The sequence below is a fragment of the Pelobates fuscus genome, chromosome 5 (genome assembly GCF_036172605.1).
Source record: "Pelobates fuscus isolate aPelFus1 chromosome 5, aPelFus1.pri, whole genome shotgun sequence".
Taxonomy (NCBI): Eukaryota; Metazoa; Chordata; class Amphibia; order Anura; family Pelobatidae; genus Pelobates; species Pelobates fuscus.
In genome coordinates, this window is record NC_086321.1 from 269,787,514 (window position 1) to 269,859,602 (window position 72,089).

General features: G+C 42.9%; 1 protein-coding gene across 1 annotated transcript; it reads left to right on the top strand.

The window, feature by feature from the left end:
• Positions 1–1,117: 1,117 nt before the first annotated feature.
• Positions 1,118–60,332, top strand: ANP32B (acidic nuclear phosphoprotein 32 family member B). The gene is made up of 7 exons (XM_063455286.1): positions 1,118–1,466; positions 37,757–37,906; positions 42,120–42,242; positions 48,844–49,036; positions 53,501–53,628; positions 58,008–58,077; positions 59,581–60,332. Exons 1-7 carry the CDS (start codon positions 1,413–1,415, stop codon positions 59,652–59,654), a joined length of 792 nt encoding a protein of 263 aa, XP_063311356.1. The 5' UTR covers positions 1,118–1,412; the 3' UTR covers positions 59,655–60,332.
• The last annotated feature ends 11,757 nt before the right edge of the window (positions 60,333–72,089 follow it).

The window sequence follows — 72,089 nt, forward strand, 5'->3', positions numbered from 1 at the left end:
CTAAAATAGTGAGCTAAATAAATATAAAAACATTAGATAGGTTGCAAATAGATAATAAGATTTACCCTAAATAGATATAAAGGCTTTTTCAATGAAGTGTGCATTGTTAGGAATTCAAAGAAATTCAGAATTAGTTTTAAAGTTTAAAGTTTAGGCCACAATAGCCCTAATGGGATTTTCCAAGTCAGCTATGATTTCAGTTTGGTTTATTTTGATTTAAAGTTTGAAATTCACTTTGAATTCCTATCAATTCACACTTTAGTGAATGCGTATGGTAACATGGAAAACAAACAGTCTAGGGCCTGCATCAGGCAATGGTGACAGGTTTAAAACGTACGATGACAGAGAGCAAACTTTTATACGGTAATTTCAAAATGAAATACTGCACAATAATTTAACCTAAAATAGAAATTAAGTAAAAAAAAAAAAAATCAAAACCACAAAATGTTCCCAAAACCACATTACACTCAAAACAAACCCTAGATGTTTTAGATATTTCAAATTGGCTTAGAAACACAAACACTATTCACTAATACAAAATTAAAATCCGACCTGCAAAATTTAAGCTAAATCAATCAAGCTGTGCCTATAACAGTGTTGAATAATTGTTTTTCCAAATCAGTATTTTTGCCATAGCAATTTGCCGTTCAATTCCTTACAATCCACGGTTTTGTAAATAAAGCTTGAATAGACTTCAGTCACAAAAAGAAAGTAATAAGGAAAACATTTTATTGTATTTTTTTTTTTTTTTTTATAAATTAATGCTGGGTTCCAATGCCACTCCTTTTTGCTTCCTGATTCCTGACCTTACTATACAAACATGTAACTCTAGTATTACCCATCTTGTACTCACACCTTGTTAACCAGGGAGGAAAAGAAAAAGTAGGATCTAAAAGCACTTATTTGCTAATGTGCAAAATAAGCCGTTTACCATGGCTTTATTATGCAAGTCTTTTTTTTTTCCACCCAGTCAGTGTTGCTTTCTGCTTTTTGCTGCAGCATTTGCTTGTTTAAGCTGCAATGACGTCCTGTGACCACCGGGGGCAGTGCCAACAAGCTTTTTTTTTTTTTTTTTTTTTTTTTTTTTTTAAATATTTCAGTGCCTTTTTTTTTCCCTCCATGGTTTCTCCTCCTCGCTCTTGCGAGTAACTTGGCGTTTGGTCTCAGCAGCTTCCAACACGTTTCCTATATACAGAGAGAGATCGCTCGGATTGTCTCCCTCCATTAAGGACACATCGGGCTGCTCTTTTGCAAGCAGAGCACTGTGTAAGCTCCCACCCCCTCCCTTCCAAACTTTTTTTTTTTTTTTTTTATTTCTCAACGAGAACACCTAGCCAAGAATTAATTTAAAAAAAAAAAAAGGAAAATAATATCTTCCAGGGGGAATCACGAAAAAAAAAGAAAACAAGAAGATGGACATGAAAAGAAGAATTCACCTGGAGCTAAGGAACAGAACGCCGTCTGATGTAAGCGTTCTTTAATTCTTAATATTGTTTATAGAAATAGAACACATCTATCTATTTAATGGAAATGGCTGGGCTCGTCGCATAATCCCCATGAAGTGCATGCCTGTCCATAGTCATGTTATTATTTATTGCCTTTCTGCAAACTAACTGGGCAAAGAATGATGCCTTTTACTTTACTTTTAGCCTTATTCTTTGCCTAGAATTGGGACCACATGGGTTTGTTATTTATTTATTTAGACTGCCTTCTATTTTTATGGATCACCCACCCCTTGATAGAAAGAGTCGACTAAACGTTATTTGGCCACCCTTTTATTTATTTGTATTTTTTTTTTTTAGTTTTACGATAAATCAGATTAAGCTATATGTTGTGTTTTTTATGTAGATATTGCACATGAATGATTTTATGTCTTTGTATTTTTTGTAATTTTTTTTTATGGTTGGTGTAGGATTTGGCTTTTAACTACCTCTAGCCCCCAACAAAAAATACTTGAATCAAAGCAAAATTATTTAATAATTTGGAATGTTTAATAATAAATAGAAACATGATCGCATAGAAATAATAATAATAATACAATTTAAAATAAAACACTAGCTCCACTATGCTGCTTTCTAAAACAATGCTGAGTTGGAGAATGAGATTTTGTAAAACTTGACTTCTAAACCCTGCTTTTATTTATTTATTTAGGGGGGTGATCTTTTCAAGGAGGGTGATCATTCAAAGTGTGAGTGAGTTAGTTGCCAGTATGAAAGGAGGAGGTGGGATGGCGTTATGGAAAATAAGATTTAGATTGATGGTTTCATTGGTTTTCGGAGTTTTAAGTTCCCTTTTTCAACACCCTTCTTCACTGTTTTTTTTTTGATAGCACACTGGTAGCCATGTTTTGCAAATTTGTTGTTAACCGGTCGCCGTTTAGAGGGCTCTTAAAGCATGATTTTAAAGCCAGGGCTCCTATTGCTAGTTTAGCGCCTTTGATGTCTTGTTTCCACCCTTGCAGTCTATGACACCATTCTGTGGGCTTTGCTTCTTAAATACTGTCAGTTTCTTGTTTACAATTTGTCCTACGTTAGAAATAGGGTTTAGGAGTATGTGTTGTAACTCTGCTTAGTTATATTTCATTTTTTACTATAGGATTAAAGTGCAGTGTTATGATGGTGTTTGTCTAGGGGCAGAAGCTAAAACCCTCTCATTTTGCATTTAACCTTCCCCTTGTTAGCAAGCAGTTTGCAGATCAGGACTTAACTCTCTGGGTTTACATGATTAGCACAGTATACAGACTAACCCGAGAAGCACATTGTATTTAGAACTCGGTGAGACAGATTGAATGCACATGAACAATGCAGGGTATTTTAATATCTTCTCGTGGATGACCTATACATAACATGCAATGTGGAGGTTTAATTTTATGTGTTTACATCATAGACGTCAACAGTAAAGTTAGGTTTGGCATTAAAAATATTTGGGAAGATTAAAGTAATATGGTTGTGGCAAAATACAATATATAATTCACTTATATATTATTGCTCTGCACGGGAAGTGAAAGTGATTTTTGTGTACATGGAGACAGGGAGCTGGGGAAGGGGCATATCATGTATTTGAGGTATTCTGTCTCCTGGCAATGCTATAGGCTGTGTGTGGGAAGGTTATGGAAGTAGACTGCACTCCTGGGAGCAATACATAGAGGACCCTCCTACTGTGCCCCCACCCCCCATGGCTGTCTCCATACTGTGCTGCATCCCCCCCCAACGCTGGCTTCATACTGTGCTGCATCCCCCCCCAACGCTGGCTTCATACTGTGCTGCATCCCCCCCCAACGCTGGCTTCATACTGTGCTGCATCCCCCCCCAACGCTGGCTTCATACTGTGCTGCATCCCCCCCAACGCTGGCTTCATACTGTGCTGCATCCCCCCCCAACGCTGGCTTCATACTGTGCTGCACCCCACCCCCCAACGCTGGCTTCATACTGTGCTGCATCCCTCCCAACGCTGGCTTCATACTGTGCTGCATCCCCCCAACGCTGGCTTCATACTGTGCTGCATCCCCCCAACGCTGGCTTCATACTGTGCTGCATCCCCCCCAATGCTGGCTTCATACTGTGCTGCATCCCCCCCCAACGCTGGCTTCATACTGTGCTGCATCCCCCCCCCCCCCAACGCTGGCTTCATACTGTGCTGCATCCCCCCCCCCAACGCTGGCTTCATACTGTGCTGCATCCCCCCCCAACGCTGGCTTCATACTGTGCTGCATCCCCCCCAACGCTGGCTTCCTACTGTGCTGCATCCCCCCAACGCTGGCTTCCTACTGTGCTGCATCCCCCCCAACGCTGGCTTCCTACTGTGCTGCATCCCCCCCAACGCTGGCTTCCTACTGTGCTGCATCCCCCCCAACGCTGGCTTCCTACTGTGCTGCATCCCCCCCAACGCTGGCTTCCTACTGTGCTGCATCCCCCCCAACGCTGGCTTCCTACTGTGCTGCATCCCCCCAACGCTGGCTTCCTACTGTGCTGCATCCCCCCCAACGCTGGCTTCCTACTGTGCTGCATCCCCCCCAACGCTGGCTTCCTACTGTGCTGCATCCCCCCCAACGCTGGCTTCCTGCTGTGCTGCATCCCCCCCAACGCTGGCTTCCTGCTGTGCTGCATCCCCCCCAACGCTGGCTTCATGCTGTGCTGCATCCCCCCCAACGCTGGCTTCATGCTGTTCTGCATCCCCCCCAACGCTGGCTTCATGCTGTTCTGCATCCCCCCCAACGCTGGCTTCATGCTGTTCTGCATCCCCCCCAACGCTGGCTTCATGCTGTTCTGCATCCCCCCCAACGCTGGCTTCATGCTGTTCTGCATCCCCCCCAACGCTGGCTTCATGCTGTTCTGCATCCCCCCAACGCTGGCTTCATGCTGTTCTGCATCCCCCCCCAACGCTGGCTTCATGCTGTTCTGCATCCCCCCCAACGCTGGCTTCATGCTGTTCTGCATCCCCCCCAACGCTGGCTTCATGCTGTTCTGCATCCCCCCCAACGCTGGCTTCATACTGTTCTGCATCCCCCCCAATGCTGGCTTCATACTGTTCTGCATCCCCCCCAACGCTGGCTTCATACTGTTCTGCATCCCCCCAACGCTGGCTTCATACTGTGCTGCATTTCCCCCCCCCTCCCATGGCTGGCTTCATACTGTGCTGCATCTCTCTCTCCCCCAACGCTGGCTTCATACTGTTCTGCATCCCCCCCAACGCTGGCTTCATACTGTTCTGCATCCCCCCCAACGCTGGCTTCATACTGTTCTGCATCCCCCCCAACGCTGGCTTCATACTGTTCTGCATCCCCCCCAACGCTGGCTTCATACTGTTCTGCATCCCCCCAACGCTGGCTTCATACTGTTCTGCATCCCCCCCAACGCTGGCTTCATACTGTTCTGCATCCCCCCCAACGCTGGCTTCATACTGTTCTGCATCCCCCCCCATGGCTGGCTTCATACTGTTCTGCATCCCCCCCCATGCCTGGCTTCATACTTTGCTGCATCCCCCCCATGGCTGGCTTCATACTGTGCTGCATCCCCCCATGGCTGGCTTCATACTGTGCTGCATCCCCCCCATGGCTGGCTTCATACTGTGCTGCATCCCCCCCATGGCTGGCTTCATACTGTGCTGCACCCCCCCCCCACCCCCATGGCTGGCATCATACTGTGCTGCATCCCCACCCCCATGGCTGGCATCATACTGTGCTGCACCCCCCCCATCACAGGCATCATACTGTGCTGCATCCCCCCCCCCCATGGCTGGCATCATACTGTGCTGCACCCCCCCCCCATGGCTGGTATCATACTGTGCTGCATCCCCCCCCCATGGCAGGCATCATACTGTGCTGCGTCCCCCCTCCCCCCCATGGCTCGCATCATACTGTGCTGCATCCCCCCCACCCCCCCATGGCTGGTATCATACTGTGCTGCATCCCCCCCCCCATGGCTGGTATCATACTGTGCTGCATCCCCCCCCCCATGGCTGGTATCATACTGTGCTGCACCCCCCCCCCCCATGGCTGGTATCATACTGTGCTGCATCCCCCCCCATGGCTGGTATCATACTGTGCTGCATCCCCCCCATGGCTGGCTTCATACTGTGCTGCATCCCCCCCCCATGGCTGGCTTCATACTGTGCTGCATCCCCCCCCCATGGCTGGCTTCATACTGTGCTGCATCCCCCCCCCGGCTTCATACTGTGCTGCATCCCCCCCCCCCATGGCTGGCTTCATACTGTGCTGCATCCCCCCCCCCCATGGCTGGCTTCATACTGTGCTCCGCCCCCCCCCTACCCCCAATGGCTGGCATCATACTGTGCTGCATCCTCCCTACCCCCAATGGCTGGCATCATACTGAGCTGTGTCCCTCCCCAATGGCTGGCATCACACTGTGCTGCATCCCCCCCCCCCGCGGCTGGCGTCATACTGTGCTGCCATCCCCCCCCCCCCCAATAGCTAGCAGGCAGTATATGTACGATGCCACCGATGACGTATCAATAATAATAATGTCTTATGACCCACATTACGTAATAAGCTGTGGGTGTCGGTGTGAGGCTGTGCGACATGTAATGTGAGCGGGCTGGGACTGTGGCCGACATCTTCCTCACCTCCCCCTCCTCCTCCTCTTCCTCCCCGTCAGTCGGGCGGGAAATCTCGGGGCGGGGGCGGGCAGTATGTACAGAGGGGACAATGGGCGGAATGAGTCCCTGGATACAGACAGTGTGTGCGGGGGGCGGCCAGCCATGGGGTATCCAGCCACCCCCACCCGGTGCCATGTTGGGGGAGGCGGAGACAGCGCCATGTTGTCCTCCTGTCTTCCTCTCCCGCTCCATGCTGGCTGTGCTCTCCGGGCTCCTCCTGCCGTGCCAGCTGCAGTGCCCCCGGCCGGGCTCCATTATGCCCCAGCTGGGTGTATGTGTCCGGCATGGCGCGGGGTATCCGCTGAGCTCGCTTTGCGGCGACGGCGGCTTGTCATCCACCTCCCTCTCTCTCTCCCCTCAGATGATGTCCTCCTCCCCCCTCCTCCTTCCCCTCTGTCTATATCTGTCTCTTTGTCTGCTGTGCCTCTTCTACATCTCCCTAACTTGCTGTATTGTGAGCTAGGCTAGATGATTTGTATTTTCTTATTTAAACCATTTTTCAATTTAAATAAATAAAATTACGGCAGCACAGATACCTCTGAACTACATTCTCTTTGATAACGTGGCAGTACATCATGGTAAAGGTTTAGAAACATTTTGTGAGAAATCCATTACAGGGAACAGTTTTGTGATTTTTTTTTTTTTTGTGATGTGAATTCTGTCCTCCCATGTCTCCAGTGCACTGTGTTCTAATTAATGTCCCCAGATAGGACCTTTTGACGTCCCCAGTGCCACATCTGATCAGGCTGAGTTTGTATGTTTTGTATACAAATTACAGTTTTAGCACACAGTCATTTAAAAATTTCCTTTTTAAAGGTCCTATTCAGGCCCTCTGAATTAACTGGCAGAGAGCTGGTATTGAATGTTTACATGCAATTACATTCTAAGATTCATGGTGTAATATGGAATTAACTTGCCATCAGTGTTTTCACTTCTGGTGACCTGGAAAGTATACACAATTTGCACAAGGTCACAGGCAGTAATGCAATTTTAAGTTCTCCATCATCATAATAAAATGCTTTCCACATGTAGTTTGAAGGGATTGCTTAGCTAAAACATCACAGCTCAAGCATGCTTTGAATACAGTCAAAATCAACCAACTGCTATAAAAGAATAGAGCACATAGAACAAATTTTATTTTATTGTTCAATAGTACACATCATTCTCCAACTATTTCACGTCTATATTGAAATTGCTGCATTAATGTAGAGGGCAAGATATTTTTAGAGTAATTATTTAACAGATTTTATAAATGGAAATAAAAAATGCTTGTGTTAGTATTAACAGTTCCAGCACCTTTCCCCCTCCCCCTCCCCCTCTATACTTCCCCAAGTATAGCTACTAATAGGAAGCCGAGGAAAGTGCATTATAGGTTTCTGCAGGAATCTCTGATCTTCAGGCACCTAGGTAATAATCAAAATCATGTATTTATTGTAAACTATTCGATATACAGTAGCTTCCTGGATTATGTGAGGTCAGCCAAGAGTGTGTGACAATAGGGCTTTTAGAAGTGATCAAATGAAACCTACCTGAAGATGACTTGTGAGCTGCTGACAATATTGTTTTCAACCACCCCAATAAATAGTAGGAAATCCTTAAGATTTGGACAGTGAAGCAGACATGCACAATACAAATACTTCAGTGCTCCCAAGTACGGCTTTGAAACCTTCCCATTGTGAAGGTCTGCTGAATATATTGGAGCATTATGAATATTGATCATTCCTTTAAATTGTGTCAATAAAGGAATACCATCCAGTTGCATTGCATACAGTACTCAACAGAAAATAAGTATCCAACTTTAATGGCATTGTGGGTTTTTGTTTTTCTATTTCAACTGGCAGAAAATATGTCCATTAAGGGGGAAAAAAATAACATCACACTCAGTCAGGGATGAATAACAGTGTTACAAATGGCAAGCAAGAATATTACTGTCAGTTGTGAGGCATGCTGCAAAGGTGAAAATGCTCACTTACATAGTGGGGCATGTGGGAAGGTATACTAAAGTGAAATTATACCTTTCTCCAGTGCAATCTTTTGTCTTTATTTCCTGGCACATGAAACTTTAGGTTCCTCAATTGATATTTCCACTCATGCAGAATGTGATGCCATAGGCATCTATTGCACAAGAATATGCCAGTTCCTGTCAACCATCACTTGTGAACCATCAACCATCAAGTGAATGCTGATTAAACTGAATTGTTCATGATAGATTCACCTTCACAGGTTAATTCTTTTACCCAGTGCTTACGTCAAATTTTAATACAGAAGCGGTGAGAACATATCTCCAATCCAAAGCTTTTTATAGCGATGGGTAGTTTTCTTGCATGAGGATGTTTTAGCATCGTTTCTCTGAGTACCGCTTCACTCGAGAGGCCACTGTACACAAATTGGTATGTCACCTTTAGGGGTCTTTTCAAAGTATGGGTACACTTTTTTTTTTATTGTCCGATTTTGATACTTGTATACATAATACAACATAGAATCGCCTTTCATATAAACAGATACAGATAAATAAGGGACCAGGAGGACCCTGCATTCGTTCTGAAGTTCCTCAACCAGGTGCAATGATCAACCAAAAAAACTAACGCTAAGCGAGCACTCAATGGTCTCCAAATTAAGCCAATGTGATTTATTAACTTGAAGTAATATTAATAGCTAATGTTTCAGTCCAGGACTGGTCTTTCATCAGGAAGAAGTCTTGACTTTTTTAAGAAGCAATGGACAGATTTAAAAATAGTGAGGAATGGGTCAGATAACGGGTAGTCCAACCCAGTGTTCCATTAAAGAGTACCTGTTAATGTGCTTGTTGCACATTTTCTAAACTATACAGAATGACATTGCTGCACCTTTTAACTATTTAATATAAACCGTGCCTTCTCAGAGAAAAAGAGGCAAAACTTAACTTTATTCTAGTGCCGCTCGGGTCTGCTGACGCTGGCCCACCCCGATCTGCCTCCTTGGCTGAGATCAACAGAATTGACTACCTTTGTCAATCCAATGCTTTTCCATCGGGCAGCATTTGATTGGCTGAGAACGTTAATTATGATTTATCTCAGCCAAGGGGGCAGAGCCAAAGGACAGGTGAATCAGCATCTCCTCAGAGCTGCATTGACTCAATGCATCTCTATGGGGAAACGTTAACTTCTCCATGCAGAGCGTGGAGACGCTGAATGTCAGTGCTGCACAGAAAGCATCAGCCCAGGAAGCATCTCAAGTGGCCATCTGAGTGACTGCCACAAGAGGTGTTACTAGGCAGCAATGTTTTTGTAAAAATGCCTGCAGGGACTGTCCATACTCACCAGAACAACTACATCAAAGGAACACTATAGGGTCAGGAGTACAAACATGCATTCATGACCCAATGGTGTTAAAATCACTACTTGGGCCCCCTTACTTTATTCCAGTCTGCTGGTGTTGATCTCAGCCAATCACAATGCTTTGCTTTCCCTTAGGAAACCATTGGATTGCCTGAGGTAATTAATTCTGATGATCTCAAGGGGGCGGGGGTGGAGCCAAACACCACCCTTGCCTATCAGCATCTCCTCATAGAGATGCATTGAATCAAAAGGCAGTGTTTACATTAAGAAGCCTACAGGGACTGACTATAGAAACCAGAACAACTACATTAACTCATTTTATTTATTTTACCATTCATCATGCACAAAGGTCAGAGCTTAAAACAAATGTAGTTTGCAGTTAATGTGATGTTGATTTACTATACACTGAAATGTTGTGAACTGAAAACCTGAATTTCTAAATTTAGGGCAAAATATCTAACCTAGAAAAATTCTCCAACTGTGTGAAAGTATTAACCTGGTTATTTTAGGTTACATTTTGCGGCTTGATTTTCAAAACCAATACATATAAATTGGTACAATTAGCGATTTTTAGTGAGGAAATCCTCTCTAAAATGCAGCCACCTTAGGTAATTGTCATACTGCACCTTTTTGTGTTTTAGTTATTTATTTTTGTTTGTTTTCCATCTGTATTAAATGTAATAATCTATGATTTAAATGGTTACTCTAAGCATCATGAAGTGGACATAATGCCAAGTATACTCTAGCTCAGATCCTTGTAATGGGGCAAACCATTTTTTCCCCCTTACCACTATGACTTGCCTCCTGTTTCTGAGAGCTGGAGAAGCCTAAAGATGCAGTGGTCAATATTCATTACCTGAGAGTTCGGTCATTCATGGCACAAAATTGAAGTTAGGCAGTCCGGAACGTTGGTTACAACTCCAGCCGCAGAGGGGTTAATCTCTGAATGTGCTGTTTCAAAGTGAAACACTACACATACAGACTCCAGGCATAGTGACGACTTCAAATCGTTGAAGTGATCATGGCTCTTATGGAAACCCTTTTATTGTTTGGGTTGTACATGGTTATGTAACCTAAACAATCACCAGTGAAAGCTATCCCATCTGGATGTCATAAGTTGAAATCCACCATACTTTTAAAGAAGTCTAAATAGGCTTCCGTAAAGGACCACTCTAGGCACCCAGACCACTTCAGCTTAATGAAGTGGTCTGGGTGCCAGGTCCTTCTAGGGTTAACCCATTTTTTCATAAACATAGCATTTTCAGAGAAACTGCTATGTTTGTGAATGGGTTAAGCCTTCCCCTATTTCCTCTAGTGGCTGTCTCATTGACAGCCGCTAGAGGCGCTTGCGTGATTCTCACTGTGAAAATCATAGTGAGAGCACACAAGCGTCCATAGGAAAGCATTATGAATGCTTTCCTATGTGACCGGCTGAATGCGCACGCACATTCAGCCGACGGGGAGGAGAAGAGGAGGATCGGAGGAGGAGAGCTCTCCGCCCACCGCTGGAAAAAGGTAAGTTTTAAACACTTTCCCCTTTCCAGAGCCCGGCGGGAGTGGGTCCCTGGGGGTGGGGGCACCCTCAGGGCACTCTAGTGCCAGGAAAACGAGTGTTTTCCTGGCACTAGAGTGGTCCTTTAATAATTGTCTTTCTAAGAAGATGATCTATTATGCAAACTGAGCAGGCATAGAGAAGAGTTGAATATGGGAGTATGTACAGAAGATATAATAATGAGACTGCATGGATTCTACTTGCTAATATGAAAAATCATTTTGATGTATAGTTGGGGAGAGCGTTGTTTGTGTTGGGATTTTAATTTTGATCCGTGTGTGTGTGTGTGTGTGTGTATAGAAAATTAGAGTAACAATTGAGAAACTGCAATGTTTACATTGCAACACTAAGTCTGCCTCCAGTAGCGGTCTATCAGACAGCCACTAGAGGCGCTTTTGGGATGTTAACGGACATTTGGTCCGGTAACTGACGCTGGATGTCCTCACGCTCTGCACAAGGACATCCAGCGTCTGCCATTTCCCCATTGGAAAGCATTGAGCCAGTGATTTCTTATGAGGAGGCCTAATTAGCGCCCACTCATCGGGGGGACTTTGGAGGAGGCAGAGCCGTGACCCGGCGCCATAGGACAAGTAAATAAAGGGTTTTTAACCCTTTAACCCCTTAAGGACACATGACATGTGTGACATGTCATGATTCCCTTTTATTCCAGAAGTTTGGTCCTTAAGGGGTTAATCATCAGGGCAGGGGGAGGCAGAAGGGAGCTGTAGTGCCAGGAATATAGCTTTGTATTGCTGGCACTATAGTATCCCTTTAATGTACAAAATCCGTAAATAAAATGCGAATGGCAGCAGTTTATATTATAGAAAATATAGACTAATGGAGTGACTTGGGTATGTGTGAGTCTGAGTTCCAGTAAAAAGGTTGAATTTTTTTTCTGTGAAAGGAAATCTTAGAACCAGCAAAATGCTCATTGTATTTTGTTTTGTAGGTACGCGCGTGTGTGTGTGTGCGCCACAGCCATTAGTGTTTAGTCCATGCCTCCTCACACTCCACTACCTGTAGCATAAGAGCATGAAGTTCCTACGTCCTGCATTGCTTATTGCTAATGGAAAAAGCTATGAAACCGAATTAAAAAATGTTCATGACCTCTTCAGTATAAATATTAAATAAAACTCACTAAAAATAATCTAGCCAGATCCGAGCTCGACAAATCCCAGGCGCCTGGGATTTGTGTGCCCTTTTAAGCAACCATCCTGGCAGCCTAGGATGGGAGGCAGGCAGACGGTTAATGGAGAGCGTGGGCGGGCATGCGGCTCATGGACCATGAAGAGCTGAGGGATGGAGGCAAGTGGCTAACTGACTGAGGAGGTGGCAAGGGAGCTGTATTCTTCAAAAAATATGACATGATTCCGGCCCCAGCTCACTATACAGCGCCCGAGGGCTGAGCAGGGAGATGAACAGTACCGCCCCACTGGACCACCAGTATCCACTCCAGCTCTTCCAACAGGTAGGGAGGCCGGGTTGGGCAAATTTATATTAAATACATTATAACTTGTGTGTGTTGTTGTATCTGTGTGTGTGTGTGTCAGTGTCTGTGTAGGTGATCTTCCCCTCTCCAATCACAAGGGAAAGGTGTTTTTACTCATCTTTTTTCCCACACTCTGCTAGTCTCGCCACTGCTGGTTCCATGGCTAAGTTCATCAATCTTGACGCTTTCACCCAATCCCAATGCTTCTCCCCTTATAGAAAAGCATTGAGAGACTATTGTGCATGCACAGCAAAATGCGCCAATCAACATCTCGTAGAGATGCATTGAATTAATTGGGCAACCCTTACCCAGAAAGCGCCTCTAGAGGCCATCTGAGTGATTGCCACTAGAGGTGTTACTAGTGTTGTCTTTTTTTTTGTCTGAAACGACCGTGTTTACATTGACAAATGTGCACAGACAAGACTTAAGAAAAACTACCTTAAGCTTTAGTGGTTGACTATAGTGTGCCTGTAATAATTTTTTACTTTTTTTTTTCTTTTCTTTTTTTTGGATGTTGGAAAAACCTGGCTCCTAGATTACAAGCAAATTTGTCAAGCCCTGAGCTAGATGAACAAGCATATCCTCTCATTAAAACCTCATGCAAAATTATATTTTGGCATCAAGCAATTACATTGTCTTCATTGCTCTTAGAACACTTTGAAACCTAACCAATTGCCTTCATGTTCCATGCAAGGTGCAGAATAAAAAAAACACTTCACTTCAGCTTATTTGCAAGGTTTCCAGTAGCTGCTTATACTAGATCTGCAGCTATTGCAAGCCTATTTCATATATCCCCCCCAAAGAAAACACAAAAAACAAATCACTTGCATATTTTTCTTTGTAAGGATATTTCCCACCCTACTTTTTTCCCCTTTCATTATAATGTAGTACTTTTTAAAGTAATACTACATTAGTATAGTACTTTTGAAAAGCCTAGCCTGAAAACCCGGAAGAACAATGCAGTATAAAGGATTACTATATAGAGTGTGTTACTTTATAGAGCGTGTGTGTATCTCTCTCTCCTGTATTAGTATGTGTAGATAACATATTTAACATCTTTTCTTTGTTAAACTGGGTATTACTTTAATGTACGCTATAGTAGCTGTATAATTTGAGTTATGAGGTTGTTCCTTAAAAGCTGCACTTTCTGCAGTACTGAAGTCTGTAGTAAAGTTCAGGCGTTGGCTGTGTCATTAAAATAAGAATTAAAAAATATATATATACTTAAGTTAAACGTACTTTATACACATTTTCACACAAAGCTAGCTATCTGATTCCTGCACTCCAAATAAGTTAGGTGAAAACTGCGAAGCTAGTTTTATTTTATGTTTTTTTTTTTTCTCTGCATATTTTACTTCTTGGCCATGAAACAGAAGCTACATTGTTTCCATTTAAAGCAGGCATGAGAAATAAATATGGAACTTAATCTGCAGAAAGTTCTACAAGGTGGAGTTAGAACTCTGTGTACACTACTTGGAAACTAGCTTTAGACCATTTGCATGGCAGGGTTGAGAAACAAGTGCATGAAGCATTAAGGATGTTACTAGTGATTTCATAGTCTGCTATAAATATAAACTTTGGAAACTGTTTCTCCATATGATACAAATTAGAGATTTTGTTTTACCATCTCCATATTTTTGCCCTACATTTGTGAGTTTATCAACACACCTTAAAGCGGCACAGTCCCACTGTACTTACCTGTCTCCTATTGTTTCTTCTTCTCTCAGAATCTGTTCTTATTTTCTTTATTTCTGATTTAGTCTTCATTAAAACATAAGACAAAGTAGGGACTATTTTGTTGTATGTATTTATCTTACGCTTGACCTTCTTTGGGCTTAAGTCCGCTCCATTTCCTGTGGCCAATTTTTTCCCCCCCAAAGTACTCACCTCTCCTCCATGTTCCCCTCTTTCCTTCCCCCTCTTTCCTTCCCCCTCTTTCCTTCCCCCTCTTTCCTTCCCCCTCTTTCCTTCCCCCTCTTTCCTTCCCCCTCTTTCCTTCCCCCTCTTTCCTTCCCCCCCCCACATAGCAACCCATCAACTAATTCTGACAGAGAAGCATTGAGTCTAGTACTTCTCTATCAGAATTAGTGTATGCAACACCACACATGCACATACGAGCGTGAGATGAGCTTGGTGACCTCTCATCTCACCACTAATGCCAGTCCACCTCTCAGTTCTGAGGGAAATATAATGTAGGGAGATGGGAAGAAAAAATGGGCTGGGGATAATGATTGGGCGGTGGGCTGCATGGCGGGAGGAGGAAATTAAAATATTTATGCCAGATAAATGAATTCTGTCATCTCAGTGCCATATACATAAACCTGCTCCATTGGCTTTACTGTAAAGAATTCCTGAAAATGCTAGCTCTAGCACACAATTACTTTGTATATGTGCATGAGGGATCATAGAGCAATGTTGGAATCCCTGTACAGAGAACTGCTGAAACTGTGTGTGTTTCCTTCTTTCTTTTGCACTTCCATAGCATTTAATTGGACAAGGAAAGTTCATTGACAGTGACTATTTGAAAATAAATATGCAGTAAAATCTACAGTCTGCTTAGTAGAGAGCTCTTGTGTACCTAGACTAGCACCTAGTATATTTTAAAGACCATAAACTCTTAAATCTGACTTATGTCCATGAATCCATTCTCCAACATGGAAAAGACAGAAATAATCTCATCGGCAGGTAAATAAATAATGTATTCATTCAGTTTTACCAAGTTTTAATAAGGCTTTAGCACTGCTTAGTTAACATTGATGTAATAACGCTAACGTAACTTCTAAGGGTAGCCTGCTTAGACCAAGCCTGAAAAATGACAAACTTAGTTTAATCTATATTCATATTCATGTCTATTTAAGCGATCTAACCCACGAGTCACCCTCAAAACCTTAAAATTGTGCATGTTCCTACAAATGTCAAGCTGCTATAAAATTGTGCTTATACACTCATGTACCTCAATTGTTTGCAAACTGTCGAACCTGTGGATTGCCGTTGGAGTACCACAGGTCTGTTTGTACTATCTATATGCACAGCAAAGATATAAAAAAAATAATAATAATAATGTATTCATTGGTCATTTCACTAGACAAATATATAGGTAAGAAGTTGGTTCATGACCTGGTAAAGTTAGAACTAACTTTTTGTTTTTTCTAGTCTGTAATAATCTAGAGAAAATTAAAGTATCTGCGTTTACTTTGATCATAATGTTTACCAGGAAGTCAGATTCAAATTAGTATTTTTTTTACTTTTTACATTTAGACCAATATTTCCCAAACCAGTCCTTATGACTCTTCAACATTGGACTATGTTTTGTCAGTATCTTCATTGGATTTGAAATTGGAAAATACATAAATCCTGGACTGTTGCTGGGCCATGAGGGCTGTTTTGGGAATCGTTGCCTTAGACCGACCATGCATAAACTGACTGCTGTGATTTGTAATCCATAATCCTCTCAGAAATCTGTTCTAGGAATGTTAGTTGGACTTCTTGAGCCAGACTGAGATTCAGTGTGAGAGTATATATACCACTCTGTTTGACATTGGCCTAACTGGAACTATAAGCTACTGTAGAGGTGCATTTGCATGTAATTGTGTAATAGAATAAAAAATAATTTAAAAAAAATCTATTTTGTGCTATAAAGATATGATTTCAGGTGTATATTTTGATTTTAATCAATGTATTAATTAACAATCTAAAAGTATCAAGGAAGCATCTGGATTTCTACATTCATGCATACATGTAATAGGAGTAAAATAATTCACTAATTCACCCTCTTTAAGGCTACAAACTTGAGTAAACCTTTTCTATCCAGTTAGGATTGCTCATTAACGCCTCTGTTCGCCTAGCAGTGTATTGTCGATAGGTATATCCACGTTTCAGTGTGAGCCAAACATTCCTGAGCCAACTGGGAAGCTCTCACTTTACTCTGCATTAATCTTATGTGGTTATGGGGAAAACCAGTGAGTTTATCCCACCCAATGGCCCTGATATGATTTTGATGATCTGCCAGAGTTGATTTCTGATCGTTTCGATCTTGAGGTTTATATGCTACCAGTGTTGCCTCTGTCTGACTAGAACCAGAAAAACAGGCACTTTACTAGTAAGTATCGTTCATGTGTCTGTTGCCAAAATGCAGTTGCTGCAACCTGTCTCAGAATTTACCATTAGTCTAGAAATTACAAACTCGCAGATTAGAATATCTCAGTTAGGACTCTGAGAAATGGTGACACGCACTTGTGGCTGTATTAAGTGTACGAGGAAAGAGGGTTTAAACCCTTCAGTGCCAAAAGGAGTCCAGCCAAGTATTTCTGGATGCTGTCCCACTCATAGTGGGATAAGTGTTTTGCATTGTAAAAGTTGACTTGACTTATATGGAGTCTTGCATTGTTTTCTGCTGTCTTAATGTACTTTTGTTTTAAAATTAAATATTTTACTGTATATCCAGCCATGTTTAACTCCTTAACCCCTTAAGGACACATGACATGTGTGACATGTCATGATGCCCATTTATTCCAGAAGTTTGGTCCTTAAGGGGTTAAGGGCACCGCTTCAGTTTGCTTGTTTTGTACTTAAGGACACAAGCACATTTTGGATTTTGTGTGTGTGTGTGTCAACAATTACCACCATATTTAATTATTTAATCTTTGCACCTACACATGTAATATACAGGCTCTCTTTTTGTATTTTAAACTACAGGAGCTCTAATTTGTGACCTATATAATATTCTCATTTATTCTAAACTTGTAAATAATAAGTGTTCACCCTGAACACCAACACCCCGGTAAACTCTGAAAAACGTGATACACATAAAACTCCACTGACCGCTTTTAGTAGTACTACGTTTGTGAGTGCAATACGGTGGGACTCAATCGAGTTCCAATGTGTTCGAGAACCGAATCAACATTTCCCATAAGAATTAATGTAAAATTGATTAATCCCTTCAAGACACCCAGAATTACAGAATTTTACATTTATATAAATTAATTCTCAAATTACCATGTCGCCAGTGTATTAATTCATCTGGCTGCATGGTGAAAGTAATGTTTAATGTATTTTTTATATTCAAAAAATTAAGAGCCCTGACCGAATGCATTAAGGGATGAATATTTTGTACATGATTCTCTTTCAGAATTGCACTATAGTACACTTTTGTGGGTTGACTCTAGTCTATCATGTTTGCACCCCATACATAAGTTACCATGTCTTACGAATGTTACCAATACTTTTTCCACACAAAAGCAGGCAGTTGTTTATTAGAATCCAAATGTAAGTCCATAAACATTGCCTTAAAATCGACACAGCTGAAATATACATAGGAGTAGGATCACCTTTCTCTAATTTAGTTGGATGTTTTTAACTCCCTACCGTACTCTAGACCTGTGACGCTAGAGATGGGTCTTGCAAATGCACACTTTTCTGACTTGTAAAAGAGACATGGCTCTCTTTGTTGTAAGTTCGGGTACCGAAGATCATTTGCCTATGAGGCATTTTTTTTTATTTTTTACTCCAAATTTTAGTTAGACTTCCGAATTGTTCAAAAACGGGACCGTTCGAGTTCCGAGGCTCCACTGTATTATATGCAAATTTTATTGGTGGTGTTGATTTTACACTATTATGTTTTTATAACTTTCATGTGATTTTAAGTGATTAAAGAAATGGAAAAAATAAATTTTAACACTTGACATGTGTATGTGGATTCTGGAACAACTGATGGGAAAGAGTGAATAGGTAAAAATATTGTATTATGCTCTCATTCGAATTGCACATCTATCTCTATCCACACCATTGTTTGCTTGTTTGGTTTTATAAAAAAAAAAAAAAAAAAAAAAGAGGGCATTATAGGAGTTTATTCAAACTACCTCACAAAGGCCTGATGTGTGAAAGTAGACACATCAGGGTATCTCAAATGGTGTATATTGTTCATTAAAGCAGAAATGTCACTGTCTGGGGACTTTGCATAATTTGCAAAGACCCCCAATGGTGACATTGCTTGGGGCGGAGGGGGAAGGGGGCTGCAGGATCCTCCTTAGACAGTCAATTCCTTGCAGCCATCACTGGTGACAGCTGGAAGATCTTGACTGCGGAAGATCAGCCCAGTGTCAAGAAGTAGGAAAAATACTGAGAGAAAGTAGTCCCTACCTTGTCTCAGTATATCTTTTGACTGGGGTAGAATTTCAGTGACAACATCCTTATCAGTTTTGTATAAAATCCTTCCATTTTCCCACAAGTTTGTGGTAAAAACCTTTTATTCCATACATGTATAATTTTGCTGGGTATTTTGTAAATCTAACGTGTGCCACTATGATAAACCCCCCATATAATGCTCAGGCAACTCTTCTGAATAAAACAATACCCCCAATGTGTGACTTTGCATTTGTCTTGTGACTTTACAGAGCCATAGAGACCTGATTATTTCAGTTTTTACAGTTAGAAATTCGATGAATTAGATGGTCCCATCATTTTGGGGCCTTTTAGCAGTTTGACCATTCAGATTACCACATAAATGCATATGATTTGCAAAAGTACACACAATGTAGTATGTCATATGGTATATTTACTGTACAGACATTTTTGTACAATTTATTTAAAAGCTCATGGTATTGTTTTATTTTCATGTTTTTTGTTTTTTACATAAGTCACATTGCAATTTAGCAGTTTATTTTGTAAACTTGATATGTACTACTCTAATAAATATCAAATTGTGCTCACTTATATCTTCTACAGAAAGACCCCTTTACATATTGTTCTCAAGTTTTTGTGAAAATACTGGGCTGAATAAATAACCAGCCCTGTGCAGTTTAAAAAAAATAATAAAGACAAATTTACTGGTCTATGGTGCATCCTGCGGCATTTTAGTAGCTCACACATTTAAAATACTCCACAAATGCACACCATTTGCAAATCAAAGTTAGTGGGTATTATTTTATTTTCTTTCCACCCTCATTGTAGTTTTACTGCTTATTTTAAAGTTACTCTGTAGCCATCTGGGATCTTTGCATAATTTGCACACAAAAAAAACGAAATTGCTACTGGTGGTCCATGGCGGTTCAAATAAAGACTGCCTTTTAGAAGAAACCTCAGGTGTGCCTGGCTATTTTTTTCCCCATAAACTATACTTGGCAACCTCTCTTGAGTACAGGGATACCCCTATGTATACATTTGTAAAGATTTTGTCTTTATGATATACTCAATGATTTTTGGCAGGGGGATGACAGCCGCTTTGACACAAGTTCTAGGTTATTTTCAAAGGAGTAATTTCTATTAAAAATACAATATACCGAGGGGCGGAGCCTGGCAGCAGACCTAGACGGACGCACACTAGATGGGCTCTGCATCCATTCTAACAAAAACACTGATTTCCAGAGTGTAGCAATTATACATCACAGATCTACAGGGAACATGGGACGGAAAACAAAAGCCTGACCAGCCCAAATCATGGGTCGATATCAGCGATCTGTTCCGCCAGGCACATGGGCCTAAAATGGCTGCCGGTCTAGCAAAATACACAGACTCCTTGGAAGACCTTAGCCTGGATCATAGGCGTGCGCAGCTTATTGCATTAGCACAAACACATGCTGTGTGTGTGTTATTATATACACACTCTTGCATGCATACATACGCATACATACATACACAGACCCGCACTCATATAAATATCAATATAAACAAACATTTAGCTACACAGGCAAAGTAGCATTTTGCTGCCCCCCAAAAAACAAAACACAGAGGTTGACACCACCTTATTCCTCGTGGAAAGGGGCTTTAGATGGGAGCACAGGGGCTGTGGTGGGGGATAGGGTATGTACAAGGGGGGGACACGATCTGTTGGGGGGCAGGGGTTGTATAGGGATACACATACACACACACACACACACACAGGGGTTGTATAGGGATACACACACACAGGGGTTGTATAGGGATACACACACACACACAGGGGTTGTATAGGGATACACACACACACAGGGGTTGTATAGGGATACACACACACAGGGGTTGTATAGGGATACACACACACAGGGGTTGTATAGGGATACACACACACAGGGGTTGTATAGGGATACACACACACAGGGGTTGTATAGGGATACACACACACAGGGGTTGTATAGGGATACACACACACAGGGGTTGTATAGGGGTACACACACACAGGGGTTGTATAGGGATACACACACACACACACAGGGGTTGTATAGGGATACACACACACACACAGGGGTTGTATAGGGATACACACACACACACAGGGGTTGTATAGGGATACACACACACACACAGGGGTTGTATAGGGATACACACACACAGGGGTTGTATAGGGATACACACACACACACACACACACACACACACAGGGGTTGTATAGGGATACACACACACAGGGGTTGTATAGGGATACACACACACAGGGGTTGTATAGGGATACACACACACAGGGGTTGTATAGGGATACACACACACAGGGGTTGTATAGGGATACACACACACACACAGGGGTTGTATAGGGATACACACACACACAGGGGTTGTATAGGGATACACACACACACACAGGGGTTGTATAGGGATACACACACACACACAGGGGTTGTATAGGGATACACACACACACAGGGGTTGTATAGGGATACACACACACACACAGGGGTTGTATAGGGATACACACACACACACAGGGGTTGTATAGGGATACACACACACAGGGGTTGTATAGGGATACACACACACAGGGGTTGTATAGGGATACACACACACAGGGGTTGTATAGGGATACACACACACAGGGGTTGTATAGGGATACACACACACAGGGGTTGTATAGGGATACACACACACAGGGGTTGTATAGGGATACACACACACACAGGGGTTGTATAGGGATACACACACACACAGGGGTTGTATAGGGATACACACACACACAGGGGTTGTATAGGGATACACACACACACAGGGGTTGTATAGGGATACACACACACACAGGGGTTGTATAGGGATACACACACACAGGGGTTGTATAGGGATACACACACACAGGGGTTGTATAGGGATACACACACACACAGGGGTTGTATAGGGATACACACACACACACACAGGGGTTGTATAGGGATACACACACACACACAGGGGTTGTATAGGGATACACACACACACACACAGGGGTTGTATAGGGATACACACACACACACACAGGGGTTGTATAGGGATACACACACACACACAGGGGTTGTATAGGGATACACACACACACACAGGGGTTGTATAGGGATACACACACACACACAGGGGTTGTATAGGGATACACACACACACACAGGGGTTGTATAGGGATACACACACACACACAGGGGTTGTATAGGGATACACACACACACACAGGGGTTGTATAGGGATACACACACACACACAGGGGTTGTATAGGGATACACACACACACACAGGGGTTGTATAGGGATACACACACACACAGGGGTTGTATAGGGATACACACACACAGGGGTTGTATAGGGATACACACACACACACAGGGGTTGTATAGGGACACACACACACACACAGGGGTTGTATAGGGACACACACACACACACAGGGGTTGTATAGGGACACACACACACACACACACAGGGGTTGTATAGGGACACACACACACACACACACAGGGGTTGTATAGGGACACACACACACACACAGGGGTTGTATAGGGACACACACACACACACAGGGGTTGTATAGGGACACACACACAGGGGTTGTATAGGGACACACACACACACAGGGGTTGTATAGGGACACACACACACAGGGGTTGTATAGGGACACACACACACACACACACACAGGGGTTGTATAGGGATACACACACACACACAGGGGTTGTATAGGGATACACACACACACACAGGGGTTGTATAGGGATACACACACACACACAGGGGTTGTATAGGGATACACACACACACAGGGGTTGTATAGGGATACACACACACACAGGGGTTGTATAGGGATACACACACACACAGGGGTTGTATAGGGATACACACACAGGGGTTGTATAGGGATACACACACACAGGGGTTGTATAGGGATACACACACACAGGGGTTGTATAGGGATACACACACACAGGGGTTGTATAGGGATACACACACACAGGGGTTGTATAGGGATACACACACACAGGGGTTGTATAGGGATACACACACACACACACAGGGGTTGTATAGGGATACACACACACACACACAGGGGTTGTATAGGGATACACACACACACACACAGGGGTTGTATAGGGATACACACACACACACACAGGGGTTGTATAGGGATACACACACACACACACAGGGGTTGTATAGGGATACACACACACACACACAGGGGTTGTATAGGGATACACACACACACACACAGGGGTTGTATAGGGATACACACACACACACACACACAGGGGTTGTATAGGGATACACACACACACACACACACACACAGGGGTTGTATAGGGATACACACACACACACAGGGGTTGTATAGGGATACACACACACACACACACACAGGGGTTGTATAGGGATACACACACACACACACACACACAGGGGTTGTATAGGGATACACACACACACACACACAGGGGTTGTATAGGGATACACACACACACACACGGGTTGTATAGGGATACACACACACACACACACAGGGGTTGTATAGGGGTACACACACACACACACACACACACAGGGGTTGTATAGGGATACACACACACACACACACACACACAGGGGTTGTATAGGGATACACACACACACACGGGTTGTATAGGGATACACACACACACACACACACACACAGGGGTTGTATAGGGATACACACACACACACACAGGGGTTGTATAGGGATACACACACACACACAGGGGTTGTATAGGGATACACACACACACACAGGGGTTGTATAGGGATACACACACACACACACACAGGGGTTGTATAGGGATACACACACACACACACAGGGGTTGTATAGGGATACACACACACACACAGGGGTTGTATAGGGATACACACACACACACAGGGGTTGTATAGGGATACACACACACACACAGGGGTTGTATAGGGATACACACACACACACAGGGGTTGTATAGGGATACACACACACACACAGGGGTTGTATAGGGATACACACACACACACAGGGGTTGTATAGGGACACACACACACACACACACAGGGGTTGTATAGGGACACACACACACACACACACACACAGGGGTTGTATAGGGACACACACACACACACAGGGGTTGTATAGGGACACACACACACACACAGGGGTTGTATAGGGACACACACACAGGGGTTGTATAGGGACACACACACACACAGGGGTTGTATAGGGACACACACACACAGGGGTTGTATAGGGACACACACACACACACACACACAGGGGTTGTATAGGGATACACACACACACACAGGGGTTGTATAGGGATACACACACACACACAGGGGTTGTATAGGGATACACACACACACACAGGGGTTGTATAGGGATACACACACACACAGGGGTTGTATAGGGATACACACACACACAGGGGTTGTATAGGGATACACACACACACAGGGGTTGTATAGGGATACACACACAGGGGTTGTATAGGGATACACACACACAGGGGTTGTATAGGGATACACACACACAGGGGTTGTATAGGGATACACACACACAGGGGTTGTATAGGGATACACACACACAGGGGTTGTATAGGGATACACACACACAGGGGTTGTATAGGGATACACACACACACACACAGGGGTTGTATAGGGATACACACACACACACACAGGGGTTGTATAGGGATACACACACACACACACAGGGGTTGTATAGGGATACACACACACACACACAGGGGTTGTATAGGGATACACACACACACACACAGGGGTTGTATAGGGATACACACACACACACACAGGGGTTGTATAGGGATACACACACACACACACAGGGGTTGTATAGGGATACACACACACACACACACACAGGGGTTGTATAGGGATACACACACACACACACACACACACAGGGGTTGTATAGGGATACACACACACACACAGGGGTTGTATAGGGATACACACACACACACACACACACAGGGGTTGTATAGGGATACACACACACACACACACACACAGGGGTTGTATAGGGATACACACACACACACACACAGGGGTTGTATAGGGATACACACACACACACACGGGTTGTATAGGGATACACACACACACACACACAGGGGTTGTATAGGGGTACACACACACACACACACACACACAGGGGTTGTATAGGGATACACACACACACACACACACACACAGGGGTTGTATAGGGATACACACACACACACGGGTTGTATAGGGATACACACACACACACACACACACACAGGGGTTGTATAGGGATACACACACACACACACAGGGGTTGTATAGGGATACACACACACACACAGGGGTTGTATAGGGATACACACACACACACAGGGGTTGTATAGGGATACACACACACACACACACAGGGGTTGTATAGGGATACACACACACACACACAGGGGTTGTATAGGGATACACACACACACACACAGGGGTTGTATAGGGATACACACACACACACAGGGGTTGTATAGGGATACACACACACACACAGGGGTTGTATAGGGATACACACACACACACAGGGGTTGTATAGGGATACACACACACACACAGGGGTTGTATAGGGATACACACACACACACAGGGGTTGTATAGGGATACACACACACACACAGGGGTTGTATAGGGATACACACACACACAGGGGTTGTATAGGGATACACACACACAGGGGTTGTATAGGGATACACACACACAGGGGTTGTATAGGGATACACACACACACACAGGGGTTGTATAGGGACACACACACACACACAGGGGTTGTATAGGGACACACACACACACACAGGGGTTGTATAGGGACACACACACACACACACACACACACACAGGGGTTGTATAGGGACACACACACACACACAGGGGTTGTATAGGGACACACACACACACACAGGGGTTGTATAGGGACACACACACAGGGGTTGTATAGGGACACACACACACACAGGGGTTGTATAGGGACACACACACACAGGGGTTGTATAGGGACACACACACACACACACACAGGGGTTGTATAGGGATACACACACACACACAGGGGTTGTATAGGGATACACACACACACACAGGGGTTGTATAGGGATACACACACACACACACAGGGGTTGTATAGGGATACACACACACACAGGGGTTGTATAGGGATACACACACACACAGGGGTTGTATAGGGATACACACACACACAGGGGTTGTATAGGGATACACACACACACAGGGGTTGTATAGGGATACACACACACAGGGGTTGTATAGGGATACACACACACAGGGGTTGTATAGGGATACACACACACAGGGGTTGTATAGGGATACACACACACAGGGGTTGTATAGGGATACACACACACAGGGGTTGTATAGGGATACACACACACAGGGGTTGTATAGGGATACACACACACAGGGGTTGTATAGGGATACACACACACACACACAGGGGTTGTATAGGGATACACACACACACACACAGGGGTTGTATAGGGATACACACACACACACACACACACAGGGGTTGTATAGGGATACACACACACACACACAGGGGTTGTATAGGGATACACACACACACACACACACAGGGGTTGTATAGGGATACACACACACACACACACACACACACAGGGGTTGTATAGGGATACACACACACACACACAGGGGTTGTATAGGGATACACACACACACACACACACACACACACAGGGGTTGTATAGGGATACACACACACACACACACACACAGGGGTTGTATAGGGATACACACACACACACACACAGGGGTTGTATAGGGATACACACACACACACACGGGTTGTATAGGGATACACACACACACACACACACAGGGGTTGTATAGGGGTACACACACACACACACACACACACAGGGGTTGTATAGGGATACACACACACACACAGGGGTTGTATAGGGATACACACACACACACAGGGGTTGTATAGGGATACACACACACACACAGGGGTTGTATAGGGATATACACACACACAGGGGTTGTATAGGGATACACACACACACACACAGGGGTTGTATAGGGATACACACACACACAGGGGTTGTATAGGGATACACACACACACAGGGGTTGTATAGGGATACACACACACACACACACAGGGGTTGTATAGGGATACACACACACACACACAGGGGTTGTATAGGGATACACACACACACAGGGGTTGTATAGGGATACACACACACACACAGGGGTTGTATAGGGATACACACACACACACAGGGGTTGTATAGGGATACACACACAGGGGTTGTATAGGGATACACACACACACAGGGGTTGTATAGGGATACACACACACACAGGGATTGTATAGGGATACACACACACACAGGGGTTGTATAGGGATACACACACACACAGGGGTTGTATAGGGATACACACACACACAGGGGTTGTATAGGGATACACACACACACAGGGGTTGTATAGGGATACACACACACACACACACACACACACAGGGGTTGTATAGGGATACACACACACACACACACACACACGGGGGCTGTGGGGGGGACACACACGGGGGCTGTGGGGGGGACACACACGGGGGCTGTGGGGGGGGCACACACGGGGGCTGTAGAGGGGGGAATAGGGTATGTACAAGGGGCGGACAAGGTCTGTTGGGGGGCAGGGGCTGTAGAGGGGCATACACATGGGCTGTGGGGGGGCACAAGGCTGTAAAGGGGCAACAGGGGCTATAGAAGGTATAGAAGGGGTGGGCAAGGGCTTTAGAAGGGGTGGGTAGGGGTTGTATAAAGGTGGCAAGGGCTAAAAAAAGTGGTGGACGGGGGCTATAGAAAGGGGAACATGGGCTGAGGAGGTAGGCAGGGGCTGTAGAGGGGGGGCAGGGGCTGACAAAAAAAAGGAGGGGACGGCCGACTTCCCTGGCTGCTCTGTTCTGGCTGGCTGCAGGGAGACAGCAGTTAATGGGAAAAATCTGAGTGCCCAGCCATAGGCAGGGGATTCAGATTTTTGCACCGGCATTGCAGTGCAGCAAGGGTGATTATGGTGTACCCAGGCACAACCCATGCGCACGCTTATGACCTGGATGATATGGTATGTTTGGCCCGTTAACACAGCCAACCTCTAAAAAGGGGAAACCCAACCCTGTCACCAAAGAGACTTTGAAGAACTAATAATCCAAGCTGATGTAGCCCACCTCCGCACGGACCTGACCAGCCTGGTTGGCCGTATCTGAGTGGTAGAGGCCTCCTGAGACAAACAGGCCCAAGCCATAGTGGAACTCCAAACAAAGCTGCAGGAGCTCAAAAAGCACCAAGCGACCATGGACCAGCGCTTCACGGCTCTTGAGCTCAGACGCCGCAATAACGTGAAAATCTGAGGTGTTCCTGAAGATATCCCAGCGGAGGAACCGAAACAAGCCAGGAATACGAATATTGAAGTGGTCTTCCGGGTCCCCAAACCCCAGAGAGCTCCAGCATCAGCTTCAAGGGAGATAGTGCTGAATCTCCCTCAAAGGGAAAACACCTTATATATTCGAACATATGACCCTTATCTTTTACGCGGACCTCTCCAGGAATACCCTGCAATGGAGATGGATACTTCAACATTTCACAGCGCTTTTGAGGAAGAGTGACAGAATATAAATGGCGCTCATCAAGGGCTCTGCAAATCCAGTATAACAACTTGACCTACACAGTTAGATATGCAGGGAGCTGTGGCGCTGCTATCACCACTTGGCCTTCCAGAGAGCTCCCTAACTTTTTTCGAGCTCCCAGAAAAACAGCTCACCGCTGGGACCCAGCGAGGATTACACAGTTTGTGCCACAGGGAAGAATGCCAGATGCCTATGCGGCAGCCACAACCTGAATCACAGGACTCTCAACTCCACTTTCTCCTCTACCGTCCTAAGGACATACACTTGTTGCAGTTCAAAGTTACTTATGTTTATTTTTGGATTTCTACTTTCTACTTTTATTTCTTCAACGCAATCTAGACACACCTGGGCATTTAATGCCTCATACTCTGAGGCTCTATGCCCAACACCAATTGCCTTAGTCAATGAGCTTACATATTCGGTTCAAAGTTGTTGTTTTTTTTTTACTGTATGTTGACATCCCTTTATATATATATATATATATATATATATATATATATATATATATAAAATTATTATTTTTTTTTTTTTTTTTTTTGCACCAACACAGACGAGACACCACCCACAACCATATAAAGCCCTACTGACACACAAGGTACCTCAACCCCTCCCCCCCAACTCGAAGACTAGGCTTGACATACCCCCTGATAATACGAGATCCTGCAGGGGTATCAATGTATACTGTTAGGCATAGAGCCGAGACTCCACCGTGCTACCTATGCGGCCTTGACACTGGCATATGGTTCATATATCTCATAAGTTGCACACACAACGTCAATAAGAGGGGTCCAAGCTATTGCCAATCTTTCACAAGTTTTCTCTATTTACGCCTATAGGCTGAAGGTAATTCACAGGTTAAGCACAAATGCATGACCAACCTCTTTGGACCTTAAACAGACTATGACCACTCGACATAGCCCACAATAGACCCCCCGCCCCCAAGCAATGTCCACTCATGACAGACTGCATTGTAACTTGTACACGAAGATGTTTGTAATGAATAACATGTCTACATTGTTCTTGTTTCTGCTAGCCCACTCGTGCTTGTGAGCCGGGTTAAAAATAAAGAATAAAAAAAATACAATCTACCTTGAAATGTAGACATTGCACTGTTTACCTATATTTTGCAACGAAGTGCCTCCTTCTTGGCCCAAGAATTTGTGCTGCCTGGGTCCAAGGATGAAATGCTGCCCCACCCGCACTAAAAGCACAACAACTTCTATTATGTTATGCAGTGTGTGTAATGAATGCAATGTCTGTTTGTGTAGTGGACACAGTGTTTGTATTGTGTGTGTGTAGTCAATGCAGTGTGTGTAGTCAATGCAGTGTATGTGTGTCATGGATGCTGTCTGTTTTTGTGTCATGGTTGTAGTGTGTATTGTATGCAGTGTGTGAACTATATTGTCTCTGTGTGTGTGTGTGGATGCAGAGTCTGTGTAGTGCATTCATATTTGTGTGGTGGATGCAGTGTCATGTGTAGTGAATGTAGTGTCTGTGTAGTGCATGTAGTGCTGGGGGGGGGACTGATCATTTTAAATGGGGACAGTGTGTAGGAAGGTGACAGTATATGGGGGCAGTGTATAGAAAGGCCGTGTGGGGGGCAGGCTGTGAAGGACGTGGTGTGGGGGTTGCAGGGTGTAAGTGGGCAGAGTGTGGGGGTTGCAGGCTGTAAGAGGTGGGGCAGGGTGTGGGGGAACATGGTGTGGGTGTGCACGTGCAGGCTGATGGGGCAGGGTTTGTGGGGGACAGGTTGTGGGGGGGTAGGCTGTAAGGAATGGTGCAGGCTCTGGTGGGGGGGGGGGGTTGCAGGCTGTGTGGGGTGGAGGGGGGTACAGGCTGTGTGTGGTGGGGAGACTGTGATCCACTTGAGAAAGCCCTAAGGGGAGAAACGTGTTGTGGTATTTTAATTGATCTATTTTATTAAAGGTATTTTGGACACTTTCAACTTGTAAGTCAGCCATTTTACTTTTGTATTTATTTTTACCTGGCACCAGAGTTTTTATTGTTCCAGTGAGAATTTTACTCCAAAGAATCCTTGGTGGGGATTATACCACTCAAGCTTTATCCATTGAGCAGTCTGCCTGCTCAATAAAATGTGAGTAACCACTTGGTATTTTATTTCACCTCTGGGTTTTTATACAATAAGCACTATTATTGTTTTTTATATTTCATATAGTCCTCATACCAACAAGATATCCATCTACTACAAAACTTCACGTATCCTATAAATGGGGATTGTACCCCTGTATGCCATCCACACTAGAGCTAGTCTTATAGCTCTGGAAAACGTGAGTAGGACCATATAGACCTCTTACAAAATAGTACTTAGTACCTGTTGGGATATACTGTACCATTATTTGCGGTCTCTTAATTTTTTCGGATTTCACGAATATCCCATGCCCATACCTTATTGAGGAATACTTTCCCTGACAAGATTGTGATTGACTTCTTATACAAGGTTTTATTTGGACTTTTTGCTGTATTTATCAGGCATAGACCTTTTGGACTTACTTTTTGGACTCTTGATTATTATTCATTATCAATATTTCAAACTCTTTTTGGATTTTTATCTTGTATGTATTTTTCTCTTATATAATGTCTTGTATATGTGCTTGTATAGTTTATAATCAGGGTTTTTTTTCACCTGTGGCGCTGCCCTCCCCCTTAACCTTTTTTTCCTTTGTCTACTCTACAGGGCCTGTGAGGGAGCCCTATTTTTTAGGTGTGCTGCCTTATATTTATCTCTGTAAGATCTAGTATATTAGCGCTGATCCTTTGTACATATTTTGTAAGTCAGATGCTCGGGGCAATTTCTGCCTCTTGAGGTCGGCTGCATTGAGCCAACAAAACCAGGTAGTAACAGGACCTGTTGACTGCTTGAAAGCCAAGGGGGTGTAACCAAGTTAATTTATTATTAAAATGTAAATTTCTATTGAAATCTGCACTTTTTGCTAAATAAAAAAGGACACACTTCACACATGAAGCTCTTCAGCAAGTTTAAGTTGTTTAGGGTTTTGAAAGTGAGCCTTTAAGTATTTTCTCATTAATGCATGCATTTAGTGTAAATACAATCCATAGTGCTGACTACATTGACTAAATGGCATCCTAGCAAAACAAAACAAAGAAATTACTTTTCACTGGTTCTCACACTTCTGACATGAAAATGCTGTTTTTAAGTGATGATAATTGTGTTCCTCATTTCCACTTTAGCTGAGAATGTACTCCAGCCTTTGTGAAATAAGAGAAATCTTGAAATGTGAACAAAATGACAGTGGATCTATCACCTGCACATTTCTTTTTTTCTATTGTTGGTGTTTTTGTCCTAACACCGTATACAATCCCTCTTATAAGTTATGCTGATTCATACCTGCCAATATTTCAAATGGATAAAGAAAGGAATTTAAATTTTAGGGTATGAGTGGGGGTGTGACCAGGGCCTGGGCTGTTCTGAGAAACTTTGGGTGACTGATAATGGCGATTTTTTTTTTTTTTTTTTTGTAACTAAAATGAAATTCAGAACAAGAGCTCTATTATACACTCCAGTAGACTGGCATATTGCGCATGTGCACTGACTTAAAGGACCACTATAGGCACCCAGACCACTTCAGCTTAATGAAGTGGTCTGGGTGCCAGGCCCAGCTAGGGTTAACCCATTTTTTTTATAAACATAGCAGTTTCAGAGAAACTGCTATGTTCATAAATGGGTTAATCCAGCCCTCAAATCCTCTAGTGGCTGTCTCACTGACAGCCGCTAGAGGCGCTTGCGTGATTCTCACTGTGAAAATCACAGTGAGAGCACGCAAACGTCCATAGGAAAGCATTGATAATGCTTTCCTATGAGACCGGCTGAATGCGTGCGCATTCAGCCGAATGGGAGGAGAGGAGGAGAATCGGAGGAGGAGAGCTCCCCGCCTGGCGCTGGAGAAAGGTAAGTTTTAACCCCTTTCCTCTCCCCAGAGCCCGGTGGGAGGGGGTCCCTGAGGGTGGGGGCACCCTCAGGGCACTATAGTGCCAGGAAAACGAGTGTGTTTTCCTGGCACTATAGTGGTCCTTTAAGATGAATACCGGCCCCGATGACAGGACATTGTTCCTGATTTTCTGACTGGCATGCTGCTTTACAAATGTCGCCGTGTATGATCACGACGGACATCTTTCTGGTTGAGCTCTAAAGCCTGATACATTTGATACTTCATTAGCCCTAATTGGAGGGGCTTGTAAGGCGGAACTTTGAACACTGGGAATAAAAAAAAAAAACTCTACCCTGAGGATGTTCAGGGCGAAACAGATTGGGTTTTCGGAGCATTCTGAAGCCTTATTCTCTGGCTTGGTATCTGATATTAACCCCGGACATGGTCTTTCCCCCTACTGCAAGGGATCCGGACCCAAAACAAGCAGGTGGATTGACAATTGTGTACATTGCTGGGGCCATCTGTCTGTTTCATATTGGATGTCTTTTTTGACCCATCTACGTGCCCTGGTGGCCACTTTTGGTGGTGTCATTGGGGTAATCACTATCATTGTGTCTGATTTTGTACTTGATTTTTCACTTGTAGCTTCTCAGTTTTGGCTTTGTTTTTGTTAAATAAATAATGACACGGTGTAATATCCATGTTTTGTTGTTCATCTGCGGATGTATTTACCTAATTATAAGACCTTCTAAGCAACAGATGACTGTTATGTCCTGATAAGTAAAACCATAGAATTCAAAGAGGATGGACTTTATTTTTCGTGTGTGTGTGTGTGTGTAAATGTACCGTATTTTTCACTCCATAAGACGCACTTTTTTCCCCTCAAAAGTGAGGGGAAATGTCTGTGCGTCTTATGAAGCTTTACTTACCTGTCTTGTAGCGTGGGCCGGCTTAACAGCGCGCACCGCGGTACAGGAACTTCAATTTCAGGTTCCGGTTTCCGGCGGGACTGAAAGGAAGTGCGCACTCAGTGAACACTTGGACAAGGGGATGGGGGTTAAAGAACACTATGGGACAGGGGAGGAGGGGTTAAAAATCACTATAGGACAGAGGAAGGGGGGGGGGGTTAAAAATCACTATGGGATAGGGGAGGGGGGTTAAAGATCATTATGGGACAGGAGAGGGGAGTGGGTGGACAGGGGAGAAAAAAAAAATATTCTGAACAAACTTTCCCATAGTAAAAAACACTATGGGATAGTTTGTTCAAAATATTTTTTTTTCTGGGTTTCCTCCTCTAAAAACTAGGTGCGTCTTATGGTGTGGTGCGTCTTATGGAGCGAAAAATACGGTGTGTGTATATGTATATATATATTATATTTTTTTAATTTTTTTTCTGTGGTGAGTGGGAGTATTGACCATGCCATACCACAACCAAAAACTGTTTTATTAAACACTGAGTAACCATTTAAGTGTAAATTGTGAGGAATGCAAAGTGAATTAAATTATTTAGGCCACAACAGCTGAGCTGAATTTTACTATATCCTTTTTACTATTATGGCCTCAAATGTGAATACTGAAATATGTTGCTTGCATTCTATTAATTGTTTTGTTGCAGTGTGGCTTCATAAGATTAAATCCCTGTGTATTCATTCCCTAATTATCTCTGCACTTCAAACCATCTTGACTAGAATTCTTGTTTACAGCATTGTATGGCAACATTACAGTCAGGCATTTCTCATTGGGACACTGAGCAATTCAAGAGAAATAGTAAAGAACCATTATGTGAATATAGTTTTACTGATAAGTGTTCATGAGGGAGAAAAATATGCAGTTTCTATGACCATCCCTAGTGCAAACCTAAGGTTAGTTTTATGATCATGAGACATTGTGATAGATTGTGATAGGTTTTTTTTAGTATTAAATGCCCCTACCTATGTATTTTCCTTTCTATTTCAAAATCTTGGAAATACGTTATTAGATAATCTAGATCAGTGGTTCACAACTTATTTTTTTTATTTTATTTTTTATTTTTCTTGAGTACCCCTTGGCAGACCATTTTCATAAATTGTACCCCTCATATTGGCAAAATGTTTGTAATTAATATAGTTGCATTTATTTCAAATGTATGTTTTTATATGTCCCATCTCCCCTTTTTCACTGCCCTAGGCTCCCCCTGCTACTCCTCCGCCCCAGACACGCAAACTGTCACACATGCAGATACAGACATACACACACACTGACACACATGCAGATACGCAGACACATAGATACATACACAAAAACACATACATGTCTGTTTCCTACCTTTTGGCTGGCTGGGTCTGGTGGGAGTTTGGGGCCTGCTGCTCTTCCGGCCTGCCTCGTCCTCTACCGCACGGCTTGCTCAGTGTGTGATCAGTGAGAAAGTAGTTACGGCTGTTACTTCCTCCCAGCTCTGGCTGCACTAACACAGGGGTCATGTCACGCTGGGGTGGGGGCCGGAGGGGAGGACAGTAGGTTCCCCCCCCCTTATTGTTTTATTAAGGCCCCCACCCACCGCGCAGGGGTGGGGGCCGGGGGGGAGGACAGTAGGTCCCCCCCCCTTATTGTTTTATTAGGGCCCCCACCCACCGCGCAGGGGTGGGGGCCGGGGGGGAGGACAGTAGGTCCCCCCCCCCCCCTTATTGTTTTATCAGGGCCCCCACCCACCGCGCAGGGGCGGGGTCCAGGGGGGAGGACAGTAGGTCCGTCCCCGTCCCCGTCCCCCCCCCCCCCCCCCATTACCATTTTTTTTACAGTGAGCAGCCACAGGCTGCTCACTGTTTAGTGGACATGCCCCTACTCGCGGTATAGCGAGTAGGGGCATTGGGGAGATTTTAATCTCCCTTGTGCTATTATGGGGGTCATATTGACCCCCATAGAGTGAGGGGGGACCTGCGGGGGCTTATGAAGTGGTGGGGAGCACTGCTCCCTGCCGCTTCTATCTTTACATATTACAAGGAGGGAGCTGCACGCCAGTAGCTCCCTCCTTGTAATAAACTGAACAAACAAACTAACACTGATACTCAGTGTTAGTTTGTTTGTCTGATGTTTCTATTCATTCATTCGTCTGTCTGATGAATGAATGAATAGATGAAATTCCCATTCGCATGTCCAGGTGTTTCACTGGGCATGTGCGGGAATCTCAGTCTGTGTAGTGTGGGTAGATGACGTGTCCCACAGGGACTTCACCTACCCACACAAAGATGGCGGCGCCCTGAATAAAGATTGGGCAGAAAATAAAGAATTTAAAATAGGTAATGTGGGGGGCTTAGGGGCCGCTTTAACTGTGTGTTTGGCTCTGTGACTGTCTGCCTGTAACTGTGTGTGTGTGTGTGTGTGTGTGTGTGTGTGTGTGTGTGTGTGTGTGACTGCCTGTAACTGAGCGTGTCTGACTCTGCCTGTAACTGTTTGTGTGACTGCCTGCTTGTGCCTGTGTGTGTGACTGTATACAGGCAACTTGGTGGGGGGAGGGGGCGCCATGAAGACTTTTCGCACAGGGAGCTTAATGGCCTGAGGCCGGTCCTGATTGAATCAATGCATCTCTGAGAAAAGTTCAGTGTCTGCATGCACAGTGTCCCTTTAACCATGTGCCTTTGTGGCTAAAGCTGTCACTCAGTAAATTTCTCACTTCTGAAGTTGTCAGGAAGTATAGTTCGCTAGTGGAACAATTGTGTAAATCTTGTCAAAATGTTAGCTGGTACATTTAAATTCCATGGAGTTGGTGTGTGTTGTGTTTTGTTTTTTTGTTTTTGCCTGTGCCCTTTTTTGTGTGTGTTTTTTTTTTAAAACTGTAAATCCTGAACTGTATATTATGGGAGAAAGTTACCTGGAATGTAAATATTTAAAACCAATTCATTTTTGCACGCAGGCAAAGAAACGGATGGTCACTGCTTTATTTAATTTCTAGCACACAGCCATGTTCTGTGTTATGAATAACCTCTGCCTGTGACACGGTAGTCCTCCTATACCATATGTGTACAAGAAGGCAGTGTGTCTGCTTTAGGTTTCTGCTTCAGACTGGTTTGCTTCGATACCATTGGTGTGCCATCTCATTCAGCTCAAGTTCACACTGAGAGATATATGTTGTCTTTGGTGAAAGCTGAACATTGACCCCTGTATCTACAACAAACTGTCAGAACTCAGTGCTGCCATCTGGTGGTTACTAAGTGCAGATATTTTTATCAGACCATCAAGAGGATGGCAGCTAAAATGGTGAAGTCGCACATTCATTCTATCATTTATTTTAAGGTACACCCAGAATTACTTTTCCTGCTAATATAATACAGACAAAACTGTTTCCTTCCATGTAATATGTTTTATTACAACAAAAAAGTAAACAGTTGCAAATATTTTGAAAGTATCATATGTACTCGTCTATAAGTTGATCTCGTTTATAAGTAGAGTGTAGTTTTTTTTGACCAACAATTGTGAAATAGGCTATGTCTTGTGGATAAGTTAAGGGTACTGCAGTCTAATGGAATTGTTCCCTTTTTGTTCGGTTACCGAACAGACTCTGTGTGGTCTCCCTTGTTAACACCTCATAATCACTGACCACCCCTGGCTCTTAACCACAAACAAGCAACAGTATATACGAACGCATGTGTTCAAACAATCTTGTCTCCCGAACGCAGACAGCGGTACATGGTCGGCGGTGGCATGGATCTCTGAGTTGGCTACGCAAGCCCGCAAACCCCACTGAAACTTGTACCCCTGCCCGTTCGACTTCCCGAACAGCTACTAGAACAGCGTTTGGGAGTTGAAATTCTATCAAAACTAGCACTGACCCGTGGATAAGTATCTTTCATGTATTTCAATTAAATTACATTTGTTTATAATAAAATTAACTTTCCACACCCTCTCCCCCCCATAAGAAGTTCCCTTTTCTGTAGTAAGATTACTGAACACAATATCACTTAGTTTGTCATCTTCATCACTTTAGTTGGGTTGTTCACTAGAGTGAGAATTGTCATTTAATTTTAAATTTCCTAAATGGTGCACGCAAAGACTCCAAGCACCCTGACTTTTTCAAATCACAATGGTGAGGATGCTTGGAGTAACCCCTTAATTCCACCTGAAAGCAAAGAAATGACAAACCTATGAGACAGAATTGTGTACGTGATTTTGTTTTTTTCTTAAATTGTCATGCTAATGTTTTTTGCAGCTAGTTTTAAAAAGTTATTGTGCTTACATGTTAATCATTATTACTTTACTGAGAGGGTAGTGGATGCATGGAATAGCCTTCCAGAGGAAGTGGTTGAGGTTAACACAGTAAAGGAGTTTAAGCATGCTTGGGATAGGCATAATGCTATCCTAACTATAAGATAAGGCCAGGGACTAATAAGTATTTTTAAAAATTGGGCAGACTAGATGGGCTGACTGGTTCTTATCTGCCGTCGCATTCTATGTTTCTGTTATATTGTTAGTAAAGAATACAAAAACCTGTTATTTCTCTCTACAGGTCCGAGAATTGGTTTTGGACAATTGCAGGGCGCATGAAGGCAAAATCGAGGGACTTACGTCTGAGTTTGTCAATCTAGAGTTCCTAAGCCTGATAAATGTATTATTGATGTCAGTCTCAAATCTTCCGGAGCTCCCCAAGTTAAAAAAGGTAGGCCTTTAACTTGATGATGAATTGCAAGGTTTCTAGCTGAAAAACCATTGCAAGTGACTTTCCAGGCATTTTAACTGCCTAATTGCGGTTTATATGTTTTGACATCATATTCATAATGTATTTTTTCCGGATTAAAATCTTAGTATTGCTGAAAGAAGGGGGGAGGGTGGTTGGATTATAATTTTGTACATTGTAATTCTGCTGATTTAGCCATACCCCTTCTTTTCACAAAGCAACCTGATTATTGGATATACTCTAGTTCTAAGTACATACTCAGCTCAGCTAATGAGAGAACAGCGTGAGTTGAGCTGCAGCTTGACTCCTCCCTGACAGTCAGTCACTTTCCTATATCTGTACCATTTACTCTTGATGTACTATATTGTTAAAAAAAACAGACACTATAGTGTCAAGTCAGCAGCTCAGTTCACACTGAAGGTGTGAGCTATAATGTATACCTTCAAAACAGGAGGACATGGCTAAGGGGTCAGGATTATACACAACGCACGATTATACACAACGCACGAGTATGAGGCCAAACATATCAATGCACTTAAGTTGTGTATATAGGACAGGAATTACAACTTACCTGTATGTCTCTTTTGCATGCTATCCTGTGGAAACCACATCTTCTGTTTGTAGTACATGACTGCCTAGCCTGTGTTACAATACATTTCTCTGTGTTGGTATGCAAAATCACATAGGATTTTGATAGGATTTTGAGCAATCTTCTTGTGTATACATGTTGAATCTACGTAAATAGTTATGTTCTGTGATAATGTCAGTTATTTGTGACAGCTGATATAAAGGGGTTATCTAAGCAACATAACTATTACACGTTGCTGCAGTAGTTATAGGCCTTTTTAAAAAAAAATATTTTGAAAGTTGCCTGGGTGCCCTGGGCACCTGAAGTCTATCCTGTAGACACTTTTGTCCATATTTGGTTGAATTGCATTGGCTGGGTACACTAGCTGATACTCTAGACCAGCATTTCCCAATTGGGGTTCCGCTGTGATTTCCCCAAACAAAATGGCCACCGTGATTTTATCTCAAATCAGGGGCCCGGTCGGGTGCCGCTGCCCTATAAGAGCACGACCAGGCCCTTGTAGTATCGGGAGGAAGTAGCTGGGAGGAAGTGATAGCAGTAGGGAGGAGGCAGGAGACGGCTACCTAGAGAGTGAGCAGCATAGATGGCAGAGGAGAGGCTAGAGTGAGCATGCAGCAGCTCACTCCCATCAGCTTCAGCCAGCATCACCAGGACCACAAGCATCCTCCTGGACACACAAGGTAAGTTAACAGGAGGGTGGCTCTGATGTATGTCATATTTGTGTGTATGTGTCACTGTGTGCATCTGAGTGTTTGTATGTGTATCTGAGTGTGTGTCTGTGTGTCAGATACATATACGCACACACAGATGCACACTGACACACAGGTACACACACTTTGACATGCATACACACACACACACACACACACACAGATACACACACACTTTGACAGTTACATATACACACACAGATACACAAGGTGTGTATCTGTGTGTCACACACCGGCACACACACACACACACACAAAAGGTTTGCACAATTTATTTTTTTTACGTGGGAGGGATGGTGGGGTTTGTGGGTTCCATGGTGTTGGTACACTATGTCAAGGGTTCCACGGGAAAAACTAATTGTGAACCCCTGCTCTAGACCAATTGATTTAGTCCAAACATGGACAGTGTTAATATTGATAAAGTGGAAGGGGAAATTCTGCTTTAATGATATATGTGATGATAGGCTGGACCGCAGGCAGGTAAGTGTCATAATATTGCAAAACTGTTTGACTGTTCTCTTTGGAGTGGAACTAGGCAGATTCCTACCACCATAACCACTACAGGATTGGAGTGCTAGAGTACCCCAATACATGTGAGATATTACCAGCAGACATACTTTTATAGCATCCCAGTTCTATTAAATATCTTTAAACATAACACAAAATAGCCACACTTTTATTTTTTATTTTTATTTAATCAACGTTTTCACAAATTCCAACATAAGCAACAGGCATTATTTTAATATTTTGTGCGTTTGATAGGTTTTTGGATTTTCTCAATTTTCAAATCTTTTAAATTTTGTTCAATAAAATATAACACCATTTGCAGGATTCTGAAGCACAACCAGGCTTACGAGGCCAGCCATGATCGTGGCAACAATGTTGGTAGAAAAAGCTTAAAAATTTAATTGAAGTTTAAAAACGGTTGGTTGTTTTTTGTTTTCTTTTTTTTTTTTTTTTTAATTCTTTATTTTTGCATGTGCATATGAGTTACAGACAATCTTGCAGGGCCACAACAGCAACTGCAGGCGTATTCTTGGTATTACAATGAGTGGCATTCAGAGACAGCACATTTTTATATATTAAAGAGCAAGTTTTGTTACATTCTAGGCAGACGTATGACATTCCTAGGTACACCTAGGTTTGGTACTCTAGTTAGTGGATCCTCAGTTAAACGTTATGCTAGGACAACAGTGTAGTTATCATATCATTAGGCTTTGGCATTCGTTATGAACAATATTAAAGTAGATTACTCAAACTGATTGGGGCTGTCGCTTTTACACATGTTATGCAGGTTAGTATATAGCATAGGCTATAGGGAGTAAAATGGCTGTGCTATACTTGAAATAGGCATATAGATTATGGAGCAAATTCCCATATACGTTTTAACTAGTTGGGATCTGAGCCAGTCCGGATATAGGTATTTGCATGTTACATTTAATAGATTACCAGAGGCTTCTTACCCCACCATCCCCCCTGCAAACAGGTTAGGAATCTAAGAGGGAAGCGGCAATGTCGGCATACACTCGTGTGAGTCCAGGTAATATAGAGAGAAACCTTAGCGGTTGTGAGCGCTCAGCCCATAGTGTCCTGATCTCCCCATTGTCAGCCGGTGCTTCTTAGGCAAGTGGAGGCCCCCTGTGCCGGTCTGTGCTGCCTTGACGTGGGTTACAGTCCCTTCAGATCGGCAGTGTGTGGCTTGGGTGTCTCAGCGTGGATCGGCGTCCGTGTCGGTGAGTGAGCTGTAGCTGTGAAGTGGGACTCTTCCGACCGTGTGTTGTCGGGCTGTAACCGTAGAGGTTGCTTCCAGTGGGGCTCTCTTGTGAAGGTGCCCCCTCTTGTCTGTGCTGCACGCAGGTTCTTACTTTGCATGGGGAGCGGTGTGGGCCGCTTCTGAACTTCGCTGCCGGTTTTGGCGCCAACATCTGTGGTCTCCGCCATCTTGATTGCTGCGCCCTCGCGTAGGGCCCGGGCGGCCCTGTTGCTGCTCCCGGAATGGTCGGGGCATGTGGGGGTGGGGACCGGGATCACCCCCCCGGTCCATAGGGGGGGAAACGGGGCCACGGCTCCACGGGTCTGTCTCCAGCCTGAGCACCGCTGGGCAGGATAGCGGGGCAGCGGCCGTCTGCCCCACTCACCGCCGGAGTAGGCCTCGCTGTCGCCAGTGAGGGTTTGTCCTCCAGGGGACTGAAACCCGTCGGGCCAGCCTCACCCTGGGTCCGGTACTCTCCACCCGATGGGTTTCGCCGTTGTTTGTCAGCTTTTTCATGCAAGATTAAGTTTCTATCGTGGTTTTTCCACCATTAGTTTCAGGAGCTGGTCTGACATGCGACCAGCTCGCTCGGCGGCCTGGCCCCGCCCCCGTTTTTTGTTTTCTTAGTGTGTGCAATTTGAATATCTACAAAATGAGGAAAAACCAAAACTTGTATGAATATCAATTTAATTTAATTCAGCCTGGATAACATTGATTGGCTGAGGATTCTGTGGGCTAGTTAGCCCAGTACTCTGAGGCAATACTATTCAGGCTGAAAAGAATTGACATTGGTAATGCAGTACTGCACTGTTTAATTCTACATTATCAATCTATTCAATATAGTGGTGGCCTCCGTGCCATGACGATCTTTGGTTCATATACAACTGTTCCTAAATCAGGGTTGGCAACATCGAGCAGTTGTGGTTATGTTTCTTAGTGTTCCTTTAAATTTTGGCAGGTAACCTGACTGTGTATTTGACTGAGCAGTCAGTAACTCTTTGGGTCCAGGAAAAGTTAAGTAGGGAATGAACACAATTTGTGTTGTATCTTAGTTCACTGGGGTTTTGTAGCATTTTTTTATTTATTTTTTGTGTTGTGACTTTTTATAGTGATTAATGGTGATCTTTCTGATCTCTTTTCCAGCTTGAGCTGAGTGACAACAGAATCTCTGGAGGTTTGGATGTTCTAGCAGAAAAACTGCCCAACCTCACACATTTAAATCTCAGTGGAAATAAATTAAAAGACATTAGCACGTTGGAACCTCTGGTAAGTGTTTTATGGTAATTTGATTTGATAGATTTATGAAGACCTCTGCTTCTCTCAGAATCCTCTTGTGAAACACCATGAACTTGTCTGTTTGCAGTTATAAATTTCCTAAAAGTTCTTTTCCGATCTGTTGTAAAAGCCACTGCCAATCCCAGGCTTGTACCTGCCATATATGCCAGTTTTTCCCCCAGCAAGCCCCGCTTTGAGTTTTACTCTTTCCCTATCTTCTCACCTGCTGGGTACCATGAGGATTCTATCTAACTGACCCAAGTATTGTCATGTCTGAGTATACTCTTTGCACTAAGGGGCTTGATATTCATGAAACAACAAGGCATGTTGGTAATGACACTAGATTCAATGGAGCTCAAGAATTGAAACCAATATCAAGAGGAAGGGGTGATTTCAAGTGCTAGTTAGTGTAAAAATCGCCACTTCCAGTTTTTAATGGAGTATATAAACCATTGATGCTCAAAAAAATAAATTTTTATCTTCATCCTCTATTTTTAAATATCACATTTATTGGAAGCCTTACTATAGATATGTATACTTTTATCCAAACTCAGTAGTTTTTTATTAAAGAGACACTACAAGCACCAAAACAACTTTAGGTTAATGGATTTAAACAGTCTCCCTACACATTTCCTGTAAAGAGATCTAATGGTGTTTCCCTGTCCTTTTTAAATTATTTTGCCATCCCTAAAAGGTTTTAATAAATAAGATTTACTTCTTCTTCTTTTCTCACCATGCCTGTACCCCTGAGGCTGTCACTGCACCAGGCTGAGGTAATCATTAATAATGGCCTTGGCCAATCCAATGCTTCCACGTAGGTGGGTAGTGTCCATGCTTGGCTATCTCTATGCTGCACCAATCAGTATTTTCTCATAGAAATGAATTAACTCAGTGCATCTCTTTGGGGAGCATTCAGTGTTTTCCTGAAGATGCTGGCCTTTAGTTCTGCAAAGATAGAAGAACTGCACCTGGATTTCCACTAGAGGTATCCATAGTAAGCAATGTAAATACTAGCTCTTCTGAGACACACGTTTAAAAAACAAAACAAAACAAAAAAATAACAATTCTTACCTTGTCCCAGCATTGATATCTTTTGGCGCTGAGTCACTGCTCCGCCTCCTCCGAGCGGGTGCATTATCCCTCCCCATAGGAAAGCATTGAATCAATGCTTTACTATAGGGAAATAGCTGATGCTGGATGTCCTCATTCAGAGCGTGTGTATCTTATCCCCCTTTTGTGTCTTACCTTCCATTTAGCATATCTTATCCCCCATTTTTCCCCTTGGTGTTTCTTACTTACTTGTATGTCTTACTTTTCTCCAGCCTCTTTATGTGTCTTTCTCCTCTCCCAAACCTTCTGTGTCTTTTTTTCACCCTAGCCCCTAGTTCTCTCTCTCCCCTTCTCCAACCTCTGTGTCTTTTTTAATTTTTTTGCCAGACTCTCTGTGTCTTTCTCTCAGCCCCTTTTCTGTGTCTTTTCCCCTGCACTTTGTCTCTGCCCCGCCCCTCTGTTTCTTTGTATCCCCTTCTCCAGCACCTTGTCTCTACGCTTGGGCCCCTCTGTGTGCTATGCTACAAGCCAAGCCTTAAAATTTACTCCGTGAATAGATGCAAAGTATTTAATCATTCAACAACTTTTTTTGCGTATACCCACATCTGCAGATTTATTGTAAAAATTAAGTGAACATGGCAAAAACGACACCTAACATAAATGTTCGAAGATGGAATAAGATTCCTTACCAAATCCTTACATAGAAATTATGTTTGGGGTAGCGGTACTAGTATCTCTTTGTGTTTTAAGAGTTACTACTGCAAGCCATAGTGTACCTTCTAGTGGTGAATTTATAGTTGCCATGACTCATTTTCACTCACTAGTGGTGAGGGGAAATTTTGACATCTCTCCCTTTTGTCCCTTTCTCTCTCTGTATGTGTCTATTGGTAAAGAGAGAGATTCCTACTGCAATATTATTACATAGTTGATTCTATTAACCCTACATGACCTTTATCCAGTTTCATCTATGTCACAGGCTTGCAGTGTATGACAAACCTATTATACAATGGTAAATCAACAAAGGTTGGATTTGGGCGAGGCAAGTCAAGTAGAAGAGTAAACTGACAGATTGAGAGGAATCCCTATTACTGGTTTTCCTCCTTCTTCAAAGCTGCCTGTGTAGTAAAAATACATTTTAAACAAATGATTCTGTCTGCACTTCACAGAAATTGTGCTTACTCCCAAATCCACTTGTGTTTATTAGTAGCAATGGCAAACCTATGGCATGAGCACCACAAAGGGCATGCAAAGGCTTCTCTTCTAGCATGTGAGATGGTGGTTTGCCGCGCCAAGGGTACATTCGAGGAGATCAGTAATTCTGTAAGTCACACAGGAAGAGGTGCATTGTCTCAGACTACTGCTACCCCCATCAAAATATGGCAATATATTCATTTAAAAAAACATAATTCCCGGGGTCTGAGCTTGGCTGCTGAAGCAGCCGGTCTCATGTTCCTGAAGCTCCGGGCTTCATGCTACTGAAAGCCCAATTATTGGAGCCGTTACACCTACAAGCTGGACTCTGGGAATATCACCAGTTAGCCCAGAAGACGTGGGGCGCAAATCTAAAAAGCCCAAGTCAGATAGACCAAGCATGGGCATAAATATTGTGGAAAACTGTGGAGGCAGACGCAGGGCGTGTGCAGACCTGAAATGGCCACCTCTCAGGAGGCTGCTCAGATTTGAGCTGTCTATATAGAAGGTGAGGAGGAACACGTACCTGCAATCCCGGCGCCAGACTCTGCTCCGGTCACCACCGCTGTTCTGCAAGAGCTCCAGGCAGACCTTAAAAACACCCTATAAGCCGATATGGCAACGATCCGCGGAAATCTACAGGGCCTGACAGGCCGCATCTGAGTGCTGGAGTAAGCCTTCTACAAAGGCACATAGACACACTGCAACAGGCGGTCCGAGAACTGCAAAGGCAGAACCAAACATATGAGCGGCGCTTTGGGGCACAAGAGAATATCTGACATCTGAGCAATTTAAAAATCAGAGGGATCTCGGAGGACATTCCAGAAGCCGAATTACCACACCTAATGAGGTTGCCTTGCTGCCGCGGCAGCAGGCTAAAACTGTAGCTTTGGATGGCATCCTCTACATCCCCAAACTGGCTAAAGCACCGACTGCTGTCCCAGAATGGAACGGACAAAGCAGCATTCCTTGCGGCCCTCAAGGGGACATCCCAATACCAATTTGAGAACATGACCATGGCTTTTTACCTGAACTTCTCAAGCAGCACCCTGGCCTGATGGAGGTCCCTCAAGCCTTTAACCTCACTCTTGCAACAAAGAAATATGTTACCGCTGGCGCCTGTCCCGCACACTCCAGGTTATACAGGGAGACTCCACTTTCTCATTACAAGATCTTCCAGGTGCAATAGCGTTGCTGCGAGACATGGGTCTACCGCAGGACTCCACATGCATGGAACCCGGCGAAAATCAACAAGTTCACCCTCGTCGGACTCGTATGCGGCAGCCGTGTCTTGAGAGCAGACCAACACCCCACCTTACTTTAATAGAATACGTTTTGTTTTCTCTTGTATTAATCTATCATTTTAGCTGATCGTAGCCTTTTCTCTTTGATAACCCCCCCAGGCAATATAGACCGAACGATACAGACACCTGTTTATTCCCACCCCCACCTCAGGGTACTACTACCTAGCTCTAAACACTTACTAGACAAGTGAGGCGTTACAATCTCCTTTATACACCCATAGCTGACACCATACCTGACAATGCATATGGTTATGTACCTCAACGCCTGATTTATCTGTTTACGAATGATGTTGCTCTTTTTCATTACACCATACTCACCTTGCCCTACTTAGCCCTGGAAGGGCAATGTAGGCATCAGTGGTACAGTAACCTGCCCTTGCCTAGCAAATGTGTTAAATGTGGTTTGCTGTTTGTATAATTCCTGTGCAAGTTCCATAAAACATATTTGACTACACATATCTTACCCAAGTACACTAACACGTCAGCTCAACTCACTTAGCCTACTAGTTTTTAATTCACTACTCTGACCTATCTCTTACTTTAACATAAAAATTGTGCCTGCATACCAGCTGCCACACCTTTTATTGCGTATTGCATATTTAATTCCTACGTACCTTGCTACCACTGTTGTGGCGTACTGAGGCTACTTGTTAATTTGTGCACGACAAAAATAAAGAATAAAAAAAAAAAAACATGATTCCCTGGTGGTCAGGTTGTAGTGCAGACCATATTAATCACTCCATTGCGGATTAATTCATCAATGAGGAAGACAGCGCAGTCTCACTTACCCACCTTCATTACGGACTGCAAGACCAAAAGGAAAGATTTTATATGGTCTGCACTAGGTGGAGGTGCAGAACATGCACTCCTTCATCAGACCACCAGGACATCGTTATGAAGGGGGGAAATTACAATTTCCTTTTTTTGAGCACAATTAAAATGTTACTCCAATCTTCATTTCTTTCCGCTTGAAACTCTGCACTTTCAGAGATATTTGAACTCGTGTGAAGTGGGTGAAGGTGGGGCCAGATACACCTGGGCACATGTGACACTGGCAGCCCAGAACTCCGTTCCGGACTGAGAAATGTCAATTCTGTTCAAAATTTACATCGGTCACCCACAAAATGTAAGATGGAGGAGGGAGATTGGCGCTGGCAGTTTTGCCCAGAACTGGATTACATGTAAATTTTAAAGGGACACTCCACTGCCAAAATAAAAATAAATAGAAATACCTCCAATGAAGACCTGAATGCCTTTATGTATTTATTTCCCCAATTGAGTATCTATAAAAACTGTTTTCAAATGTGGCAGTTCTCTTGTCTGCTGCCTTCACCAGCCCTCCTGTTGTAACCCAGACCAATCGCAGAAAAGGCAGATGCTCTGGGCAATTGCTGCATCTTGCGTTTAGCTTCACTAAGCTAACCAAACCAGGAAGATTCAGGACCTATTGTCTGCTTAAAAGCCGAGGGGGTGTAACCATGTTCATTTCTAAAGGTGTCAATTTCTATTGAAATCTGCACTATTTTGTAAAAATAATAATAATAAAAATAAAAGACTTCACACAAAGCTTTTCAGCAAGCCGAAGTACTTTAGGGGTCTGGAGTGTCCATTAACTGTACTCTAAACATTTTTTTCCTCTCTATATTTGATGGGGGAAGGACCTACGGTATTGGCAATGCCCAATAGGGCTTTGGAAGCCAAAAATGTTAACTGTCAATATGAGTTAACCCTTTAACCATTAATAGCATCCAAGACTGAAATATAGATCTTATAGTTTAAAAGGGGCACTAAAAGCCACATAACCACTTCAGAAAGAAGTTATTGGTTGGGTGCAGTCCTGCTAAAATATACATTGGAAGGTATGACAGCAACAAACTAAAACCGAGCGCAAGAAAGGACACAAACGCAAATAGATTCCCCTTCAGAAATTCTCAGCTCAGGTTTCAAGCTAGTTCTGGCTTACTTGTGCTATTACACAGAAAACCATACCATTTGCATATCTAAAGAAGGCACCCCAAAAAAAATTTCAACATTGAATTGTTCTGTCGGCTACCTGCACCCGTGCCACACAACACTTTGGCTGTCAATATTGCGCATTGCACACTGGCATAACAATATTCTCCCTTGAAAGAAGAGGGCATGCAAAGGGAAGCTTACTCTTCCCTCCCTGCGGACCCTCCAACTCACTCCATTAAATAAATAAATCAAATTCGCTTCCTACCTGGCTCAGCGTGCGCATGTGTTCTGAACACGGCAAAACAGTGCAGTCACAGGTGCCTATATGAGAAGCCTGTAATTGGACCGTGCAAGGTCTGCTGTGATGTTTGAGGGAGATCAGTGACGGGAGCTTTTCCCGGTGCTGGATTACAGTACAGTTTTAAAAGTGTTTTTCATTAGAAATGTCCAATAGGGCACCATGATGTAAAAGAGTGACAGATCCTCAAAGACAGTGATGGAAAACCTTCTTTGGGCCTGAGCACACAAACTGCAACTGCATAAAACAACTTATTTATCTCAAAGTGCAAACACTGCAAGTAAACGTTAAAACAGGAGGTCAGGCTGTTTGTGATATGTGTTGGATGTTTATGCTAATTTACCTGCATTAATAAAATAGAAAAAAATTATTGTCCTCTCTCCTGCTGACTTTGTTTTGTCAAAGAGGAGATTCTCCAGTGGGGGGGTTAATGATTCCCTTGTGGTCAGTGGGGGATAACAATAAATCTCTGGGTCTACTGAAGTTAATAATAAAACCTGATGGTCTCCTTCAAGCTGCCTTTGTAGTAAAAATAAACCCCCCACATTCTAAGGTTCACATTTTAAAATTAAAAAATGTAGAGGTGTCAACATAGTAGGCTTGTTAATGCGCACACACAGTGTCAAATACATAGGTTAAGTAGAGTGAGCATACCCTAGAATTATTACAGCCCTAAATTTTTTAAGGCACCTGAACTTATTGATATCTGCATGTATTTTGTAAAACCACTTTATTTTTTTTTAATGAATATTGCCACTGGTGGTCATGTATTCTCATCATTGTTTATTTCCAGAAAAAGTTAGAGTACCTGAAGAGTCTCGACCTGTTCAACTGTGAAGTAACAAACCTCAACGACTACAGAGAAAGTGTGTTTAAGCTCCTCCCACAGCTCACCTATTTGGATGGATATGATCAAGATGACCAGGAGGCTCCAGACTCCGATGCAGAGGCTGATGGTGATGGTGTAGATGAAGAGGAAGATGAAGGTAGATTCTTCTTTCATTTACATGTACCAAACATGTTACACAGTTGTCTAGGTTAAAAAAAAAAAAACTAAAGCCATCAAGTTCAACTTTGAAACCCAATAATTTATTCTGTTGATCCAAAAAGGCAAAAAAACCAAAGTGTAGCCATTTCCAATTATACCACAAAAAGGGGGTGGTGGGGAATTCCTTCTTGACTCCGTAATGACAATCTGGATCAACAACCTGTCTACATACGTACCAATTACATCCCCAAAATATCTATTGCACCTTTAGGTTGGGGAATCATACATCTTCATTGTTCTTACTGTAAAGAATCCTTTCCTCTGCTGTAAGTGAAAACACCTTTCTTTCTGTCTCAATGGGTGACCTCTTGTCTGTTGAATATTCCTGCTAATGAACAGGTTGGCTCATAGTGATTTGTACTGACCCTGTTTATAAAGAAAGGCTAGAAAAACTGAACATGTGTTTTTTTTTTTTTTTTTTTTAGAAAGAGGCGCCACAGAGAGGATATGATATCACTGTACAAATATAAATGTTTTCCATCCCCATTACAAGTTTTTAAACTTCCTTCTGTACTTTTTCTAGTTCTGCAGTATCATTCTTGCAGAACTTGAAATTGTACCACATATTCAAGGTGGACTCTTACTATCGATTTATAAAAAGGCAAAATTTTATTTTGATAAAGTGAATCAATACCCTTTTTTTTTTATACACAAAACCACTGTACTAGCTTTTCATCGGCAGACCAGCATTGCCTAGGTTGTGATCTACAATTGTTCCAAATTCCTTTTTATTTAATGTTATCCCTAACTCTACCCCATTTAATATATAAGTGGCTTGTGGTTCCTTATTTTAAAATGACTTTACATTTATTTGCATTAAATCTCATCTGCCACTAACCTGCCCAGACCTTCAATTTATCCAAATCCCTCTATAGAGAAGTTATATCCTGCTCAGATGGCATTATATTACCTAGTGTTATCTGCAAACACTGAAAATTACTTTCAATGCTTAAAGATTATTTATAAAGAGAGGTGGATCCATGGCAGAACCCCCAAGGTACTCAGTTTATTACTTCTGTCCAATTTCCATTGACAACTACTCTCTGCACTCTCTCTTTATGCCAGTGTTCTATCTAAGAATACAAGTTTTCATCTAAACTAACGGATATTAATTTTAAAAGTAATGTTTTGTGTGGAACGGTGTCAAATGCCTTAGCAAAATCCAATAAGATCATATCTATTGGATCACCCTGATTTATATTTCTACTAACTTCATAGAACACAATTCATTCAGTTTGGCTTGGCCATTCTTTCATAAAACCATGTTGATTTCTATATATTTATATTTTTGTTCAAAATGAATACTTGAATATTATCCCTGAACAGCCTTTCAAATAATTTTCCAGTCACAGATGTTAAGCTTGCAGTTCTGTAGTTTCCAGGTTCAACTTTTGAGCCCTTTTTATGTATAGGTACCATATCTGTTTTTCTCCAATCCTCTAAAACAATTCCTGAAAGAAAAGAACCCTTAAAAATGGTGGAATAGATATTTCTACACTAAACTCCCTAAGAATGTGTGGGTGAATACCATCTGGACTTGGTCTTTGTTTACATTCTTTTTAATTTCTGTAGCATTTTATCCTGTTCAGCCAATCACGTTTCCTGTAAAGCTTTTGTAACCGGCATTTGACAATCTAGAGCCAAAAATAAGTAATTTAGCATTTTTGACTTGTCCTAATCCTCCTCCACACCCCTCTCAGATTCCAGTGGGCCAGCACTTTCACTCTTAAACTCTTTGACATTAATTTACTAAAAAAAAGAAACCACAATCAAAACTTTGGGGTTGGTCTTGCTCTCTTTTTGGCTACAAGCGTATAATTTTCAACTTTAGCCTATATAATCTTCTTTTTGCAAGCCCTATTAGCATGCTTTTATTTGTTATAGAATGCAGAATCGTCCCATTGCTCTAGAAAGCCAAAACACTGCTTCCTACGCCAAGACTTCAGCCACGCATTGACCTCTCTAATCTCCCACTGCCTCTTCAATGTAGCACATGGCACAGGTAATATCTCGGCAGGGCCACTGCAAGGTTTTTTGCCACCCCATTCGTTCCACCCACTCATGCAGACTTACCTAAATTGACCAATACACACACACCCTGACCCATACAGACACACACTGACCCCCCTCCATACACACACATACTGACCCATGCAGACACACACTGACCTATACACACACACACACACACACACACACACACACACAATGACCCATGCAGACTGATACATACACACACTGATTTATAAATACACACACACACCCCACAGACAGATCCATGTGCAGACTGACCTACACAAACATACTGACTGACACAAATTCTCTGAAACACACACTGAAAGTTCTCTTACCTGCATTGCACTTTGCTCTCCGTTCCTGTCTTCTTTACTGCGCCCGTTGGCCGACAGTTTTTTCCGAGCCCCATTTTCTGTTATTCTCCCGCCCACTTGTGCTCATATACAGAGCAAGGGGTGGGAGCGAGTGAATGACGCACCTTTGCGGTGCTTGGCCGGGAGAGGGGTCCTGACTTTGCAGGCTGTGGTGAATGCCGGACCAATGTTCTACCGGGCGCTAGTCTACAAGTAAGTGCTCCTTAGCACCCGGTACCATGGCTGGCGGCCGCCGCAGCCTGCTCTATATACTATCAATTCTGACAGAAAAGCAGTAAAGCCACTGCCAGGGCCCCCCCTTAAGAAAGGCCTTAGACGGCCGCCTACTTCGCCTATAGGACGCGCCGGCCCTGTATCTCGAAAAATACCACATTGGAGATCCACTTCTCAAGATTACTTCCTAATTCTCTGGGTCCTCAATCTTGCGCTAACTTTGTCTTTGTTACCAATAATGACCATGACAGCCGAATCATCCACTCTGTGAGCACCCAGGAGATCGCAAAAGAACACAAATATGGTGCAGATGGTAAAAATGTATCAGTAATTCAATAATGGAGCCTATATACATTGGTTCCGTATATCAGGCGGCTATGCTCTTAGGGCAGCATCACACCACTCCTTCATATAGATATATCCTCCAATAAAGAGAAAGAAAGACCAATATGGTGTAGTATGTCAATCAAATCAATAACCAATATAAGGTAGATATTGAGCTCACGTTATCTAGAGCCAAAGGTCCTGGCATTAAGGTATATAGGTGTAGTGCCACTATAGAGGGGTGGGCACTTCCCCAAAATGAAGATTCCTGTGGCTGGATAAGATATCTTAAAATAATAAAACCATTTATTAACAAAAAAGTTAAAAACAGTAAATTAAATAAATACTGTAATGTATTTGGATATCCAATACGCTTTTCACTCTCCTCTGAGCTTCTTCGGTCAGCTGTTAGTCCGTCTCAGGAATCTGCCATCTTAAATAGCATAAAGACACTCCATTTGTAGCAGCTGTAGTTAAGTTCAACCAATTGGAGTACTTCAGGCTAACTGCCCCTTTAATTGTCTTGAATTATTAATACTTTTTTACCATCTGCACTATATTTGTGTTCTTTTGTTTTTTTATGTACTGAATTTTGTACTATATATACCTGTTATAATCGGGGGTAAGTCATTCCCCATATTTTTGCACTTTAGTGCTCCACTATAGGTACAAGTGTATCTTGTACCGTTAGAAAGTGAACCCTTTCATACTTGCCCACTAAAACTGCAAATTTTAAAGCTGTGTTCTAAATACTGTGTTGTTCGAACTCCTATGGGTTCAAATTCCTAATTATAGATAGCCTAAAAGGCAGGCTGTGTAGATAAAAGAAAAAGAAACAAAGCACCCATTTATTAGACTGAAATCCTGCACGCCACTCCCTGATATGGTATGATATAACATACAGGGAGACGAAACAAAAAAAAAGTATAAAATATATATATTGGTTTAGTCTGTATATCTTGTTGGTCATCTGTAATGATATTACCACTGATATTATTCGGAGTGCTAAGTAATTATTTTTGAAAGAAAATGTTTGTTTTTGTTTGAAGGGGAGGTTCTTTGACTGACAGATTCACTTTTATTGATTTACCATTGTGAATATATCCTTTGACAGAAATATATGGCTCTGTTTATGAACTTAATACTTGCTTCCTCTCCATCGATTTGAAAGTCTTCCCTAAGTAGGGTTCTTCCCCATGACACGAATACATGGGATTCTTTTCTAGCACATCTGCGTCAGAAAGAGTGGCAACCTCCTCTCCAATACAATATTCATCTAGATTGACAGAAAAATCGAAGTAAATTGATTAAATGTTTCTCCCCTTAAATTTAGTGACGCGTGTACCATAACAGTTGCACTTGAGCCTATAGTTTTAGTTTTCAGTGCTTGTAACCAGACACCAATAACATTGTTTAAATATCCTTTTAAAAGAAGAGATCTGGTGGTCTCATGTTTGTTTATTTTTTTTCCCCAGAAGGGGAAGAGGAAGAAGACGAAGAGGAAGGTGAAGAGGAGGATGATGTAGATGAGGAAGAAGACGAGGATGATGATGAGGAAGAAGTTGGAGAAGAAGACGATGAGGAAGATGCCAGTGGAGAAGAGGTTCATAAAATATTATTTTATCTATGCATTTCATGTATATTGCATTTAGCATATTTAAAATGGTGATTGTCTCTAGACTATTTTGGTAAAGTAAACCTTATAGGCAAACTACCTATCTTACACATATGATATGGATCCAATCTGATCTTTTGAGATCATGTTGTTGATGTTGATCCATTTTAGGAGGAATAATCCTGGTGTGCTGTTTTGTTTAACCCTTTATCGCCGTTACGGCGTTCTATGCCGTCCCCATTTAAATGGGCTTTAAAGCTGTTGCGGCAGCATAGAACACCGTAACGGCTTTCAGCCCGTGGAGCCTCCATCTACTTACCTCTGCCACAATCCTCTTCGGGAGGACTGCCTGACAGCACAGGCAGCCCTCCTCCAGCAAATCAGACCACCGGGGTCCATGTGATAGCTCTCAAAGAGTGATCACATGGCCCCCTATAGCTTGCTGTGGATCTGCCAGCAGAGGGACTGTCTGGGCTGTCACAGTCCCCCTGCTGGTGGGAGGTGTAAAATATAAATAAAAATAATTAAACATGTTAAAATAAATTTTATGTATGTATATATATATATATATATATATATATATATATATATAAACGAAATAATCCTTTAGGCACTCACCCCTGAATGGTGTATAGATAAAGCTTGCCTCCGGTGCTTCCAGCGTCGTATATATATCCATCAATGAAGAGGAGCACTCAGAAGGACTTTTACAATCGTGAATTTATTATTCAAATAGTTTTACATCAGCATGTAAATCCTATGATTCAACGTTTCGACCCCTCAGGGTCTTTTTCAAGAACAATTTACAAGTGAACTAAACATGTAATATATAGGAATGAAAACAGTGCACTCACCAATCTCGTGTGTGTAGCCGCCCATTCAAACCCGGAAGTGTCACGAAACCAGCCCCACGTGGTTTCCATAGCGTGCGTCAGTACGTGTGACGTAATTAGCGTCGTTGCTAGGTGATATTTTGTCAACAATGCTATATTCGTGTATACTAGCAACCAGACTTGGTAATGTGTTCTAAAGAAGTACTTCTTTAGAACACATTACCAAGTCTGGTTGCTAGTATACACGAATATAGCATTGTTGACAAAATATCACCTAGCAACGACGCTAATTACGTCACACGTACTGACGCACGCTATGGAAACCACGTGGGGCTGGTTTCGTGACACTTCCGGGTTTGAATGGGCGGCTACACACACGAGATTGGTGAGTGCACTGTTTTCATTCCTATATATTACATGTTTAGTTCACTTGTAAATTGTTCTTGAAAAAGACCCTGAGGGGTCGAAACGTTGAATCATAGGATTTACATGCTGATGTAAAACTATTTGAATAATAAATTCACGATTGTAAAAGTCCTTCTGAGTGCTCCTCTTCATTGATGGATATATATATATATATATATATATATATATATATATATATATATATATATATATATATATATATATATATATATATATATATATATATATATATATATATATATATATAAATATAGCATCATACGTAGTGTATTAATAATATAAGTACATATATTAGTATTATGATAAATATATATATCTATGTATAATTACAAGAATAAATACAATAACATTTTAATAAAAATAAATTATATATTCATATATAATTTCATTCTAACTGTATTTTGTTATTATTTGTGATGGTATGTTGAATAATATGTTGGTTAACAAACCTAACAAAAGATCCACAGCCAGCTATAGGGGGCTATGTGATCACTCTTTGAGATTGATCACATGGCCCCCGGGGGCCTGATTTGCTGGAGGAGGGCTGCCTGGGCTGTCACAGTTCCCCTGCTGGTGGGAGGTGTAAAAAAAAAAAAGCATAATTGAACATGTTAAAATAAATTAAAATTTATATATAGCGTCATACGTAGTGTATTTTAATAATTTAAGTACATATATTAGTATTAAAATACACTTAATTAAGATATATATATATATATATATATATATATATATATATATATATATATATATATATATGAATAAATACAATAAAAATTTTTTTTAAAAATGATATATTCATATATAATTTCATTCTAACTGTATTTTGTTATTTTATATATATATATAATGAAAAAAGGCTTGCACTCACGGTCTGTTATAGTAGTAAAATAATTCTTCTTTATGCCAACATCTTAAAACATAGTTGCTGTCATCAACGTTTCAGCCACTGCTTGTGGCTTTCATCAGGATCAATTCAGCACAAAAAAATACATTTCCAAATGTTTGCTTATATATAGCTAAACAGACTAATAAATAAATTATTAAATATATATATATATATATATATATAAATATACATCTCTAATACCTTGTTGGAAGTGCACTCACAGGACTCGATACTGTTGCCAAAAATGTGCCCTTTATTCAAGCTTCAAAAGTTGATTACATAGTGTCGACGTTTCGGTCCACTTGGGACTTTTTTCAAGACATATATTTTACATATATATGTAACACAATACACTTAGAATTACATTCTATATATATCTATATATAAAATACAAATAACCGCAAATATATATAATTGATTACATAAGTATACACGTAGAATTTAAATACATATATATGTGTATATATAAAAATTCTACGTTTATATTTAAGTAATCTTTTAACATAATTATGTGATTTACTTAATTAAAATTTGATTGACATGCCTGACAACCCAGGCAGAAAGTGCAGAGAATTTTAATCCTGTAACTTTCCAAGACACCATAAACCTGTACATGGGGGGTACTGTTTTACTCAGGAGACTTTGCTAAACACAAATATTAGTGTTTCGAAATGATAAATTGTATTACAACAATGATAGTTTCAGTAAAAGTGAAGTTTTTTGCATTTTTCACACACGAACGGCACTTTTACTGACGATATTATTGTTGTAATATGTTTTACTGTTTTGAAACACTTATGTTTGTGTTTCCCAAGTATAACCGTACCCCCCATGTTATTTTTTTTTTGTGTGTGTGTGTGTGTTTTGGAAAGTTAGAGTCAAATATAAGGCTTGCATTTCATTTTTTTCACATTGAAATTTGCTGGTTTGGTAATGTTGCCTTTGAGAGCGTATGGTAGCTCAGGAATGAGAATTACCCCCATGATTGCATACCATTTGCAAAAGTAGACAAGGTATTGCAAATGGGGTATCTCCATTCATTTTTAGTAGCCACGTAGTCACAAACACTGGCCAAATATTAGTTTTTTGCTTTTTTTCACACAAAAACAAATATGAACGCCAACTTTGGCCAGTGTTTGTGACTAAGTGGCTACTAAAAAAGACTGGACATACCACACTTGCAATACCTTGGCTTGTGCACTTTTGCAAATATGTACTTTTTGTTGTTAAACTTTTTGGACGGGGACCTAGATTATGAATATACAAAGCAAGTCACCCATCAGTTGGCTTGTTCAGTGTTGTTAAAAAGTAAATAAAATGGAGGATCATGCTGCTTCTACTGAGGCATTGCATGTCACCAGTGACAGACAAACCATGTGTTTCTTAACCCCTTTCCAACAAAGGACATGCTCTGCCACCCTACAAATGGAGGGCTTTATCGCTGTAAGGCGACATAGCACGCCTTAACAATCAAACCCTTCTCCTGACCCAGGGCAGTCGTCACTGCTGTACTCTCGTGCATGCAGGTTTAGACATAGCCAATTCCCTACAGCCGTCGTTGGTGACAACTGTGGGATTGACGCTGCTTGATGGCGGTAGCTCTGCCTAGTGTCACCGGAAGGAAAATTACTGAGACAAAGTAGTCCCTATTTTGTCTCCGTATATACTTTGATTAAAATGAAATTTCAACACAGTCAATATGAGTATTTCATTAAGATGTTACGAAATGCCTATTTTTCTGCCTTAAGCAGAGGTTACTTCTCTCCCTTTTTGTCCGTGTAGACCAGTCATGTGTGTGTGTATATATATTTATATATTTATGCAATTTTTGTTCTGCCTGTTTTTTTTTTTCAAGATATCCTTGATAGACAATGGATTTCTCTGAGGAAGGCAGCGCTGCTACAGAAAATAACTTGCAGGGAGAATTCCAGTTTAACTATTTTGATCTTGGAATTTCATTCCACTATGTTTAGTTTGGGTACTCTGGACTTGAATTTGAAATTCCGTTTTGAATTCTCATTTTAGTAATTTTTAGGTTTTTTTTGGTAGTTGTCTGGGTGTTGAAGAGTGATGTGCCTCCTTTAATAGCAGGGGAAACAATTTTAGGTCATGATCCACGGATTAAGAATTACTGGTCTAATCGTTTCTAGTACAACTTTGGCTCTTATTAGGACTTCCTTAAGAATATAAGCCAGTTACTCCTTTTCATCTTTCTTTAGGAAGAAGATTTTGGTCATGACGGAGAAGTAGACGAGGAGGAAGAAGACGAAGAGGAAGATGATGATGAAGGTTGGTGTAGATCCATAAATTATAGAAGTAGATATACCAGATAAAAAAAAAAAAAAAAATACATGATTCAATTTGTCAGTATGACCAGATATTTGGTGCAACAACACTTAGACTCCTGACTCACATTGAATAAAGTTGGCAAATACACTTTTTTAACACTCTGCACTAGAGAGAAATAATAAATTTAAAAGTTGTTAGCGCATTACAGCAAGATGTGAATGATTGCTCTTAAAATGTGGACATGTTGTCACAATTTGGTTTTAAATGCACTGTAGGCACCATTTCAAGCAGTCTAATGATAAATAAGGGCCGCTGGCCACCCACAGCCTGCTATAGGTTTAGCTAAGGTAAAGAATACACCTTTCCTTCTAGTGATACCAATTCATACCAGCAATGGTCTCTCTGATATGCTTAAAGTGGTCAGCAGACACACTGGCCAATCACAGCTGCCTAATGCTGCTCAGGCTGAGGCTCATTAGCCCATGAAGCACAGGGGGATTGGGCTGCTTGAAACTCTTGCTTAGCATTAAAACATTAAAAACAGTTTAACACTGAGTGGAAGAATGGTGCCAGTTGACTTTAGGCACTATAACCACTTCAATGAGATGAAGTAGTTACAGCAGGTAAACTGATATATGTAGGAAGACAAACATGTCCACCTATTATTTGGTTTATCGTAGAAATTCACATTTAAAAATGCTATAAACTGATTACACATTATAAGCATGGGTTTTGAGTTAGCCACTGTACAGAGGGTTACTGGTCCTTTTAGTTTGTGTTCTCTTCTCCATCTCCACACCATTCCTGCTGGTGTCCTGCCTGTGTCACTTCCTTTTGCTAAATGTTCACTGTAATGGCTTCCAAGGTGGAGTTAGTTCTGAAAGTTATAGCTGGCAGGATTCAGCAAGGGCAAAATGCTGTGATCACAGAGAAGAAGATTTTGAAGTTTTTGCTGCCAAAGAAAGACCCCACCACTAACCATATTTAAACTAAAAAAAACAACTTGTTTTTACAAACTAAAACCATAGATCTGTCTAATATGCAAAACTTGTTTCAGAATTTTATATGGTGCATAGTGGAAATGGTACATAATGAAGACCATGAACTAGCAGTAGTTTAACCATCAGTGCCTTTTCTCTGAAAAGGCAGTGTTTACTTTAAAAGGCCTGCAGGGACAGGCAATATACACCAGAACCTCTACATTAAGCTGTAGTTCTTGTGACTAAAGTGTCCCTTTAGGCTAAACTTGTCAATGCTACCAGCTAAACCCATTTAGAATTCACCAGAGGATATTTTTAGGCCAAACAATTCACTGTTTCGAGAAAGTCACTAGGTTTTTCTTTTGAATTTATACTTTTAAAAATACATGTTCAAAATATGTAAGTTTGCCTGCTTCCCAGTTAAAGCATTACACATGCAATTATTTTTTTTTCAACTGCATATGGAAATTGCTACATATCCTGTCTACTTCTCCGCTAATGAGGTCTGTTTTTGGTTCTGTAGACGAAGATGAACCTAAAAAGGGAGAAAAAAGGAAGAGAGACACAGATGATGATGGTGAAGAAGAGGAGGACTAGAGGATGGACAAAAGGAGAGCAAAAAAAGGAAGAAAAAAAATGAAAAAAGGACCTTAATGGATAATGCAGTATTGATTTAAACTGGCCCCACACATGGATTTCCAATAATCGAGCTGATATACAGGTTGCAAAAACGTTGTAGCAATTAAACAAGCCCCCATCCTTGAACACCCAGAAGCCAAAGAGTCGTTACTGTGACATTCCTACAGCCAATAAACCCCTACTGGAAGCTTACAACATGGTTTATACTTAAGTTTCAAAAAGCAAAAAAAATATATATATATAGATAAAATATATACCAAACTTTCAGCTAAACAAACTTGGTCAATGCTTTTACTATTATGTTGGGGTTCTGAAGGGTTTCTGAGTTAGAACACTGAGGGTGTAATTGGTGAGTCATGATTGTCAATGGCTACCTGTTAAATAGAGGTTGAAGCACCATTTTTACTTTCTGTACAACAACGGAAAAAAAAAAAAGAAGAAAAAAATACCTTTGTAAATAAAATCTTAACATTTTGGGTCTGTTTTTCATGCTTTGCTTTTTTTATTTTCCTTTTTTCTTTTTTTTTTTCTAACAGTTCAATATTTTTTTATAGTAGGATGTTTTTTGCGACAACTACAGATGATAAAGTATTTTTTAAGAACATGAGTGAAATAAACATGTTGCTATTTGGTAAACTCTAGTTGTATGTTTACGTTTCTGAATGAGAATTTAAATTATTTTAATGGTGTAGTCCCACTGAATGAATCCAATATAACGTACAATTTATAGAATAAATGTTTATATATTAAAGTTTACAATGTAATATGATTATTTTTTTGCTTATATTTTCAGCATAATTGAACACTTGAGCTTATATTCCTTATGACATATTTTTCTTTGTTTAAGTTATGGTACCCGTATAATTTAAAATGCAGTGCAACGTAGAATTTCCTATTTGACATCACATCACACACAGACACACTAAAATTCTGTTGAGAAAAGCATATATGTTTTAAATGCATGTAACAAATTGGTGTAAAATGCATTCATGACAAAAGCTATGCAATTTATTAGTTAAATCATGTTTACATTTCCTTTATTGCAAATTATGTTTAATTTAGAATGTATTATCTCCTGCTATGCTAATAGCTGGCTAGACCCTGCAGGAGCTTTGTGTGTGATTTAAAGCTCAATTTACAGAGCAGGAGATAAAAACTTTTAAAGTAAGTAACATCTGATTGACAATGAAACAATTTTCTTTTCACACAGGCTGTGTCATTTACCGCCTAGCGAAATAAAAGTGATTTAACTCATAAATGGCAGAGAATTGAGCAGTGAGACTGCAGGGACATGATCTATACACCAAAATTACTTCATTTAGCTGAAGTTGTTTTGGTGACTATAATGTCACTTGAAACAAAAAATGCAAAAATATCACGCTGACATAAGGAATCAGACCCTTCACTCTGTACTTTGGCAGCGATTACCATCTTGTGTTTTTGGGAAAGATGTGACAAACGTTTTGTTGGGTTAGTTTCAGACATTTATCTCTGCAGATCTTCTCAAGCGCTGTCTGTTATGGGTACCGATGCACAGCCATTTTCAGGTCTATCTTATGTTTGATTGAGTACAAGTCTGGACACTGACTGGATCACTCAAGGACATTAACAGAGTTGCCCCTAAGACATTCTTACACTGTCTTAGCCTTGTGCTAAAGGTAATTGCCCAGTGTGAGGGCCTGAGTGCTCTGGACTAAGTTTATAAAGTATAACCCTGACCAGTCTTCAGTCCCTGCTGCTGCCCCAAAAGCATAAGGCTACCACCGGAGTTTTTTTTTTTTTTTAATAATTCCAAACAGGCTTTATGTGTCCTGCATTGAGGAGAGATTTCTTCTGGCCAGGCTGCCGTAAAGGCTAGGTTGATGGAGTGTTGCAGTGATGGTTGCCCTTCTGGAGGTATCTCACCCAGAGTATCTGGGGGGTTCTTGGTCATCTATTACCCAAGACCCTTCTCCCCTGCTCAATTTAGCTGTGCGCCCAGCTTTAAGAAGATTTTTGGTTGTTTCAAATGGCTTCCATTTAGGCATTATGGGGGCCACTGTGCTCTTAGGAACCTTCGATGAAGCCATTGTTTTTGTTGTCTTCCCCAGATCTGTGCATCAACACAATCCTCTCGGAACACTGCAGGCAGGTCCTTTGACCTCATGGGTTAGTTTTTGCTCTGACATGCATCTACATCTGTGAGACATTTATATAGACATGTGTATGCCTTTTCAAACCATGTCAAATTGAGTTGGCCACAGGTGAACTCCAATTTAAATGTGTAGAAACCTCTCAAAAATGATCCGGAGAAACCGGATTGGAGCTAAACGTAAGCATCCCAGCAAAGGATCTTGGCATGAATATTCATTTTTATTGTATTTTTTTACATTTTCAGAGTTTTCAAAAGCATAATTAATGTGGAAATAAAAAAATTATTAGCCAGCGCCTGTATGAGTTGGACGCACATAGAGACCTCTCTGTGAGCTTACCCCGATATACCGGGCTAATAAGTCACTGGCCCTGCTATCTCTCTACGAGGGTACCAGCCAGATGCCCAGCGATATGGGGGGGAAAAGACCAAGAAGCAACGAGCAGACCCAGTCTCAGAATCCAGCGATTATAGGGGACTTTATCCGCACGACACCGCAGCCGGAATCGGCCAAATGGTGCTGGCTGGGGCCTACACATGCATGTTGTCTGATGATGATAGTGCCACCGCTGACTTCTTTCCTCCATCTCGGCTACGCTCAGCACTACAGACAGCTGCAGAATTGGAGGATTCTGCTCCATTGACTAAAGCAAATATCAGGGCACTAAATATAGAAATCAAGACTGTTCAATGTGGATATGGCTCTGGTCCGCGGGGCAGTATCTAAGCCAACTGACTGTGCTAGCTTGGTGCATTCAATGCCTTCCTCCACTGCTTGCACTATCTGCCACGGATACTGTTATAGGAGCGCTACAGAGACAATGCGCAGACCAACAGACGCAGATAGCCACCATGCAGGACAGGGCCAGAGCACGAAATTTAAGAATCCGGAGAGTACCGGAAACGATTGCAGGAACAGGCTCATTGCCACACTGCTAATACCCAAACAGGCAAAACAAATAGTGGTAGACTCCTTATTCCGAAAAGCTTTGAATGCAGCTCAAGACGTACCCAGAGACATTCTGCTGAAACTGAACCAGGACCCTGACCGTGGGGCAATCATGGGAGCTGTGAGATGCTCTCTCACAGTGTAGTTTGAGGGGGCACAGCTGATATTTTTCCGGGACATTTCCAGACATACCTTAATATGGCGATGATTCCTCAAGCAAGTTACCCGGCTACTGCAGGAGCACTTTATCCCCTACAAGTAGGGCCCACGCCGAATACTGTTTGATAAGGCGGGCAAGCCACGCATGATGACACACCTGTCTGAAGCACCAGCTTTTCTCCAGTCCCTAGGCATATTGGCAGAGAAGACACTACAGACAGATCCCCCATCCTGGCCAGTTGCAGAAATTACTCCATTTGTACCCAGAAGGGGTAAAAAAAAAATTGTACAATAAAGCTTCAATTGTATGTTAAAGGTAACCTATAGTCAACAAAATGTTATTTTGAGACTGTAGGTTCCCTTCTGTCCACCTTTTTTGCAGTGTAAAAATTAAGTAAAATAAATATTGCTCGTCTCGTTTCCAGTGCGGGGACTCCTCTACAGCTCCCAGATCCTGGCACCTGTAATCTCATCTCCTGCTTTTTAAAAATGTTTTAATATATGTATATATATGAGTGTAGATTGGATTAGTCGTGTTAGTCCAGTAGACAAGATACCAGCGTATTGCAGTATGTACTTTTTTATTGGACTAACAATATTTAAAAGACAAGCTTTCAAGAGTTTTTCAGCAATACTGATCAATCTGATAGAGTGCAACTCTTAACACAACTGATGTTAGAGAAGGGGGGGGGGGAGGGGGTGTGTGTAGGGTGTCATGAACAGCCAAAGTGAACGGTGGAGAAAGTAAATAAACAGAAAAGTCAATAAGCTAGTTAAAAAGAAAAAAAAAACTGCAGAGCATATATAGTTCTTTTTCAATATTCTCGCTTTACCTTTATTGGATCAATTTATAAAATAAATATATATGCAAGTATGTTAAAAAACAAATTATATATATGTGTAATTTCGTTCTAACTCTATTTTAAAATTTATATATATATATATATATATATATATATATATATATATATATATATATATATATATATATATATATATGTAAGTAGAATGGAAAATGTATTCATAATTACCGTAATTTTCTTTTCCTGGCTATTATTCAGGGCAGCATATACAAATGGGTTAGCTCCTCCCCTTACAGCCAATAGGACATGATTTAAACAAATTCTTATAAAGGAGGATCCAGAGAGGAGTTCCTCAGTCAGTTAACAAGCTCTTACAGCAGATCTAGATCCCTAAGGGCGGGCAGTATATGCTGCCATGAATAATAGCCAGGAAAAGAAAATTACGGTAAGTATGAATACATTTTCCAGGCTAATCATGGCCGCATATACACATGGGAGTACCCAAGCTCATAGGGAGGGAAACATGAGACATAATGGATGCAAAAAAGATTTAATGAAGATAAATACAAATATACAAATTATGAGTGTAGAGATGAGTGAACTGAATTAAGGACTTGATGACCAAAATGAGAGTCCACTGTAGCTTTAACATCCAGCTTGTAATGTTGGATGAAAGTGTTAGCTGAAGACCAAGTGCCTGCTTTACAAATATCATCTGTAGAAGCATTTGCCACAGAAGCCCAAGATGCTGAGATAGCACGAGTAGAGTAAGCCCTGATACCAGTAGGAACCGGCAGCGATAAGTACTTATAAGAACTTGAGATGCCCGATACCACCCATTGTCTCAACGTAAAGGTAGAGAGAGCTTCACCCTGCCTGTGGCCAATAGGCAATACAAAAAGTCTGGACGACCTGCGGAAGGGGCTGGTCTTCTCCAGATAGAGAGACAATGCTCGAACCACATCCAGTGTGTGCCAAATTTCTTCTTCTGGAGAAGAGGGATTTGCATAGAAGGATGGCAGAACAATCTTCTGGTTCAAGTGGAACATGGATACCACTTTAGGTAGAAATACCGGGACTGGTCTGAGGACCAACCGGTCCTGAAGAACCCTCGTATATGGTGTTTCGCAGGACAATGCCTGGAGTTCACATATCCTTCGTGCGGAAGTAACTGCCACCAACAGGAGTACCTTTCGAGTAAGTACCATCAATGGAACCTGGTCTAGTGGTTCAAACGGTAACCTAGTCATGGCCTTCAAGACCAGAGGTAGGTCCCATGCCGGCAGAAATACCTTAAGAGGAGGCCAGATCTTCATCGCTGCTTTAAGGAAACGTATGACCAATGGTTCTAGAGTACCTGACAAAGCGGATAGAGCTGATACATGGACCTTCAGAGTGTTGTAGCTAAAGCCCTTATCAAGGCTAGCCTGAAGGAAACAGAGCACTGAAGATAAGGCCAGGGGTTTAATCACCACCTGATGTTCTTGTGCTCAGCAAACAAAGGCATGCCAAATCCTATAATATGTGGAGGAAGTGGATATCTTATGAGATCTCAGGCATGCCAGCATTCATCAGAGCTTCCCGCTCAATCTCCAAGCCCTCAACTTGAGGGTTAGAGGGTTTGGGTGTAGCAGCGGTCCCTGGGATAGTAAATCTGCCTGGACTGGTAGTTCCCTCGGGGGTTCCGGACTCATCCGTCTCGTCATAGGGAACCGGGGCCAGAATGGTAGGATAACGATGACCTCTACCTTCTCCTTCTGAATCTTCTTCAGAGGGGTATAGGAGGGAACACATAGGCCAGAGTGAACCTCCAAGGTTGGAATAGAGCATCCTGACCCCTGGCTCTGTGATCGACCATTCTCGAGAAGAATGCTTCGACCTGGGTGTTCTGGGCCGCTTTCATGAGGTCTATCTGTGGAGTTCCCTAGATTAAAGACAGCTCCTGAAATACTTCAGGGCTTAGATGCCACTCGCTCTTGTCTATTGTCACACGGCTCAGGTAGTCTGCCATGGTATTCTGAATCCCTGGGAGGTGTACTGCAGAAATACCCTGAATATTCTTCTGACACCAACACATGATGGGCTGTAGTTCCCTCATCAACAGTTGGCTGCGAGTTCTGCCTTGATGAGAGACATAGGCTACCGCCGCCTGGTTGTCGGACTGGACTCGTATCCACCTGTTCTTCAGGATCTCCTTGAAGTGTATAAGTGCTCTGTGGATGGCACGTAATTCCAAAACATTTCCCGGAAGAACCAACTCCTGTCTGTTCCATCGCCCTTGAGTCATCTGGTCCTGACAGTAGGCACCCCAGCCATGAGCGCTGGAATCTGTCGTTAATAGGACCCAATTGGGTTCTAACAAACGGAATCCTCTTTCCAAATTCTCCTTTCTTAGCCACCAGGCCAGGTGCATCTTTACCAACGGAGAGATCTTCAAGGGTTGATTCCAATCCATAACCCACCGGTTGAACTGGTTCAGGAATGACCTCTGAGGAACTCTGAGGTGCCATTGGGCCCACCTGACAAGTCCTATAGAAGAAGTTAGATTGCTCAGAAGTTGCGAGTATTTGTCGGGATCCCGCGGGCGGCTGCGAGGGGAGGCTGCACTCCGCTCGCAGTACTTACCCTCCAGCCGTCCACGGTCCCCTCCTCCACGTGGGCTCGGCGAGCGGCATCCCTTCAGCCTCGGATGCCGCCTGAGTCTTCCTCCACGTCCCCCAGCGACAGCATGCATGACGCTGCACGCTGGGAGACCGCCCAATATATGACACGCCGGGGTCAGTCACCTGACCCGGCGTTAAAGGCACAGTGCCTCAATCACAGTGGGAGGTTTAGATATCTCCCACGTGTGATTGTTAATTCTGATTGGAAATTATCCAATCAGAATTAACCTTATGGTTTAAATAGTTACCTTTCCTGTTCCTCCCTGCCCTGTTGTGGTCTTTGCTTGCTAGTATTGCTACTGAACTTGTGTTTCTGGTTACGTACTCTCTGGCTTGTTAATCTGACTTTGTGACTTTCTCCTACCCTTTGACCTCGGCTTGTTTCTCGTTATTCTGTCTTCTGGTTCCCCTTACTCGGCTTGTCTCCTGACTATTCTCTGTGTGCTTAGCCTGGCCACTCTAAGGTCCGGTACTGCACCTTTTCTGTGTGTGTGTGTTAGCGTGTTGCGTTCCCCGAATCGTGACATTACAACAGGGCCATAATGGAACCTGCTGACATACCACAGCTCCTAGTTAATCAGGAGGCGAGAATGGATGGCCTGGACCACCGTATGGATCAGTTTGCTCAAGCTTTGCAAACCATACTGGCTCGTGCTGCACACTTGCAGCCTGCCGTTCAGGAGGCTGCTGCTGCTGTACCCGAACCCATTCCCACTCCAGTACCCGTTCCTGCTCATGTAGTTCATATGACGCCGCCACATCGCTACAGCGGTGACCCAGCATTGTGTCGTGGTTTCCTCAACCAAATTGACATCCATTTGGTGATGAATCCACATTCCTATCCCACTGACAGATCTAAAATCGCCTTTTTGATAAACCACTTGTCCGGGAGAGCTTTAGCATGGGCCAACCCCATGTGGGAGAATACGGCTCCTATGTACTTTGCAGATTTTCTGACAGCTTTCAAATGCACGTTTGATCAACCCGGTAGGGTTGCTTCTGCTGGCAAAGCTCTGCTTAGGGTCCGACAGGGTAACAGATCTGTAGCGGATTACACTATCGAATTCCGCACTCTAGCAGCTGAAGTGGTTTGGAATAATGACACCCTCGTAACAGCCTTTCAGGAGGGTTTGGCCGCTTAATAGCATCCAGGGAATTACCTGTTCTTCTAGATGATGTTATAGACTATATGATTCTTATTTATAACCGTATTAGAGAGAGGCGTAGTCAAAGACGGCTGGATACACGGGTGTTACCTGCTCTACCCAGTACTGCACTACTAGCGTTACCCGCTCCTAGGCAACCATCCCCTGAACCCATGCAATTGGGTGCTACGGGGTTAACTGAGGCCGAAAGAGCGTACCGTAGAAGGGAGGGGTTATGCCTTTATTGTGGGAAGAGGGGGCACCACTGTAATGCCTGTCCTAAAGTACAGGGAAACTGCAGCACCTAAGGACTAGAGAGGGGTCGGCCTCGGGTGTTATGACTTTTTCCCCTCATGTGTCCATCTCCAGACCGTTTATTACGGTTTCTCTTTTGGTCAATAAAAACACTACAACAACCAAAGCCTTGATCGATTCAGGTGCGGCAGACAACCTTATGGATGAGAACTTTGCCAAAACCGCAGCCCTGACTTTGATCCGAAAGGCCACACCCTTTTGAGACCCACGTTGAGGCCATAGATGGTAGACCACTTGAGAAACCTCTGGTGACCCATGAAACCCAGGAAATAGTTATGTCTGTGGGTGCTTTGCACAAGGAAAGGTTAACCTTCCAAATTATTGACTCTCCTACTGCCTCCATCGTTCTGGGTTTTCCCTGGTTAATTAAACACAACCCTGTACTTGATTGGGGTTGTTTAGATATACTCTCCTGGGGGGAATCTTGTCAACGAGACTGTATGGCTCATGTACGTCCTGTTTGTTTACTCAACGTGCCCACGGCTAAACCACTTTCGGTTTCTGTCCCTTCTGTATATGCAGACCTTGCCTTGGTTTTTGAAAAAAAGGGAGGCAGATAAGCTAACTACACATTGTGAATATGACTGTGCCATAAACCTGTTACCGGATACTATGCCTCCTAGGGGCAAGGTCTACACTCTTTCTGAGAAAGAAAACCAGATCATGGAGGAGTACATACGGGAATCCCTAAATAAAGGTTTTATTAGAAGGTCCTCCTCCCCTGCTGGTGCTGGTTTCTTCTTTGTGGCAAAGAAGGAGGGCGATTTGAGGCCATGTATAGACTACAGGGGTCTGAACAATATAACGATAAAAAACGCCTACCCTATCCCCCTCATCACTGAGTTGTTTGATCGTGTTAAAGGTTCTAAGTACTTCACCAAATTAGACCTCAGGGGGGCTTATAACCTTGTCCGTATAAAGGAGAATGACGAGTGGAAGACAGCGTTCAATATGCGCAGTGGGCATTACGAATATCTGGTCATGCCTTTTGGACTGTGTAATGCTCCTGCTGTGGTTCAGGACCTCATAAATTATGTCCTTAGGGATCTATTGCATGCCTGTGCCGTGGTGTACCTTGACGACATACTTGTGTATTCTCCTGATTTGAAGTCACACCATAACCATGTTAGGATGGTGCTCAAAAAGTTATTACAGAACGGACTCTATTGTAAGTTAGAAAAATGTTTATTCGATCAGACCTCTGTGCAATTCCTTGGATATATAATTACTGAACCGGGTTTCAGTATGGATCCTGCTAAATTGGAAGCCATACTGTCCTGGCCACTTCCCCAAGGACTGAAGGCTATCCAGCTTTTTATAGGATTTGCCAACTATTATAGGAAATTTATAAAAAACTTTTCACCACTTATCTCTCCTATAACGAAGCTGACCAAAAAAGGTCTACACCCTAGGGTTTGGACTCCTGAAGCCCTTAAGGCCTTCAAAACTCTGAAGAAGGCATTTGCGGGGCGTGGTCTGGATGCCAGCGAAGATGGCCGTATAGAGCGAGTACTCCGCACCCCAGCGCCCTAATAAAGCACTGTAACCGGCACCAGCCCCGACCCTTGAGCTGTAGGCTTAGCCCTGGACTCCCCTCTTGCTGCGGCCAATGTCTAACCGCAAATCGCTCAAAAAACGAGGCACCAGCGACGCTCCGTCCGTGGTGGACATGTTTGCGGCCCAGAGGCCTGCTACACGCGGCCTGAACGCGGTCACGAGCGCGTCTCACCGAGGGGACCCACCCCGGGCACCAGATAGCCCACCTGAGGAATATTCCAACGCCATCCTTCAGTCCATTGCGGACGTTAAAGGCTATCTGGCTGAAGAAATCAAAAAATCCGGGAGCCACCCCACACACGATTAGAGAATTAACAGACATCAGGCGCCAACTCAGAGAGCTTATGCTAGATGATGTCAGTAGAGACATGGTCCGCACTAAGCGTTTTTTCTACGAAAACGCAAAAAAAATGGACACATTATTAGCGCGAGCCCTTAGACCTAAGCGTACGACGTCAAGCATCGCAGTCATTAAAGACACACAGGGACGTATCCTCAATAGCCCTAAGGACGTTAGCGAAGAATTCACCAAATTCTACGCCCAAGTGTACAACCACTCCCCAGCCCTTACCTTTGAGAACAGAACACACATAGCTCAAATTACAGAATTTCTGCGGAAAGCCAACCTTCCACTCCTACCGACGCATAGCACCGCGCCCTTAGGCGCGCCGATAGAAAATGATGAAATAGACAGGCCAATCACAGCCCTTAAAGGAGGGAAAGCCCCAGGCCCAGATGGGTTCGACGCCTCCTACTATAAAACCTTCAGGGAGCTATTGATCCCCCGCCTAGCCGCGATGTACAAGACCTGGACGGAAGACGACCAGCCCAACGCCGACCTAGCCACAGCAGATATAGTCCTGATCCCCAAACCCGATAGGGATGCCACGAATGTGGCAAACTACCACCCCATCTCCCTTATAAATTTTGACCTTAAAGTCTATGCGAAGATCTTGGCGACTAGACTTAACCTCATCCTTCCCAAACTGGTCCACGCGGACCAAGTGGGTTTTGTCCCCAACAGACAACTCTATGGTAACACTAGACGGGCGGTGGACATAGTGTGGTGGGCGGGCAAGTCGCGAGCTCCTTCTCTGGTCCTTTCCCTGGACGCAGAGAAGGCGTTCGACAGGATACAATGGCCCTACATGTTTGCTCTACTAGAGGCAATGCACCTCCCCGCCGCGTTCATAACGGCGACAAAGGCACTTTACACCTCCCCGAGAGCGCAAATATCAATCCCAGGGGTCCACTCGCCCCCCTTTGAATTGAGGAATGGCACCCGCCAAGGCTGCCCCCTCTCCCCCCTCCTCTTTATCTTAGCCCTGGAGCCCCTATTACACCTCATACGCACAAACCCGGAGATCCGGGGAGTGCGGGTGGCCACCGAAGAATGTAAAATATCGGCTTATGCCGACGACATCTTGCTCACTGTCACAAGCCCTTGAACCACCATCCCCCACGTACTAGGGATCCTCAACAGTTATCACCAGGTATCTGGATACAAAATCAATATTTACAAATCTGTCGGCATGCCGATAGGGCTGACTGAGGCGGACATTCAATGGCTGCAGCAGACGATAGCCTTGAAGATTAGCACACAACCCATTAAATACTTGGGGGTTAGGCTCACGCCAACCTACGAGGACCTGTATAAGGAAAATCACCAGAGAATGATCGCGGCGCTACGGCGGGACTTGGATAGATGACATGATAGGCCCATCTCATGGCTGGGTAGGCTGCATGCCATTAAAATGAACCTCCTCCCACGCCTCCTTTTCATCTTCCAGGCATTGCCGGTCGCCGTGACTAAATCTGACCTTACACCCCTACAAACTGCAATAGACAACTTCATCTGGGCTGGAAAGAGACACAGAGTAGCAAGACACACTATACACCCCGAAGGGCAGGGGGGGACTGGGGCTCCCACACCTCCACCTATACTACTTGGCAGCCCACTTAGCGCAAATTATAGAATGGCACTCACCATCTGACACACATCGATGGGTTGACCTAGAAACGCACCTCATGAGTACTGATCTCCCCCAGTTTTGGATGTGGGTCCCGAAGCCCGACCGCCCGGAGATTCGCACCTCCTGCCCTGCCATCCATAACTCGATTCGGACCTGGAATGCAACTGCACACAAATATGCCCTCACGCACTCTGTCTCGCCATTGACACCCTATCTCCGTAACAAAGCGTTTCCACCAGGTATGACCCCTAGAGACTTTCGAGGCCTTGAGAATACGGGTGTACAGCGCTCCTGTCATCTGTTCCAGGACGGTTCATTTCACACCTTTGACAACCTCAAAACGAGGGCCCCACTAACCAATAAAGACTATTTTCGCTATCTCCAACTCAGGGACTTTGCCAAGAAACCCGAAATAGCGGTAGCGGCCAGGGCAAAGCCCACATTCTATGAGGCGTTATGTATGTCTGACGGACCACGTGACGGCCTCATCACTCGCCTCTACGAGCAATTAAGTGCACCCACAAAAGACTCCCACACACCCTCCTATATACTACAATGGGAGGCCGAACTCCAACAAACCCTTGACAGTGGGGACTGGCAAGATATATGGGAGGCAGCGGCCAAATCCTCAATCTGTGTCATTCACCAAGAGCAGTGCTACAAAACACTGATGAGGTGGTACACCACCCCAGTGAAGC

Coding starts and splice junctions, on each gene's coding strand:
- ANP32B (XM_063455286.1), top strand. CDS start 1,413: ATGGACATGAAAAGAAGAATTCACCTGGAGCTAAGGAACAGAACGCCG. Junction 1,467..37,756: donor GGAACAGAACGCCGTCTGAT/GTAAGCGTTCTT, acceptor TTCTCTCTACAG/GTCCGAGAATTGGTTTTGGA. Junction 49,037..53,500: donor AGATGAAGAGGAAGATGAAG/GTAGATTCTTCT, acceptor TTTTTTCCCCAG/AAGGGGAAGAGGAAGAAGAC.